The 72,089-nt window shown below is 41.1% G+C and overlaps 1 long non-coding RNA gene and 1 other non-coding gene across 2 annotated transcripts; both read left to right on the top strand.

Annotated features, from left to right (window-relative positions):
• The first annotated feature begins 24,964 nt into the window (after positions 1 to 24,964).
• Positions 24,965 to 25,080, top strand: LOC143652443 (U5 spliceosomal RNA). Its single transcript, XR_013160670.1, has one exon. It is a non-coding gene; the product is annotated as a U5 spliceosomal RNA (small nuclear RNA).
• Positions 25,081 to 40,150: 15,070 nt separating this feature from the next.
• On the top strand, positions 40,151 to 42,334 carry LOC143685774 (uncharacterized). The gene is made up of 3 exons (XR_013176727.1): positions 40,151 to 40,310; positions 40,675 to 40,761; positions 42,028 to 42,334. It is a non-coding gene; the product is annotated as an uncharacterized LOC143685774 (long non-coding RNA).
• Positions 42,335 to 72,089: the final 29,755 nt, after the last annotated feature.

Genomic DNA, 72,089 nt, shown 5'->3' with positions numbered 1-72,089 from the left:
TTAAAACTCATACTTCTCACTGACCTCTTTGCTTCCCATTTCCTGTAGGAAACGAGCAATAAATGGCACTACTCTTGGTTAGAGGCGCTTTCTTACAAAAAGATACACCATCAGGACACGCATTGCATGTGTGTGCCTTTCCCCACTCACAGAAACCAGCTAAGGCTTTTAAGCTCTGTTTTGAAATTTTTTTAACTCAGATAATTTTCCAGGATTTTATTTGGCTGAACTCATCAAGTGCACTTTGTTTTTTCCAGCATGGATCAGCAAAGGCAATTTTCAGAATGACTCTGGAGGGATTATTTCTCTAATGTGTTCCTTCCCGGAGATGAGCCAGCCTGTTTGCCTCCTTTTGGACCGAATCTGACTTCCTTAGTCCTGTGATAAAGGTAGAAGAGGGTGAATAACCTGGTCTTTTTCACAGTAAAATAGTAGGAAATCTACTTTTCACAACATGCTCCTTTTACTCAGGAAAGACTCCTGGCTTCTTCTGTTTAAATTGCCCATGGAGTAATTTTGTGGGAAATTTTGATGTCTTGAGACTTACCAGTGCACACCATGGTTCTGCCTATGTGCATAAGTGCTTCTTTATAGAGCAGGACAGGAAGAAATAACTCTCTGATCTGGGAGCATAATCCTTTGCAGACCTTTAGGGTCTACCTGTGACATTCCATTTTGTGAGCACTGCCTCCCAGACCTCGTACGAGGCGAACTGGTTATAGAGAGGATCTAAAGGTAATGGCTGCGTAGACAGGTCTTCAGAAAAGGATTCCGAGCTTGCTTTTTAACACGTGACATTTCTTGGACTCTCCTCCCTTAAACATTTATAGGGACATCTCCTTTGCACAAAGAATAAATTAAAAACTCCTTAGAAAGGCATCCCAGTCTAAGGCGTTTTTAGACTGCAAGTTATCTCTTCAACTTTAATTCCTTCCCCCAAGCCATATTCCCCCAGGAGCGGTGGTGCATCTATCCCAGAGCAGAGTCCAAACCCGATCTTTCCAAACCTGTCTTGTTTTCACACCTCTGCACTTTTCCTTATGGAGCTCCTTCTACCAGAAAGCATTGCTCTTACCTTCTGAAATCATATCCATCTTTCCAGGCCCAGCTTAAATGCCTTCTCCTCCAGGAAGCCTTCTCAGATGCTTTTCTCCAGTTAGAATCCAACTCTTCTCCTCTACTCTTTCCATACTCTGTACTCTATTTTTGTGGTATTTATTAAAAGCATGAGCAAAGGAAAGTAGTATGGAAAATGTTAGGGAGCAATTAGAAGAAATGAGGCAACAGCATTTTGAATATCACTCCCCTTTTTTTAGGAGAGAAGTGCAATATTTGTGATACCGGAACTTGCTGGAAGCAAAGTAGGAAAGGCCAATGGGTTAGAAAGGAACAAAGTGTTCCAGCATATTCTAGCATATTTAAGGGCAGGGGGTGGACTGGGGGCTTCATGGGAGAGCCAGGGAACCTTGGTCCCAACCAAGATTTTGAAATCTGAAGTATGGAGCAAGAATGGAAATTTGATCTGTGTCTGTGTTGGCAGTGGGCCTTAATGAATGGCTGGAGAGAAAGGTTACCTTACACCTGAAGTGCTGTCCAAAATGCTCTGTGTCTCTGGGCTCAAGACCATTGGATTGAGATGGCAAGAGCTAATAGGACTAAAGTACTTACCACAGAAAGCTTGATGGCCCTTCTCTTTGTACCTGTCTCATTTACTTGGTTTTAAGAAATTTGAGGGCAGGGATCGAATCTTACTCATCTTGATACCTCCCTCATACTGGTTCTCAATAAATAGCTGTTGTAGAAATGAATGGGATTAAATTGAAAGAGTGCAGGTAAAGGTTTCTATCTCAACGGTCTCTTCTATAAGAAAAATAAACCCAGTTTTATGTAACTTAAAAAAATTTTTATTTAGCCTGAATCAGCTTCAAGGAGGAAAACACTTCTTTCAAATAGTTGTGTTTATCTGAAGATATAAAATGTAAACACCACCCAGTAGAGAGGTTCTTATCTGAAATACTGTCTAAACCCAAGCAACTCAGTCTAGCTTTGGTTCAATAGTGTGAGATAAGTCTTCTTTGTACACCTTGCTTAAAAATGTATAATCTTCTTCAAATGTTAAAAACTCTGACATAAAGAATTAATCTCACCTTTATATTATATTTATACTTATATATATATTGTATTATATTCATGCTACCCAAATATAAATGCTTTGTCATTATACATTATAGTGTGTGGCATTCTAGTCCCTCCATTGGTATTTCTGGACCTCTTCTGGAGTTCTATAACTAAAGGCTTCCAGACCCCCTACTCCTAGACTATGGCTGGCATCCATTCTGTTTCCTCATTGCCTGTGTCTTACCTTGAATATCACCCTACTTTCTCTTTCTAAGTTCTTCCCAGTATTCTAGAGACCCTGCTTTATGTTTTCTCCTCTCTTCCTCTTAGCACCTGCTCTCAAGAAAAGCTTTAACTCATTCACACTAAAATGTAAATTACTGATAAACTGTTTGTGTGTGTGTGTGTGTGTGTGTGTGTGTGTGTGTGCAGCCCATCCCAGAAACGTTTACATTTAGAGTTCAAAGCCTTAAGAGAAAGGACTACATGTATAATTCTAACATTTCAGAAACCAGCAAGTTTTAGAGCCTTAATGAAGTATTTCTTGATATATTATCTCTGGAGGCATATTCAAGTTTTTGTGTGTCCTGAAATCTAAATGATACAAAGTTAGGTATAAAAGAATATTTATGTAGAAGAATGCCATTCAGTTAGGTACTTAATGCTCAAGCTTCAGTAACTTTGTAGCAAACTCACTTCTGATGTTTTCATCCATCCTTAGCATCCAGTGAAACTGTCAAGGTAAGTACCATTAGCCTCATTTTTCAGATAAGGAAACAGAGATCCAGAGACATCACAGAGCCAACCAACAGAATCATGTTGTGACAGATACCAGAGATAACCATTCTAATGAACTGAGACCAGGAGGGCTGGTTAAATGACATCAGAGAAAGATAATTATAGATGAGCTCCAAACACTTGCTCCAAGCCTGCTGTTCTTTCCAACACTCTGTGCTGTCTTTCTAAACTGAGGCTCTCACTCATGCTCACCAAACCTTTGTCCAATGCAGACTGACCCCCATCCCCAATGTGCTTCTATGAGTAACAGATAGCCATAAAATTGACTAGCCTTAGCCATAAAATTGATTAGCCTTAATGTGGATTGATTCCCTAAAAAGAAAACAAAACAAGTTCTATAGTTGCAGATTTGATGCTCTCATATTCACAAACATGGTGAGAAGCAAAACTGAGTATTATCTTAATATGTGAGCAGCTCTGCTTTAGTCTGCTAAGTTGCCAAAATACAATATACCAGAAATAGGCTGGCTTTCATCAATGGGAATTTATTAGTTTACAAGCTTACAGTTCTGAGGTTGCGAAAAATGACCAAATCAAGGCATTATCAAGATGATGCCTTCTTCCTGAAGACAGGCTGCTGGCGATCCTGGAGTCCTCTGTCAGATGGCAGACACACTGTGGTGGCGCTGGTCTCCCCCTACTTTGCTGCATTTTGTTGCTCCCAGTTTCTGGCTTCAGTGCCTTCTTCTTTGTTTCTGTGGTTTTCTCTCTCAGCTTCTCTGTCTATCTCTCTGTCTGAATTTCATTCTCTTACAAAGGTCTCCAGTAAGAGGATTAAGACCTTTTTTGAATGAGGTGGGTCACATGTTAAGTTAATACCAACTAGCCAATAGGGCCATATCCATGGGGATGGATTAATTTTAAAACACACTTTTCTGGGGTACATACCAGCTCAAACCATCACAAGCTCTGAGAAAAAAAAAAATGGATGTGTCATGTTTCATGTGATAGGACTGCCCAGAAAATTTTCATGTCAAATTGGTATAAAGCAAATTATATGGTAAACAGAGAACTCACTATTTTAAGGAACTCCATAATAAAAACCTTCTGTTAGAAATTAAAAGAATTCTTGTCAATCAAAAATAACATTATAATTTGTCTTCTGACATTTAATGTTCTATCCAAGGCTTTCCTAAGGCAGAGCACAATTGCACACCTTAGGAAAAATGTTAGGGCTGTGAGGTGGACAGAAATAAAACCTGAGACATGGTTTGGTTTCATTCAACAATAAGAGCAGGCTTCAATGCTTTGAAAATAGATGTCAATCCTGCTGGTTTTATTTTCATCTCAACCATGTGAATGCTATTGTTGGTAAGATTTCCTGTCCTTTCTTTAAAATACAAGTATTCTGCCTGATCTCTTAGGAACTCTGGTGGAGTAATTGCAGTAATGGCCCCAGCTGGCCATGCATTCCTGGGTCCATGCCCTTTGCAATGTCACTTTGCAGCTCCTTCCAAGAAGAGGTGGAATCTATGGTGCATGGGTGGTTCAGTGGTAGAATGCTCATCTTCCATGTGGGAGACCCAGGTTTGATTCCCAGATCATGCACCCAAAGCAAAACAAAAAAAAAGGTGGAATCTAGTTCCTCATTGTGGTAGTTACATTCAGTTGTCAACTTGGCCAGGTGAAGGCACCTACTTCTGTTGCTGTGGACATGAGCCAATGATACGTGAGCCTCATCTGCTGCTCTTTACATCTGCAGTCGGCTAGGAGGCATGCCTGCTGCAATGAATGATGTTTGATTTAATTGGCTGGTGCTTAAATGAGAGAGCTCAATGTAGTACAGCCCAAGCCGCACAGCATAACTTAACTCAGCACTCGTAGCTCAGCCCAGGCCTTTGGAGATGCAGAAAGAAATCATCCCGGGAAAAGTTGTTGGAACTCAGAGGCCTGGAGAGAAGGCCAGCAGAGATCGTCCTGTGCCTTCCCACATAAGAAAGAACCTCAGATGAAAGTTAGCTGCCTTTCCTCTGAAGAACTAATGAAATAAATCCCCTTTTATTAAAAGCCAATCCGTCTCTGGTGTGTTGCATTCTGGCAGCTAGCAAACTAGAACACTCATCTCCTCAATCCAGGCTGTGCTCTTGACTTGTTTGGCCAGTGGAAATGATAGTGTGCCATTTCTAAGCCTAGTTATTGGTAGGTCTTTCAGGCTTCCACTTGGACCTCTGTGACTGCAGGCTAGCTGGCTGGAGAATGAGAGATGGGTGATCCTGTACACCCTTCCCTACTTGCCATTGACCCCCCTTGACAGCCCTCCAACAGCTAGACAGATGAGTGAGGCCATCCTAGACCAGCCAGCCCCCAGCTGATGCCAGCCGACTGCAGACTCTGACCAAGCCCAGCTGACATGATTTGAATCTGGCCTAGACCAAAAAGCTGCCCAGACAATCCACAGATTCATGAGCCATCTGTTTTTTTGTGGTGCATTTACTAATGATGTCCCTTAGAAGTCACCTGATTCCTTTGCTAGAACCATAGTTATATCTCAGGGACTTCAGTCCTGTCACTCACCTTCCTGACCTTGGTCTCCTTGTTTGTAAAATGATCATTAGGAGGTCTCTAAGTTTCCTTCCAGTGGCCACTCTGACTTTGAGCAGGTGCTAATGATAGTGGTCCTGCGGTGGCAGTAGTTGTGGCAATAAACGGCACAACTCCACCAAATGAAATTTATTCACTGAATAGCCTTTATCAGATCCTATAAGTTATTGAACAGAGGTCCTGGGCCTCAAGCTTTGACCACTCCACTTTACTGAAGAAACTAGTTACCTTGGCTGGTGCCTCACTCAGCGAGGCCACAGCTTAGCAGATGGCAAAATGGTGGTATCACCAGCTCGTTCTAAAATGAAATGGGAGATGTATTTGGCAGGAAGTGATTCTGTTCACCCAAGTATCTGCTGATAACTCTGGGTGGTAGAAATGCAAGTGCTTTTAATTTTCTTCTTTCTACCAATATGCATTTTCTATAATGGCACATATTAATTGTATAAAAAGAAAAAGAAACATAAAAGGTGTTTTGTAAAGGACCTTTGTCCCATCACTAAGGAAACAGGGATGGATGGGGACAGACTGACGAACAGAGCCTTCCCTGAAAAACATTTCATGTTCTGAATTCTAGTCACTTCTTTTCTCCTTCAAACAAGCCTTGATGCTTGTTCTTAAATAGACTTCCCAGGCATGAAATCATTCCAAGGTGATTTGTCTTGCACCTGCTTCCTTTACTCCAGGCCAGCTCTGGCCTATCCCTGGGCTTGGGGGCCTTTGGATTCTGCTATCACAGCCTACCTGGCCATCACAAACACCTGGGGGAGCTTGAGGCAAAGCACTTTCCCAGGTCCCAAACTAGCTCAGTAGCAGGATTTGGGTATCTGGATTTTTAAGTTCCCTGAGTAGTTTCAATAGCGACTCAGTTGGAGACCAGATCCCTGTAGAATTATGCCCAGAGTCTGGGTTTGATTCTTCTGGGAAGGTGACCCAGTCTTCTGCCGGGGCTTATAGAGGTCCGCAAGATAAACATGGCAAAGGGACTAATGTGTCACCTCTTGTCAGCCAATGCTCTGCCCTCCAAACATTTTTTTCTTTTTATGGGTTAAGAGCCCGAACTGAAATCGTTCTGCTTACGTGCAAAACTTGGTTCTACTATTTTCTAGTTGTGTGGCTTTAGACAAGTTTCTCAGCCTTTCTATGCCTCAAGCTTCCTCATTTCTAAAACGAGATAATAATAGTACCAATTTCACAGGGCTGTTGGGAGGAGTCAATAACTTTAATGTATGACGTGCTTAGAAGAGTGGCTGGCATGTTGTAAAGCTAATCAAGGGTGCTATTCTTATGACTGCTTTTTCATTGTTGTTGTTGTTCAAGCATGCTTCCCTAGGCACTCTCCCCTAAGAGCTCCTTCTGAGGGAACCACAGTTCCCTTGCAGTGATGGAGGGGAGAGGGGCAGAGGTAGGTCAAAGAAGAAGGTTTGAGAAGAGGTTGCCCATTTCAGTGGTGATACAACTCCAAACAAGGCATTGAGGTTGTGAGGGACATATTGTGTAAGTGAGGCTATCACATAGGTGCAGGATGGACGTGGTACAATACACCAGCATGTGGTGACCTCCATATCCTGGCAGTCAGACTGCTGCCAGGATTCAAGGACAAAGCAACTCCACCTCAAGGCATGGGAGAGGAGAGAACCCACCCAGGGCCACAGTCTTCTTCCCCATCCATATAGCCGGCCATTTGGAAAATGAACAATATTTTAAGCTGTAATTATCAAAACAATAGACCCAAAGCAATTGGACAAGGTGAAAAATCCATCACTTGCCAAGTTTCATGTTATAATTGTACAGTTTTCAGTTTAGTAAATTCCTTAGTCCTGTTCACTCTGTGGGTTAATAAACAACCACAGCCACTGCCGATCACAGAGAGGAGGTTTTTTTCCTTCAAGCTGTCAACTCTGTACCTGGAGCAATTTGGGATGGCAGAGCTCCAGAAACTGCAAAAAGCTGCCATTAGCAGTGCAAATGTAGTCTTTTACACATACATGAGCTGTGCTACTAGGTAGCTCCTTTTTCCTTTTGAAGCTACATATATTAGCAACCCACAATGAAATCATTCCTTTATTTTTAGGCACCCAAGCATAATTCATTCAATTCCCAGGATGGCATTAGATACTTCACCTGATGATTTAATGGGCATGCCTCATAAAAGTCGCACAATTATCTATATTTACAACCCAGAAATTTCAAGTGTCACCTTTGGTTGGGTGTTATTGTTTAGCATTTACTAGATGCCCTCAAGGATAAATAAATGCTAAATGGTGCAGAGAATTCCTGCTTCAGGCACTTAGTCATTGGCTGATGGGGTGGAAAAAGGGCTGGATTTCAAGTGAGACCACCTGAGTTTGAGAGCCAATTGCAAACTTGGTATCTCCAAAGGCACATTTCTTAATCTTTGGAATTGCTTCTTGAACCAGGGATAACAGCCACCCTATGAGTAGTGGCAAAGAAATCCATGCTTAGAAGTCTTCCCTTTGATCCTCCTACATTTCCCAACACCCTTGCAGCTGGGTAGGTTCATGTGACTAGCCCTAGCCAATAAAGGAAGAAGTGTGTCACTTCAGGTCGAAGAACTGAAAGCCCACGTGCGACTATCCCATTTCTCTCTTCCCATTTTTCAGATGGTGCAGCTTTCAGGATGGTGAAACCTCCTTCAGACTGAGTTCCTGAGTGACTCTGTGGAGCAAAACACTCGCCCACCTCCAGCACCCCACCTCCACCTCCTCATGGCTCCCTGATGAATAGCTAGCGTGCTATGACAAATCTTTCTCATTAGGGGATTTCCAAGTTACATTCCCCCCCTGACTGCAGCATAATGACCAGGGTCATTGCTAGGCAGTATGGTAATATAGAGCATGAGTTCTGGAGCATACTACTTCAATTAGAAGACCAGCTCCATCACTCATTAGCTTTGTGATTACTCCGTGCCTCAGTTTCCTCATCTGAAATATGGAGATAATTCTTCAGAGCTTTTTGGTAAAGAGTAATTAGTCAGTAGATGTAAAATCTTGGAACAGTGTCTTACACATGGTAAGCACCGAATAAATAGAAGCTATTATTAGGCAAATTGCCTAGTATATAATAGACATTCAGTAAACATTAGTTTCCTTTAGCAACCCTGGCTGCACATTAAAATAACTTGGGGATATTTGAAAAAGCACTAAATCTGGGCTGCACCCCCAGAAATTCTCATGTAATCGGTCTGGGTGGGACCCAGTATTGGTATTTTTAAAGTTCCTCACATGATGCTCTTCTATATTTGGCAATAAATTTCTGCTCATCTATTTTTCATTATAAAGTCTCCCAAACCTGGAAAGCCATAACAAAACCAGGGTGTGGGATTTCCTCTGAGCCAATATCCCTTCCCAGCTCCGGAGGGTGGCATTCAAACCACAAAGAAAAAACTAAGACTGTGTTATGCTAACTTGGACAGTCAGGCTAATAGTTTGTATTTTTTCACCCAAGCCATGGTACAGTGCAGTGATCTGCTGTAGCATCTGGTGGGATCTGAAAGGGATGAGGCCCACATTTGTAACCCAAGACACCAATAGCTGTGTTTGCTTCCTATTCCAGATAGCTTGTTTGGGTTGCAAGAAACAAGATGCTTGTGCTGGCTGAAGTAAAAAGATGGGGTGGGGGCCCTTGGGAAGATGCCACAAGCAAGCTCATGGATGTTGAAAGGCCAGAAGTGAAGTCCAGCATGACCACAGAAGACTCTCCCTGGGCAGTCAGGAACTGATAAAACAACTTCCTCCTCCAGTATTCCACATTGGCTTCCTCATCTCTTCCTTTTTTATTTAATCTTTGTTATTCTCTCGACTGCCTCTACTTGCTGCCTCCAACGTGGACACCAGTCCTGACTCTGAATTGAGACTCCTTAGCTTGAATTCCTACCACAAATTCATGGCAGTGTATCACTTCACTCAGTTTGCTCACCCAGATCAGATCATCTCTGCCTGTTAGTTTGAGCTCATGTACCCAAATCACAGGTCTTTGGTCAGGAGTTAACTCCTTATTCCATCAAGTGAATAAGAAAGCATGGCCATACTATACATGGGACCATGTGTTAAACCAAAGTTTCAATTGAGGCACCAGGTTGTTATGGATGCCAAGGAGAACTGCAAGATAGACTGTCCTGTGGGTATTTCGAACATGTGGTTGGACATATCTAGATGACTCTTACACTCACACTGAGGAAGACAAAGAGTCAAGACAGGATTTTTAAAGAGCATTTTTGGGGAAGAGCCAACTTCCTTGCACTAACACCTACCCCAGGTTTTAACAGCCCCTACTCAGAAGATTAATATGTGTTCTTGCAGTGACCCAGAGGACTGGTGCCCAACTGACAAATGAGAAAAGTGATGCAGCCTGTGGCAACAGAGGGCCAGCTGCATCTGGTACGCAAGTACATTTCCTCCCATCTTCAGGTCAAAGGTGTTTGAGTTTTGGGGGTCAGATGTGGAAATCGTAGGACTGTCAGCCTCTGGATCCTGCCCAGGAGGGTAGGGTTCTAAAGTAAGAAGTTGTCATAGTTGCCAAGCTGCTATGACAAATACCACACAATGGGTTGGCATAAAACAGGAATTTAAATGTATAGGGCTACCATTTCAGAGACCAGAAGTCAAATCAAGGTATTGGCTAGAAGGCTTGCTTCCTCTCACGGTTGGTAGCATTCTGGCTGACAGGCAATCTTTAGCTTTCTCATCACATAGTGATGTCCTCTCCTTTCTCTTCTGGGTTCCTGCTAACTTCCTGTTTTTCCCTGTGGCCTTCTTTCTATTTCTGAATTTCTTGTGCTTAAAATGGATTCCTGTAGTCAGGATTAAGGCCCATTCTCATTCGAGTCACAACTGAGCTTAAAATAACATCTTTAAGAAATCCTATTGACAGTGGGTTCACATACAAGACTGAGAAATATCTATCCTGGGGTACATAATTCAATTCACTGCAGAGGTTAAAAGGTGTAATACTAATTGCGGGAGCTGAGGGGGAGTCAAGAAAGGACAGCCAAAGGAGAGGTCCAAGTCCAAACTTGTAGAAAGCCCAAATAAGGGAACTTGTATTCAGAGGGCCCTGTGTGGGTTTCAGGAGAACTTAGAATGCACCTGCAAGAGAAAGCTCTAGAGAGTGTGACACCATCTTATGAAAATGCCAGTCAAGTATGAAAACCCATGTGAACTCTAATATACTTTTCTTACTTTATTTTATAATGCTTTAATTAGAGAAGTTGTGCAGAAAAATCATGCAGCACATACAGAATTCCCATATATTCCCCTCACACAGTTTTCCCTATTACTAACACTTTGCATTAGAGTGGTGCCTTTGTTACAATTGGTGAAAGAATATTATTATAATTGTACTATTAGCTGTAGTCCATGGTTTACATTAGGGTTCACTCTGTGTCGTACAGTCCTATGTTATTTTTAAAAATTTTTATTCTAGTAACATACAGATAACCTAAATTTCCGCCTTTTAACCACATGCAAATATACAGTTCAGTGGTAGTAATTACATTCTTAATGTTGTGCCACCATCACCACCATCCATTTACCAAAACTTTCCCACCACCCCAAACAGAAATTCTGTATGAATTAGGCATTAACGTGTCATTCTCAAACCCCAGCCTGGCCCCTAGAATAACCTGCATTCTAGTTTCTATGAATTTGCTTATTCTAATAAATTCGTACATTGAGATAATATAATATTTGTCCTTTTTGTCTGGCTTATTTCACTGAACATGATGTCTTCAAGGTTCATTCATGTTGTAGCATGGATCAGAACTTCACTCCTTTTATACTGAATACTATTTCTCCATTCATTGGTTAATGGACACTTGGATTGCTTCCATCTTTCAGCAATTGTGAATAATGCCACTATGAACATTATTATACAAATATCTACTCAAGTCCTGCTTTCAATTCTTTCGGGTATATATCTAGAAGTGGAATTCCTGGGTCATATGGTAGTTCTATACTTAACTTTCTGAGGAACCACCAAAGTATTTTCCACAGTGGCTGTACCATTTTACATTCCCACCAATAAGGAAGGTGAGCTCCCATTTTTCTACATATTCTTCAATACTTATTTCCCATTATTTTTATTTATTTATTTATTTATTAACATGGGCAGGCACTGGGAATCGAACCCGGGTCCTCTGGCATGGCAGGCAAGCATTCTTGCCTGCTGAGCCACCGTGGCCCGCCCCCATTATTTTAATAGTAGCCATTCTAGTGGATGTGAAATGTATCTCATTGTGGTTTTGATTTGCATTTCCCTAATTGCTAATGATTTTGAGCATCTTTTCATGTGCTATTGACCGTTTGTATGTCTTCTTTGTAGAAATGTCTATTCAAGTTCTTTGCCCATTTTTAAAGTGGGTTATTTTTCTTCTTGTTGCTGAGTGGGAAGATTTCTTTATATATTCTGGATATTCAACTCTAATTGGATATGTGGCTTCCAAATATTTTCTTCCATTCTATAGGTTATGTTTCTACTTTCATGGAGTTCTTTGATGCATAGAAGTTTTCAAACTTTTTAAAATTCTGAACACAGGATCACTATACGACTTGGCAATTCTACTGCTAAGTATACCCAAAGTAATTGAAAGCAGGAACCCAAACAGATATTTGTAGAATGATGTTTATAGTCGCATTATTCACAATAGCCAAAAGACTGAAGCCATCCCAGTGTCCATCAACAGATGGATGATTAAGAAAACATAGTGTATGTACACAATGGAATATTGTCATAAAAAGAAATGAAGTTCTGGTGCATGCTACAACATGGATGAACCTTGAAGACACTATGTTGGGTGAAATAAGCCAGATGCAAAAGACACCTAGAAGAAATACCTAGAAGAAGCAGATTTCATAGAGACAGAAAGCAGAGTCGAGGTAGCAGTGGTGGGGAAGGGCAGAGGAGAATAAGTTATTACTTAATGGTTGCAGAGTGTCTGTTGGAAGTAATGAAAAGTTGGGGTAATGGAGGTTGGTGATAATAGCACAATATCATAAATGAAACTAAACAATTGAATTGTATACCTGAAAGTTGTTAAAATGAGAAATGTTGAGTTGTATAAATGTTACCACAATAAAAAGTTAAAAAAAAAAAGTTAAGTATAGTAAAACCAGTAGTTATCAAATCCAGTTCCCAAGTGAGACCAAATAATTAGAAATATTTGATGTGTAGCCCAGATATTAGACCTATCAACTGTTTGGATCAATGGTCCATGTTTTTTAGCCCTGTGACCAGTCTGGTGTGTGTGCATGAATATGTGTGTGTAAACCCCACCTGGATCTTTCTACAACGTTCTATTCCCTTCGGGTGGGGGAGGAAATGTCCCTGTCAGTCTGGCAGAGGGATAATGCATCAAACTCTCATCTTCCCTTTCTAAACTAATCTCCTAAATGGCCATGCCACATCCAGGGAGGTGTGGTAACTGGGAATTGCAACTCTCTGAAAAATTATTCCTGGGCCAACCAGTGAGTTCCCAAGGGGAAGAACCACCCTCACATTAGCATGCCCAGGGTTTGTTTGAACCAAGTTCTGGAAAAAAGGAACCTGCTGGAAACTTTAAAGCTGCAACAGTAAGTGACGACACATTTTGGGGACTGAACCACACCCTTCACAATGGGAATGTTTAGGTCCCAACTCCTGGGTCTGTGAGTGTGAGCCTATTTGTAAATAGGACCTTTGAAGATATTATTGAAGATATACCCAAACTGAGTTAAGGTGGGCTTTAATCCAATATAACCGAAGTCCTTAAACAAAGGAAATTGGAAGTGGAGAGAGAAGCCACACGGGGCAGCTAGAAGCTGGAACTTAATGGAACCCAGAAGAGGAAGGAGAATATGCCGCTATGTGCATTCCAAAGTGATGGAAAATCCACGGAACCCCAAATACTGCTAGCAGGTCAGAAGATACTGACCCCAGGGGGAAGCCAGCCTTCTAGCCTCTGAAACCATAAATTCCTGATATTAAGTCAGCCAATTTGATGGTATTTGTTTTTGCAGCTAGGAAAGTAACACAATGCCCAACTCACTTGCAATAATTTGGCCCCTCTGGATGGGCCAGCAAAGAATGCTTTCATGGTCAGTCCCAGCCACAGAGCTGTGTAAGGTGCAGTGGCCTTTCAAGATAATCAGTGTCCCTGCTGTGGGAATTTATGTTGGAGCTTGGTGTTCTAAGATGTGCTCACGCTGATGTTCTTTAGTGTTTACCTGCATCAACTTTAATGAAAAAGTAATGAATACCTTATCCCAAAACACTTACTCCACTTGAAACAACATTTTAGACAAAAATTTGATACATGAATGTTTTGTATTCTTCAAGGCAAGGTATGTTGCCCTGTTGGTTTTCTATACACCCTTCACAAAGAAATTGGTGCTTCCCATTCAGGACAAGCCTTCCCTCGTTCTGAGAGGACATGCTCCCACACCCAGAGAAACCATGTGGCAGGTTCTGTCTCTCAGTTCCTTCTGCCAAGGCTGGCAAGGAACAGCGGACCTTGAGCTTAACATTCTGTGCCAGTTAGTGAATAGCTGTGACCCCAAGTCCTCTCCCACCACCCCCACAACTGCTCTGCCACCCTCATCTCTCTTCTAGGACCCTTGGATTTTCCACAGTTCTGCACATAAAGGGGTGCCATTTAGTCCAGTAGGGGCCTCTGGGAACTGATGCTGATTGGTCAGCACTGGGTGAGACTAGTAACCATGATGATGATGATGATGATGATGACGATGATGATGACGATGATGATGATGATGATGATGATGATGACGATGACGATGATGATGAGGATGATGATGATGATGATGATGATGATGACGATGATGATGACGACTACCATCCCTGCCCACACTCTCCCCCATCTGGACTTAGAGCTGTCTGACTACCACGTGTGGCCAAAAACTATCCTGTGCTCTGGGATAATCCCATCTACCAGAGGTAGGGATTTCGTCAACCTTCTCAAACTCAGCATCATCTCACACTTGTTCCCAGGCTCTGATCTTGTCATCTAGCCTTAGTAACTAACTATGGTCTTGTTTCAAAGGCCAAGTTCCCATACAGTATTCCTATCCAGCCAGCTCCAAGAGCTGGGGTGCAGTCAGGGGATGGGCTGCCTGGAGGGTATGCCTCAGTTCAGTTGCTTCAGGGCCCACAGTACACCTGGAAGGGAAGGGAACCTTTTCCTGGTCATCAGAGTTAGCATGGGATGAGGAGGAGTATAAATCTCAATAAGGAAGAGATAGAAGTCAGGGTAACATAATAAACTTAAGGGTCATAACAAGGTAGAGTAGGGAGTTGGAAGAATAAGGGGCAGGGAGCAGGTTGGGATGCTATGTGCAGTGGGACTCTGAGCATGAGCCCAGAACAGAGGATGCTACCTGTGGATGGGGCCGGCTCAGTGGTAGACATGTGAGTAAAGAAAATCCAGTCCCTGTTATAGAACCTCACCTGGGTTCTTGGGTCCAGTTCTGGGATCTGGTGAGCTGCTTTGCCCTAGATCCCACTAGGGATTGAGTTCAGTTCCTTCCTGTCATTGAGCACTGCCCCAATCCTTGGTGCATGTCAGGAATTCAGCCTGGTGCCTGGTCCCTGTTCTCTTAGACAGACTCTGGATTCAGCTGCCTGCAAAAGATGCCCATATGTCACTCAGATAGAGTGACACTGGAGTAGACCTGAAGGAAGTAAGGGCGTAAGCAATGAGAATGGGGAGTAGGGGGCATTTCAAGCAAGGGGAGCAGAAAATGCAAAAGCCCTGGGGCAAGCCTGCACAGAATTTACCTGGCCGGTAAGAAATGTGGTAGGGAAGGAAGCAGAGGTGATGCTCTATAAGGCTTTCCAAGCCAAGTAAGGAATTTTGATTTTACACTGAATGAAATGAAGAGAACAGTCACTTTTGCCAACAACTCACAAAACTTGCACTCAGAACAGTTAAGGTGACAAAGGATGAGCAGAGAGGATCTGGAGTCAGAAGAATTAGGATGTGGTCCTGGTTCTAGCTCCTTCTTTGTGACTAGGCATGCTTTAAATTCTGCTTCCCCATGACTACACCTAAGCCTGACTCAGGGGAGAGTACCTTGCCTTACACTTCGCCCATGTGCAATTATGTCTTCCTTGCCCCAAGTCACAAAGTATGAAAAGTTTGGCTCACTTTCCCCTTCTCCTTGGCCCAGAGGAAAGGAAAGGAGAGAATCAACAACAGCACTGTTTTGTAAGTCCTCTTGACACATGCACTTTGTGTGGCGGAGGGGAGGAGAGGACAAGTCACTGAGAAGGAGAAGATGCTGCAACTCATAGGTGAATGGGCATGGAGGGATTGGTCTGAAAGGACCATCTTCCATACTTTCCTTCCTCCCTCAAATCTTCCTCTCTCCACCACCTTGTGCTTGCTCCCTGTGCGGAGGGCTTGATTCCTGCTCTCTTGGCAATCCCAGGGGCTCTGACTTCGCTCAGCAGCAGGGAACCTTGCCCTCGTTCCGTAAAGCATGCACTGGCCATGCCTACTACTCTTACCTACCTACCTACCCTCGGCCTCATACTTTTTGGTAACGTGACCTTGAGACTTCATCAGCTCCGGAAGCAGATGAAACCAGTTATGGCCATGATTCCACGAGGTCATCATACCCTAGATATAACCAGTGTGCTCAAAGAATAATCTGTGTGGCAACTCTCTGAACAACATATCCATAATATGGAGGGTTAAAAGACAACTTGGAAAATGTTTGCTACTTCAAGGTCCCCAGTAGAAAAATGGGTAAAGGACATAAAAAGCAAGTACAGACAAAATTCAAGTGATGAAAAACCTCAACCTTTCTAGTTGTCAAATAAATGTACATTAAAACATTGACAGTAACCAGTGATCATTGACAGCAGCCTCTGGTGTTTAGAAAATGGGAACCAGGCTCTCAAGCATTAGTGATGATAATATACATTGATATGAATTTTCTGGAGGGCAAACTAGCAATAGGTAGCACAATTTAAAAATGCACATCCTTAATATCTTAATAACACAGAAATTTCTCTTCCAGGAATTTATTCATAAGAAATATACTGGACAAAACTACAAGAACATATAAGCAAGGATTTCCAGGGAAAACAACCCAAACCTCCACAGAAGAAAACGGGTTAAATAAATTATGCCGCATGCATTCTGTGAGGAATTCTTTAGCCATGGAGAATTACATAAAGCAATATTTATTGACATGGTAAGGAGTCCATAATACAATGAATGCAAAAGCTAGACTACAGAAGTATGCAATGTGATACAAATTTTTGGAGAACATTTCTGTATTTGTGCATAAAAAGTACAGAAAAATACATATGCCAAAAGTTTTTCTTGGATACTTTTAGGTGACAGAATTTTGTTTAATTTTTATTTTTTGTATTTTTCTGTATTTTCTGAATTTTAAAAATGAATGTTCATGACTTTCAGAATCAGATAAATCTAGTAACAATGAAATGCTCTAACAAGTGAAGTTAAATGCTCAGTCAGTAGATTTCAGCAAAAAGTAGCTCTTTCTCCACTCCCACCCATCACGCACTCTCCAGATAGGATTATACTTCATGTGTCTCAGGCAGATGAGCATATAACCTATTTTAAAAAGCTCCCAGAAAAAGAGGCTTCAAAATTTCCCTTGGCAATCCATTCCAAGATTTATCAAATTCATCTGAAAAAGAAATTTTCCCTTAAATCTAATCCGAAACACCTGTTGTGCAATTTAAACCATGGCCTGTCTCCTTCAGCTCACAGTGAAAATAAAAAACGGTGCCTGCTATTTGTTCTAATCAAGATGAATTATTTTCCAGAATGTCTAAGATGTCATACGTTCTGCACGTAACACACATGTGCATGCTCATACACACAAATACTCAGGACAGTCTAAACTTTCTATTTTGCATAAAAAGATGTAAAATTCTGTGCCTTAGGTTCAATAGAAAACCCCACCCCACCCTAGGCTGCCCTGGTGGACAGAATTCAGTCCAAGATCAGTTTGTCTTGCTCTGTTCAGCAGTGGCACCTCCAAGAGCATAGCCTTGAACAGGAAAAAGAGCTGGGGAGGTTGCAGGAAGCTATCTCAGACTGTCCCGGATGATAAGGGAGTAAGTATATCACCCTCAGACTGTGAGAAAATGAAAAAGACAACAGTTTGCTGACACTGAAAGCCCATGTGCATAATACATTGTGACAGGAACTTTTATCTTGATGTTCTTTGATTGCTCCTCTCTCCCTCTCCTCCTCTCCTCTTCCTGTTGTTTCTTCTCTCCAGCCCTCAGAGTTCTTCCCTTCATCCTCTTCTGCTCAGTCTGATGCCATCAACACCATCGTAGCTAGCATTTATTGTTCATTAACTGTGTAACAGAAACTCTTCCAGGAACACTACATGCACTCAGTTAATTCCCACAACAACCCTATGAGGTGGAGACCATTATCTCCAGTTAAAGTTCTATCCAAGAGCTTGCTGTTCTGCTTGGTGGGCACCAGGTAGTCTACTGATACAACCCTTTGGAGTCAAAGGGTGATCTCCTGATTCTAGAGTGATTGGGAGGGAAGTACCCAGGAGCCACCCATGACTCAGGGACTATGGAAGCCAAGCAGAGTAAGGTGGTAGAGATATCACAGGCTTTGGAGCCCGGAGTAAATGCTGTCATATCTCCCCCAATACTGTTGGACATTTCATGTGTTACAGAAGACTTCCAACTGCAACGTCTACATCTCTGTGCCCAAAGGTCTTTGTTGCCTATTTCAGTTTTCTAATGCTGCCAGAACGCAGTATACCAGAAATGGATTAGCTTTTATAAAAGGGCTTTATTAGGTTACAAATTTACAGTTCTAAGGCCATGAAAACGTCCAAATTAAGGCATCTATAAGATACCTTGACTTTGAAGACAGGAGGCCGCGGGAACACCTCTGTCATCTGGGAAGACATGTGGCTGGCGTCTGCTGATCCTAGAAACTGGTTTGTTGCTTTTTCTCCCTAAGCATTCACGGGCCCTCTCAGCTTCTCCGAGGCAAACTCTGGATTTCATCTATCAGCTTCTTTTGGCTCTCTCCAGGTTCTGGGTCCTTCAGGTTCTGTGGGTTCTTGTTTAGAATCTACTGGGGCAATTCTGTCTCCAAGCATCTGTCCGTCTCTCTGCTTTCTATATCAGTTCTGAGCACTCTCTCTGTCTTCTGCCTCTTATTCTCTTCATACAGGGTGCCAGTAAAAGAATTAAGACCCACTTTGAATTGAGTGGGTCACATCTCCATAGAAACAAACTAATCTAAAGGTCCCACCCACAATAGCTCTGCCCCCACAAAACTGGATTAAAAGAGCATGGCTTTTCGGGGGTAGATAATAGTTTCAAACTAACACATTCCCCAAACCACAGCAGCTCAGGTGCCCTAGGGAGCAGTCCTTGACCAGTCACCCTCAGGAAATGCTGGATAAATACAACAGCCGTACATTTTGTATGGTTTCACCCTGGGATTAAACTCCATTTGCCCATAGTAGTATCATGCATAACAATGCACCCTTTATTGGCTGCTTTCCTTTTCCTGCATTACATCACGCTGCCCAAATAAACTAGTTGCATTTGAATCTCGTCTCAGGGTCTGCTTCTGGGAGAACTGACACTAAGAAACATTCTGTGCCAGAACTGGTTTGAATTCCAGTTACCAGGTTTTCTTTCTACATGCTCTTTGATGAGTCTGACTCTCTGAATATGGGGGTAAGGTGTTGTAGGACTTAGAGAAATTTGTAAATGAAGTTCTTACGTACAGGCACTCAATAAATGCCATTCTGAACTGTTTGTGGGGGTGCTGCTGTTGTCATTGTGGCTATTCCTACTGATAAACAAGAATAAAAAGTATCCCCTCTCCTGATAAAAACTTCTAGGAAATTTAAACACATAGGCTTACAATTGCCTAATTTCCAGCCTAGGACCAGAAAAGTCAGAAGCAAAACCTGAAATCAGATGCAGTTCCTTATAGTTCAATTTTCATTTTAAAAGTAATTGCATGCTTTAGAGACTCCTGATCTACCAAGCATGAGATTCTCTAGGGTGCATTCCCCGCAGAATCTTTGAATAACTAGTTAAAACTAGAAGAGGTATTTCCTCAAAATTCCAGAAAACAGAAAAACATTGCAAAATTGAGACTTATAAATGTTTGGAGACAAATCCAAGCATTTAAAGAAACTGAAAAGTTAAAGAAGCCAAAAAGAAAAAGAGATCAGGCTTCAATTAGAGATAAGAATGAAGCTGATCTGGTAGGGGCTAAGGTAAATTAGTATACAGGATAAAGGATGATATTGTCTCTATTTTAGAATTTCACTTACTATAAGAGACCAAAGGAAGAGAGGTTTATTTTGTCCAAAACCTAAATTCTGTAGCACACAATCTAATTTAACCTGTCTGCTAGTTTGAACTGTTATGAAACCCAGAAAAGCCATGTTCTCTTAACCGTAATCCAATCTTGTGGGATTGGATTATTTCCATGGAGTTGTGGCCCCAACCATTCAACATGGGTCTTAACTCGTTTATTGGAGTTCTTAAAAGAGCTGACACAGAGAGCAGACAGACATTTGGAGATGGAGAAGGAAGCCCTTACCCCACCCCAACAGAAGTCAGAAGGACCCACAGGAGCTGAGAGAGCCATTCTGAAACCAATCCAGGAAAGATGGGCCAAGAGACGTCACCACAGGCCTTCCCATGTGACAGAGGAACCCACATGCTCTCTTTCCACCTCTTGTTGGTGCCTTAATTTGGACACTTTCCTGGTCTTAGAATTGTAATTGATATCTTAATATATCTTTATAAATCCCCTTCGTAAAAGCCAATCCAGTTTTAGTATGTGCATTTCGGCAGCTTTAGCAAACTGGAAAACCTGTCTGGCCAGTTCAATTAAACAACCTAAACACACAGAGTCTAGAATTGGGAATCTGCAGTTCTATATAATATGCATAATGTAACACCTGGATACATTCCAGAGTATGTTGGGCAGATAATTAAAAAGTATTGGTGAAGTCCTTTAAGGGCCTGGAGAAAAAATATGGAACTATTAAACTTTCCCACGTGTGAAATCCCTAACACTCTCTCAAGCATTAGGGACTCCCAAGTTAATAGGCCACTCCCCTGATCTTGATGCTTGCTCTTATGAAACTTATATCTGTAATGGAGAAGCTAAGCCTACCTGTAATATTGCCTAAGAGTTATTTTGAGAGGATCTCTTCTGTTGCTCAGATGTGGCCTCTCTCACTCTAAGCCCAACTCTGCAAGTAAAATCAGTACCCGCCCCCCCCAACATAAGACACGATATTCAGGGAGTAAACCTCTCTGGCAATGTAGGATATGATTCCCAGGGATGAGACTGGCCCTGGCACCATGGGATCAACAAGGCCTGCCTGACCAAAAGGGGGAAAAGAAATGTAACAAAATAAGGTATCAGTGCTAAGAGGTTTCAAATAGTTGAGAGCCTATTCTTGAGGATATTCTTATGCAAACTTCAGTGAGATATTGCCAATTACCATAGTATGGGAAACCCCACCCAACAGTATTCCTGTAAACCCTCCAGAATACCCAGGGCTCTATCTGAGACTCTGTAAAAGTTTTACTCACTAAGTTTATTTTTCAGAACCCTATAACCTTCAAATAAGCCCTGAAACCCAGAGTTATCTCTCTCTCCAAGAGCATCAACCAGTTGCATCCCCTTACCCCATAGTGTTGACACCACTTTTCAACATGAAGGAGTTGGAATGGCCATTGCCCAAATGTCCCTAATGAGTGGCAGAAGGATCAAAGGAGAACGAGGAGTACTATCAGAGAAGATAGGATTTAACAAGTGAGTATGAACCACTGAATCATTATATGGATATTTCTTTTTAGTCTCAGTGTCTTAGAGCAGCTAGAAGGAAACATCTGAAATGGTGGTACTGTAACCCACACCACATTTTTGAAATGTATTCTAAAACCACTTGTTATAACATACTTAGAAATTTATTGCTTTTTCGTATATATGTTATATTTCACAATGAAAAATGTTTTTAAAAATGCTTGGAGAAGCTTATGGTGCATTTGCTGGTCCCTCCTCTGCCCCTTTCCTGGAAACAGTGTGAAGTCAGTCTACACACCTATTGTGTGTCCCTGGCCTTGTTCTGGTAGGAGCAGAGTAACCCCAATGCATCTAGTGGGTGGGTAGGAGACTGTATGTTAATGTCAATCAATTCAATGGCAGCCTGAAAAGCTGAGCCAAGAAATATCTCTATGGCTTGCACTCCCAGAACTTACACTGCAGGAAGAATCAGCTTGTAGGTAGCTAAAACAGTGTAGGATACAATTAAGTCAAAGCAACCTTAGGCAAACAATTACCAGCCTAAGACATTAAAAAAACAAAACAAAACCAGAAGCCTGGGAAGTGTCTTTCCCATGAGGAATAGAAAGGACATTAGGATTCTCATAAATGGGTGAATTCTTAAGGTCAGGAGTGAGTACAAGTCCAGGACAAATGCAGGCTCAAAATAGACAGAGATGACTCTGACTTCACTTTTGCCCTAGGCTGATCTATTTGATAGGAGGGCTAAGCTCTGAAGGAGGGTACCAGCCAGTGTGGAGTTAAGTTGTAAAAACATTGAAAGATGTTTTGGGTGTTGATTGGTTTGCTTTTGCTAGCTACCAGCACTCAAGGAAATCTCTGTCATATCCCTAGCTGAGTACAAATATAAGGAACAAGCAATCGACGGACTAAGTCCCAGAGTTAACACATTAAAATATTAAAATTTAGAGTGTACAACAAAAGATTACAAGATAAAGAAACAAAAAATGATGACTTATCTAGAGAAACAAGATGAAAATTAAAAAACCATAAAAGAAGAAAACTGGACTTTGGATATATTATATAAAGGTTAAAAAAAAAAGATCCTCAATATGCTCAAGAAGATAATGGAAAACATGGAGAAATAACTAAAGGATATCAGGAAATTAATGAATGAACAGTATGAAAATCTCAATAAAGAGAAATTTTTAAAAGGAACTAAGCAGAACTACTGGTATTAAAGACCAGAATAACTGAAATGGAAAATTCCCTTGTGGGTTTCAAGATTAAAGCTGGCAGAAGAAAGAACCAGTGAACTGAAAGACAAGACAATTGAAATGATTCAGACTGAGAAGCAAGAAAAAAATCAATGAAAAAAGTGAACAGAGCCTAGGAGATCAAACATCAAGCATACCAATATATGCATTTACAGAAGTCTTAGAAGAAGAAGGAAATAGAAGGGCAGAAGGAATATTCAAAGAAAATAATGGCAGAAGACATCCCAAATTTATTAAAGAATATGAATATATTCATTCAAGAACCCAGCAAACCCCAAGCAGGATAAATGCACAGAAAACTATACCCAGACACACAATAGTCAAACTATTACATGCCAAGGACAAGAGTTCTGAAAGCTGCAAAAGAAAAGCCATGTGTTGTGTACAAGGAGGGCCAAATAAGATTAAATGCAGATTTCTCATCAGAAACCATGGAGGCAACTGGACAGTGGAACAACATATTTAAAGTGCTCAAAGAAAATAGTTGCCAACCAAGAACTTTATAGCCAGCAAGACTGGCTTCCAAAAATGAAGGAGAGTTTGTGATGTTCCCAGATAAACAAAAACTGAAGGAGTTCATTACCACTAGACTTGTCCTACAAGCAATTATAAAGGGAGTTCTTCAGACTGAAAGGAAAGGATACTAGACAGTGGACTGAAGCAGCATAAAGAAATAAAGATGTGGTAAAGGTAACCACATGGGTAATATAAATGCCAGTATGATTGCATGTATTTTTTTGGTATGTAACTCTACTTTTTACTTTCTACAGGTTTAAAAATTCAAATCTATAATATTAATAATAAATCTGTGGTTTTGGACATACAAAATATAAAGATATATTTTGTAACAAGTACAACAAAATAAGGACAGGACCAAGAGATATAGGAACAGTGTTTGTGCATGCTATTGAAGTCAAGCTGGTATAAAATCAAATATGACAGGGCAGTGCGACAGTGGCTCAGCAAGCAGAATTCTCACCTGTCATGCCAGAGACCCAAGTTCAATTCCCAGTGCCTGCCCATAAAAAAAAAAAAAAAATCAAATGTGACATACACTTAGGATGTTAATTTTAAGACCCATAGTAACCCAAAAAGAAAATTTCGGAGAACTATATACAGAAGGAAATGAGAAGGGACTCAAAATGGTACACTACAAAACTAAAATGAATATGAAAGTAGGCATTAACAGAGGAATAGAAAGACAAAAAAAATATGATTTATCAAGATAAAATAACTAAATAGCAGAAAAAGTTCTGCATTATTATATTTACTTAAAAAGTAAATGGATTAAACTCTCTAGAGTTTGACAGAATGGATTTTAAAAGCATGAACCAACTATATACTGTTTACAACAGACTTATTTTAAATTCAGACACAAGTATGTTGAAAATGGAAATATGGAAAAATTTTTACCATGCAAATAGTGACCAAAAGAGGGCTAGGGTAGATATGCTAATACATAGGATAGACTTTAAGTAAAAAACTGTTATGAGGGACAAGGAAGTCACTACATACTGATAAAAGTGTCACTTCAACAAGAAGGCATAATAATATAAATATATATGTAGCTAATAGCAGAGCTCCAAAATATATGAAGCTAACACTGAAAGATTTGAAGGGAGAAACAGATGATTTCATACTAATAGGAGGAAACCTATACACCACTTTCAAAAAATGGAGAGAACATCTAGACAGAAATAGAAGACTTGAACAATACTATAAACCAACTAGACCTAACAAATGTGTATAAAACACTTCATCTAACAATAGAAGAATACATATTCTTCTTAAGTGTGCTTGGGTCATTTTCTTGGATAGACCATATAATAGGTCAAAAACATGTCTCAGTATATTTAAAGATGTTGAAATCAGACGATGTTTCTTCTCCAACCATTATATATAATGTAAATGTTAGGATATTTATCATATGAATTGGCTCATTTGACCATGTGGTTTGGCAAGCCTGAATTCCAGACTGTAAGTTAGGAACTCCAGGGAAAGTTTCAGTGAATTCCCCAGGAAAAGCTGGCTGGTTGAAGCAGAGCTAGAAATTCTTATGACTGCTGAATTCATCAGTTTTCTCTTTAATGACTTTAGATGATTGGATGAGACTTTTATCACTGCTGAAGGCAATCTCTTTTGCTAATTGAAGATGCAATATGCCTAGATGCAATCACCTGACTAATGATTAAATCCATGAAATACCCTTGCGGTAACAATTAGGCCAGCACTTGCTTGACCAAACAACTAGACACCATAACCTAGCCAAGCTGGGTGAAGCACATGAAACTAACCACCACAGTTCAGTGGTGTGTATGATAATAAATAACAAAAAACCACCTAAATGCTCAACAAAAGGTGAATGTTGAAGTAAACTATTATAAATTCATATAACGGAATACTGTGTGACCATTAAAAATATTTAGGAAGAATACTCTGGTTTCTCTTCAGATTGCATAAATCTTTCGCCCTTTACTGAAGATTTCTGTGGAGAGAAAGAAGCATCACTTCTTAACTAGTTTTTTGAGGCCATGCTTTTGCTGGGCTTAATAAAGCGTTTTAAATAAAATAAATATTTGGGAAGAACTCATAATAATATGACATATATGAATCACCATGTTCAGTAGAAAAAATATCAGATACAAACTGTCAAGTGAGAAAGAGAAAATACATCACATATAATATCATCTCAATTAGTTAAAAAAATACGTAGCAAAATTACCGGAAAGAGGTATACTAAAGTATTAACTGTCGCTGCATAGGTGGTAATATGGATTATTTGTTTTATTCTTCAGCATGTCTCAGATATTCAAACCAGCCCTTTGCCTTGGTTTCTAAGGTCTTGACCACCTTATCAAAATCTGTACTGGGTTATGTGACCCAGTGAGTTGGTGTGACACGTTAGAATTCAATTCATATGAATGCTGCACCCTGTATTATTCACACGCTTTTAAAATGATCTAACTACTAGATTGACAGCCGACGTCATTTTGCAAGGAAAAGTTAGCAAGCCGTCTACCAACTGGGGTTGTTCAGTTATTATTCATGGCCTGTTTGTTGAATTTGATCATGACCCAACAGAGGAATCACTGTCTACATTTTATCAGAAGCAACCATGCAATTAAGTCAATTCAAGCTCAAAGTCAGTCAATTCAATGAGACAAATGAGATTTAAAAAAAAAGCCAGTTGGCATCACATGAAACAAAATTGATTGATTGACTGAATTTCTAAGTTTTCAAATGATTTGCATAGTGTTCTGAACACTGCAACCTGAAGCCATTTTGCTTAAAATGCAGCCTGTTTCCATCTATGCTATATCACCAGACAAAATAATAATGTAACAAATAACCTGCCATAATTTTTAAACTACCACTGTTTCCATTTCGGTTCACACCTACCCAAGACATAGCCTGAATGGACTGCAGGAACAGAATTAGGGAGATGCCTCCAGCTTCAGGTCAGAGCAAAACTCTTCAGAAAAGTATTTCTGACATGACTGCTAGAGAAATAGCAAAAAGGGTAGATTTGACAAAAGCTACTCTGCTGAAATCAGCCACAATTCCAAGAGCTACTTCCTAATATATATTTGCAAATGGCTATTAAATCCCTTAATGACTACAACAGTTTCCTCGGAATTCCAGAGATTGCTGTGTTGATATTGTTGTTTTTCCTCCTTTTAACCTCTGTGCCTATGTATACTCATTAGGATAAAAATATCTGTACATTAAGCCCTGTTTAAGAAAGAGGGCACAGCACCAACCCAATGTGGAAGTCAAGTACTGCTCTGGAGGTGAGTAAATCCAGGGTCTAGTCTTACCCCTTCAGTTTACAATAGGACCTTGGACAAGTCACACAACTTCTTTGGCCTCTTGTGCACTGCATGAAAAAATGTAGAGTTTTGAGAGCCATATTTCAACAGTATGTTAAACCAGAGAGCCTGAAATCTTTCCCTCTACATCATTTTTAAAATATAAACCAAAATAACATAATAACCAATTGAACTGCATAAGTAAGCTTACAAAGAACTAAGGGAAATTCTCAGAGGCTAATGTATGAGGTCTGAGCATGAATTAAGAATTTTTAAAAAGTGCTGAAGCCAACATACCCCTGAAAACATTGTCTGCTATTCACTGGACAGGAAGAAAGGAGTTGAGGCCTTGGGCCCTTGCAAGGAGAAAGTCAAATGACTGACACTACCCTCCCCAACCCATCTCAAATTAGGTTAGAGCTTCAAGTGGTATACCTTCAAGATGAGGGGGGATAATAACAATGAAAACAACAACAGCGAAACTACTGCACAAAGCAGAGCTGCAGTTCTGGGGAAAAAAAGGGAAGCGTCTCCCCTGAGAGTCTGTAACTTCAGGCCAGTCTGGACTCATTCATTTGTTCATTAATATTTATTGGACATCCAGTATGTGCCAGGCTGTGAGCTAGACCTGGGAGATATAGGAGTGAAGAAATGAGTCATGCCTTAAAGCACAAACATTCTAATAATGGAAGACAGACAATAAACAAAAGTGTGTGTGTGTGTGTGTATGCATGTGCACAAATAGCCAGGCAATGATGAATGCTAAGAAAAAAATAAATAAGACTAAGGATGATGATAAGTGACTCGATAGTGGTGGAATTTTATAATTTGGTGACGGAAAGACTCTATGAAAAGGCAGCACGTAAGCTAGACCTGAAAGAAGTGATCCATGTAGATACTTAGCGGGAAGATCTTTCCAAACAGAGAGGGTCACCAGTGCAAATTGCTCCAAAATCAGGCATGTTTGAGGAACAGAGAAGTGTCTGGATCAGGGTGAGAAAAAGAAGAGTGTAGGAAATAGGGTCAGAGAGACGATAGTGGGACCAGACCATAGAGGACCATGTGGGCCATCTAGGGACATGGGATTTATTTTAAAGAGATGGGAAGACACTTAATGGTGAGTTAACATGTAGAAGACTCACTCTGAATGCTGAGTGGAGCACAGTCCCACAAGGAGCAAGAGTGGAAATGAGAGCACCACTTACAATAGGTCAAGCAGATGATGATGGCTTAGACAACTTGTTACAGCAGCGGTAGTAAAAGTGGCCAGATTTTGGAAAGCCCTAAAGGATTTCCTGATTGCATGGAAGTTATGAGAGAAAGAGAGGATCAAAAGCTGCTGCAAGACTTGTGGCCTGATTAACTGGAAGAACAGAATTGGAGAAAGTTGGGGAAGTGGGGAAGGAGCAGATGGAGAGAAATTGGGGGAAGTTTAGGTGTGGATATACTCTGACAGCATTTTAGAACTAAAGTAGGAAATGAACTGTTGAAAGAAATTTTATAACCTTTAAAGGCTCACACTAGTGACTATGTTATCAAGATTTTGTAAGACAAACCCATAAACATTCCCCCTTAAACACAGATAAATAAATGCAACACTTTTGAAACTCTCAGAAACTGAAAGTGGAGTACAAGTCAGTGAATGCTAAGTCAAAAAAATTTTTAAAAAACTTAAAAACCCCAAAAAGAGTAGGAGAGTGGTGGGACAAATTTACTGTCTTCACCCTTCTCCCATGCAGGGACCTATGCAGTTTACGTGACACATGGTGGAGGTTACCCAACAGAGGTACCTTCTACCAGTTTCTGCCTACAGATACACCCACAGAGGAGGTTTAACAGCTCATGTGCATTCAAACACAAGGACCAGAAGCCACACAGGGCTATGGCAGTGCTGTAGCGGTCTGAACGTGTGCATTCCACCATGTGCTGGAGGCTCCCTGAAGCCAGAGTGACCCCAGGGCAGAGCTTTGGCAATCTGTGTGCACTCCCCAGCCATGCTCCTTAGAGTCTAATTGGTGCGCCTAAATGAAAATATTGGTTATTTTTGTATATTGACCACCTCTGGCTCTAAGGAGGACTGAATCAGGGCAAGGGTCAGAATCGCCTCTCCCAAAAGTTACTAGAGGCATAAAAGCTGAGTAGAAAGGGGTAGCAAAGACAGTGAACAACAGTGCAGATTCAGGGCTGAAAGCTGGGGTGAAAGGGCAGCAGTCCACAGCATGGGAATGGAGCTGAGCTAACTGCAGCTGCTGGGGAGGAAAAACTGTATAAAACAATGAAAGCAGCCCAGGACTCCCAAAAATGGAACAGGGGGAAGGAAATCCTCTTCTCAAAGGGAAATGGTCACACATCCAGGGAAATCTTGAGTTATTGTACATGCTTAGGGCAAGACTCAAGCTCAGGGAGACCTGAGAAAAACTGAACTGTTAACCATGGGCTATTCTAAAGATTTAGTATAAACTGGGATACATGTTAAGAAGAGCCTTAATACACAGCCAGTTTACACTAAAACCTTAGGCAAAAGGGAGAAACTGACTTCCATAGTCAGTATATCAAATAATTAAATTCCCAGATGTCAACAACAACAACAAAAAAATCACAAATCATAAAGAAACAGAAAGAGGTGGCCTATTCAAGGAAACAAATTAAAATAGAGGAAAACACAATAATGGAGATAAAAATACATTAAAAGCATTTCTTCTGAAAGAGCAGAAGAAAGAATCAGTGAACTAGAAGACAGGACAATCAAAATCACACAATCTGAAGAGCAGATAGAGACCAGAATGAAAAAAATTGAGGAGAGCCTAAGAGACCTGTGGAACAACATGAAGTGTACTGAGGTATAGTATGGAAATTCCAGAAAGAGAGGAGAAGAGAAAAGGAGCAGATAGAATATTTGAAGAAATAGTGACTGAAAACATCCACAAATTGACAAAAGACAAATATAACATCCACAAATCCCAATGAACTCTAAACAGAATAAATATAATAAACAAAAATTTGAATACCAAGCTGGAGAATTTTGAAAGCAGCAAAAGAGAAGTGATTTGTCATATACAAGGGATCTTCAATAAGACTAAGTGTGCTGGCTTGAAACCATTATGTGCCCCAGAATATCCACTGTATTTTAATCCAATCTTGTGGGTGAGACCTTTTGATTAGGCTGTTTCCATGAAGCTATGACTCACCCAATTCAAGATGGGTCTTAATCCTTTTACTGGCGTACCCTATGAAGAGAATAAAAGACAGAAACAGAGAGAGAACTCAGAGCTGATACAGAGAGCAGAGAGGTGAAACCAAGCGAAGGACAGTTGGAGACAAAAAATGTCCTGGGAAATGCTAAACTAAGAGACGAGATCTAGAGTTTGCCCTGGAGAAGCTAAGAGAGGACCCAAAGACACTTACAGAAGGGAAAATGCCCTAGGAGAGGCCAGAAGGACCCACAGGAGCAGAGACAGCCATTTTGGAAACCAACCTGGAGAGAAGGGCCTGAGGACATTGCCATGTGCCTTCCCGTGTGATGAGAAACTCCAATGTGATGGGCTTTCCTTGTGTGAAGGTGTCTTCTTGCTGATGCCTTAATTTGGACATTTTAATGGCCTTAGAACTATAAATTTGTAGCTTAATAATTCCCTTTTATAAAAATAAATCCATTTTTGGTATGTTGCATTCCAGTAGTATTAGGAAACTGAAACAGTAAATGCCAATTTCTCATCAGAATCCATAGACATAAGAAGGCAGTGATATGAAATATTTATGGTATGGAAAGAGAGAAATTGACAACCAATAATTCTATATCTGGCAAAAATGTCCTGCAAAAATGAGGGAACATTTAAGACATTCATGGATAAACAAAAGCTGAGAGTTTATCACCAATAGATCTGCCCTATAAGAAATGCTAAAGGGAGTTCTTAAGGTTGAAAGGAAAGGACAGTATGTAGCAGCTTGAAAAAGTATGAAGAAGTAAAGATCACCAGTAAAGGTAATTATGTGGTTAAATACAAAACCCAGCTGTATTGTATTCCAGGTATGTAACTCTACTATCTATTTCCTATAAGATTTTGAATACAGTTGAATAAGAAATAATCATATTTGTATGTTATGGACACAAAATATAAAGAAGTAATGTGTGACTAAAACAACATAAAAAGTGGGAACAGAGGGATAGAGCAGCAGAGATTATGTGTGCTATTGAAATTATGTTGGTATTACTTCAAATTAGTAGGTTATAGATTTAGGTTGCTTAATATAAACCCCATGGTAACCACAAAGAAAGTATGTAAAGTATATACAGAAACAGATGTAAGAAAGGAATCGATCTTTTATATCAATTAAAGGAAAGAGGACAAAATGATATAAAATGCATAAGAAACAAAAGATAAAATAGATGAAGTAAATCCTGCCTTATCAATAATTACACTGAATGTAATAGATTAAACAATCCAATCAAAAGACAATCGACAGAATAATAGCATGATCCAATTATATGCTGTTTACAAGAGACTCTTCTTAAACTCAAAGACACAAACAGGTTGAAAGTGAAAGGATGGAAAAAATATTGCATGTGTGTAGTAACCAAAAAAGAGCTGAGGTCTAATATCTGATAAAATAGACCTCCAGTAAAAAACATTACATGAGACAAAGAAGAACACTATATATTAATAAGAGTCAACCCACAAAAAATATATAATGACCATAAACTTTTATGAACCTAATTGCAGAGCCCCAAGATATAGAAGACAAACATTGACAAAACAAAAGAATGAAATAGACACCTCTTCAATAATAGTTGGAGAAGTCAATACATCTCTTTTACCAAAGGATAGAACATCTACACAGAAGATCAATAATGAACAAAGAACTTGAACAATGCAATAAATGAACCAAACCTAACAGATATAAACATGACACTGTGTCCCAAAACAGCAGAATCGTAATCTTTTCAAGCACATATGGCTCATACTCCAGGATAGACCATATTTTAGGTCACAAATCTCAATAAATTTAAAAGGATTGAAATATGCAGATCATCTCCAACCACAACAGAATGAAGCTAGAAAGAATAGAGGAAAAATCGGAAAATCCACAAACATATGGAATTAAAACAACACACTCAAATAATCAATGGCTATATATGGAATGCGGTGAAGGCAATGAATAGAGGGAAATTTTAGCTCCAAATGCTTATCTTAAAAAATAAGAAAGATCTCAAATCAGAGACCCAACTTCATACCCTCAGGAATTATAAAAAGAAGAGCAAACTAAATCCAAAGTGAGCAGAAGGAAATAACAAAGATTAGAGCAGAAATAAATGAAATGGAGAATAAAAAACAAAGAGAGTACAAAGGAACCCAAAAGTTGATTCTTTGAAAAGATCATAAATTATCAAGAAACCTTTTGCTAGTCTTACTAAAAGTAAGAGAAGATGAAAATCAGACATGAAAGGGGAACCTTAACTGTTCTTACAGAAAAGGATTATAAGAGACTACTATGAACAATTGTATGCTAAACAATTAGATAATCCAGAGGAAATGGACAAATTCTTAGAAACACTCAAGTTACCCTGATTGATGACTCAAATAGAAATAGAAGATCTCAACAGACTTGTAACATGTAAAGGAATTGGATCAGTAATGAATAGCCTCCCAGAACAAAATTACTAAACTGGTGAATTCTACTAAACATCCAAGGAAGAACCAACACCTCTCCTTCTCAAACGTTTCCCAAAAAATCAAGGAAGAGAGAATTCTTCCTAATTCTTTCACATAAACCAACAGTACCTTAATACCAAACCAGATAAAAACATTACAAAACAATAAAACTATGGCCCAAGTTCCCTTGTGGACATAGATGCAAAAATCCTCAACTCAATACCAGCAAATCCATTCCAATAGCAACATATTAAAAGAATCATTCACCATATCTTAGGGGGGATTTATCCCAGGAATGCAAGGATGGTATGGCATAAGAAACTCAATCAATATAATACAACCCATTAACAGAATGAATGGGAAAAAAATACATGATCATCTCAATTAATGCAAAGGAGGCTTTGTTTTTACGTTTGTTTATTATGAAACATAACATATATTTTAAAAAACAGTAATTTTCAAAGTATATTTTAACAAGTAGTTACAGAGCAGATTTCAAAGTTTGGTATGGGTTACCATTCCACATTTTCAGATTTTTCCTTCTAACTGCTCCAAAACACTGGAACCTAAAAAGAAATATTATTATAGTGATTCGGCAGTCATAGTCATTTGTTAAGTCGTATCCTCTCTGTTATAACTCCTCCTTCTCCTTTGATCCATCCTACTCCCAATCTATAGGGGTCTTTGGGCTATGCCCATTCTAACTTTTTCATGTTGAAAAGGGGTGTAAACAATATGGGATAGAGGCATGGCACTTGTTGATGCTCTTAGAGAGCATGGCACCTCTGGGTTTCAGGACTTAGCTGTCCTAAGAACCCTCTGGAGGTTATAGGTTTCGGAAAGCAAACTTAGTACATGAAACATTAGTACAGTCTCAGTTAGAGCCCTAGGTGTTCTTTAGGGTTAAGGAATGATGTTAATTGGGGTGTGGTAAGCCATGGCTATTAGCAATATTTAGCTGATGCTTGCATAAGAGGAGAGGCTTTTGACAAAGTCCAACACACCTCCATGATAAAATCACTCAAAAAAAAATGAGAATGGACAGTAACTTCTCAACATGATAAAAGGCATATCTGAAAAATCCACAGGTAACATTATACTCAATGATAACATTGTGACTGAAAACCTTCCCACTGAGATCAGAAACAAGACAAGGATGCCCTCTTTCACTACTGCTGTTCAACATGGTACTGTAAGTCCTTGCCAGAGAAATTAATCAAGAAAAAGAAATAAAAGGCACCCAAATCAGAAAGGAGGAATTAAAACTATCTCTATGTGTAGATGACAGAATCTTTAAATAGAATATCCCAATAATCCACAAGAAAACTACTAGAACTGATAAATGAATTCAGCAATGTTGCAGGCTACAAGATTAACATCGAAAAAGTCAGTTATGTTTCTATACACCACCAGAATATTCTGAAATGAAAATGTAATAAAAATCCCCTCCATAATAGCTTATGAAAGAATAAAATACCTAGGAATAAATTTAACCAAGGAGATAAAAGACATGTACACTGAAAACTATAAATCATTGCTGAAAGAAATAAAAGAAGGTCTAAATGCATGGCAAGACATTCTGTGTTCATGAATAGAAAGACCGAATATTTTTAAGATATCAATATTACCCAAAGCTGTCTACAGGTTCAACACAATATCTATTAAAGTCCTAGCAGCCTTTTTTGCAGAAATGGAAAAGCTGATTCTCAAATTCATATGGAATTTCAAGGGCCTCTGAATAACCAAATTAATACTGCAAAGGAAGAGCAGAGTTTGAGTTTTCACACTTCTCAATTTCTTTACTGTCTACTTCATTACTTTAAAAAAATTTCCTGCCTTTTACTTCCTTTATATTTTTATTTTCCTCTCTTTCTCTAACCTCTTAAGTTGAATATTTAACTCATTCATTTTCAGTCTTTTTTCTGTTCCAACCTCTAACAAGACTACTTATGTAAAAAGAAAAACAGGCACAAATACTAGAAATGAAAAAAAAAACATAACAAGTAATATTTAAAAGAGAAAACCAAGCACGTTGTAGATTTGACTCTAGGGGAGGCAGATTCTAAGATTTTCGGATTTGTGTGCTAGAGAAGCTGAACTGCAAAGCAGTTATAACAATGATCTTGGATAATGCTATAAGGTGCTCTCAAGCCGGGGTGACGCTACAGAATCGTCCAGAATTAGGGCAAGAGGCTGGGCCTTTATACTGATGCTCCAACCAGACACTGGATGCAGCACCCCTGAGACTGATCTTGGGCAAGGTAGCTCTCTTCAGCCATGGGCAATCCCTAGAGAGGGTTCAGTAAGAGCTCTGAGCTGCCAACACTCCCAGAATCATCATGAATGGGTACTTCTGTGCTAGGAATGTGCCGAGGATATTTGGGTGGCACACAACATCATCCACTAAAAACGTTATGGCAGTAAGTTTTGAATAGACAATTTCCAAATAGACAAGTTCAAAAAAAGCATAACTTTCCAAAACTGATTCAAGAATAGAAAACCTGACTATTCTTACAATCTCCAAATAAATTAAATCAGTGATTGTGGGTTTTATCTTCCCACACACAAAAAAAAAGCATCAGTAAGGTCTAGGTAATATTCAAAGATCAGGTAATTTCCACTCCTACACAAGTGCTTTTAGAGAAGAGGAAGAAGAAAGAGAAGGACAGAGACAAAGGACAGGGAAGGGCACAGGGAGATGAGCAGAAGGAAGGTGGGTGAGGAAGGAAGATGAAACATCCCAGCTAACTTCACAAAGCTAACATACCAAAATGAGACCAGGATTGTACAAGAAAAAAAAACTATACAACATTCTCATTCACAAACATAAATTCCACAATCCCAAATAATGCTAGTGAGTGGAACCTACTGTGATCGTTTGGAGTTATATCTACCCCAGAAAAACATGTCCTTAGAGTTAATCCGTTCCTGCGGGTGTGAACCCATTGTCAGTAGGACTTTTGATGAGGCCACTTCACTTGAGGTGTGACCCACCTCATTCAGGATGGGTCTCAGTGCTATTATTGGAGTTCTTTATAAGAGAATGAAGTTCAGATTACAAGAGAAAATGCCACTGAGGAAGCAGCCAGAAGCTGAAATCAAAGGAACTCAGAAGAAAAAGGAGAGCCCTGGAGATGCTTCTGTGTACCTTGCCATGTGACAGAGAAACCAAGTGTTGCTGGCAGCCAGCTCCAGAATGCAACAGCTTTGGGGGAGAAAGTATTGCCTTGATAATACCTTATTTGGACTTTTTACCCAGCATCAAAACATGAGTGAATAAATGGGTTATCTAAGCCAACCCATTTCATGATGTTTGCTTAAGCAGCCTAAGAAACTAAAACACCAACCCATGTGTAAAAAAATAAAATACCTATGGCCAAGGTTGGTTTAATTATAGAAAACCTTTTCTGTAATTTACCTCAATTAAAGTAGCAAAACTGCATGGATACCACAGGACCCAGAAAACACATGTGAAATTCGACATTTCTTATTATACTTTAAAAATTCTAGCAAAGTAGGAAGAGAAGGGAATTTCCTTCATTAGGTAAACAGTATCTATGAGAAAACTTTATAGTTACTGGTGAAGTGTTAGAAGCATTCTCTTTAAAATCAAAACAAGACAAAGGCAGCTGTTGTCATCATTTCTTTCATGGTAGATTACAGTCAAAGTTCTGGCCAGTTCAAGAAGGCAAGGAACAAAAAGGATAAGGATTGAAAAGGAAGAAAAAAACTGTAATTAATTATATACACACACACACACAAACCACAGAGGAATTTATAAACAAATCATTAAATTTATGAGTTGAACAATTTACCTAGATATGAAAAACAAAAGTCTATTGCATTTGTCTACAGCAGCTACAAAGCAGTGGAACATGAAATCACAAAGAACTGTACAAACCAATGAGAAAGGACAAAACAACTTAATGGAAATATGGGTCAAAGGTGTGATAGGCCTTTCACCACAAAAGAATCACAAATGGTGAGTAAACATGGAAGATTTTCAAATTCATTAGTAAATCAGAGAAATATAATTTTAAACCTACCAGATTGAAACAAACAAACGAACAAACAAACCTAGTCCGACAGTAACAAGATAAGCATGGATGGGGTGTTACAGAAACCTTATCATTTCTTGTGGGATTATCAGTTGACACAACCAGTTTGGCGAACAACTAACTAGTCGTTATCCAGGACATTCAGAGCTGTGTACATCCCACAACCCAGCCACTCCACTCTGAAGTTTAGGTGCCCTGGAGAAACCCTTTCATGTGGGCACCATGGGGCTAGTACAGAAGTATTCATAGTGGAAAAGTTTGTAATAACTAGAACCTCCTGCCCAAATGTCCACTAACCACAGCAGCAAAAATAGATAAAGTGTAGCATACTCATAAAAGGATGTATCACAACTGTGTGATGATAGGGTAAGCCATTGATTGCACACCACGTATAGAATGTTTGTATGTCAAGAATGTTTATATGTTTGTTTGTTAAGGTTTTACAACAAAAATAATTTTTAAAAAGGATGTATTGCATTTTGGGGGAAAATGAGTAAACCAGAGTTACTTGTATCAACACAGATGAATCACACACATCACGTTTTATATTTCAGGCGAACACACACAGAATGATACCTGTACACAAAGTTCAAAAAACTTGTATATTCAAATAATATTTCGATTAGGGTTATATACTATGTAGCATAAAACTATACAGGAAAACAAAGGAATGATAAAAAACAAAATCCGGTGAAATGTTTCCTCCATGGCAAAGAGTGTGAAGGATTAGATTAGGGAATGAGGACGCAGGAGTCTTCAACAGTTCAATAGTTTTGGTGCAGTCTGACTTCTTAGACTGGTTGTGGCTATATGGGTATTCATCATCTTATTCTTATAATACAAATACATGCGTGGATTATTTTATGTGTATACAATGTTTCAAAGCTTTTTTTAAAAAAAAATAAAAAGAGTGAACCAGATGATTCAAGCCTTTTCTATCCTTAAAATTCAACCTTGTTGTATAGGTTTTTTGTTTTTGTTTTTGTTTTTTTTTTCTTTCTATTATTGTTTTAATTCTTATTCTGTTGTCTTTTTATTTCTTTTTCTAAATCGATGCAAATGTACTAAGAAATGATGAATATGCAACTATGTGATGTTATTAAGAATTACTGATTGTACATGTAGATTGGAATGATTTCTAATTGTTTTGTTAATTCTTTTTTTAATTAATAAAAAAAAAAGAAAAAAAAAGAACACACATCATAGAAAAAAAAAAAAATTCAACCTTGTGAGACTTCTCATTTCCCTCGCCTGCCTATGGGGAAAAATAATAGTAACTTCCTCATAGAATTGCTGTGAGGATTAAATAATTATGCACAGAAAGTGCTTGGATTCCTGCTAGGCATATTAATTGATCAATAAATAGAACTATTCTATTACCACTGTCTACGTTTCACCCCCAGCACCACCAGAAGAACATGTCGAATCTTAAAATCAAGGAGAGGCATTCATAAAATCCATAATGAAGGAAGAAGTTGTCAAAGGGTATTTTGTATTGTTGGATGCTGGTCTCCGCGCAGACTTCAGCGTCATTCAAATGCTTCCAGTCAGGTGGCCTGTGGCCCGATGAGCCCCACCCGTCTCCCCTCCACGTGTTGGCTGGCTTCATTCTGACGAAACCACAGACTCCGAGTCCAAAGGCTAAGAGTCACGAAGCATGATGCCGAGAAGGCGGACCACAGTTTAGTCTCAACAGCCAAGTATTTGCAAGGAGTACGGAGAAAGCTCCTTTCCTGCTACTTGAAGTATGCAATGACCTCATTCAAAACTGTCTGTGAAAACTGCCTCAGGCCTTTTGGGCCCCGTCAGATACACTCACCACCAAGACTGTGTCTTCCTCATTTGTTTTTGACCTGCATTTTCCCTAGTCTTGTCTTTTGCAGCCATGGAACCCTTCACTGTGTGATTCCAGCTTCTATCAGCCCTCTGGCATTTTGGACTTGATCCTGTTCTTTGTTACCCTATCATTTACGTTATGGCTATTTCTAGCAAACTACAGCTTGTCGCCACATTCTAAGGTTCTCCAAGGAGGAAAACATTTCCTGATTCACGGCCCAACCCTTGTGATCTCTGTTGAGATGCTTTTGGTTGCAAGTAACAGAAACACCAATTCAAACTGACATACATAATAAAAGGTGGTACTGGCTCAATAATTAAAAACTGCACAGATGGAGTTGGGTTTCATTGGCCCAACGACGTCACCAAAGATACAGTTTCTTCCCAATTTCTCCTCCATGGTACTTTCTTCATCCCAAAGCTGACTACCTCCATGTTTGTGAAATGGCTGGAGGCATCTTTCAGGAGCTGCACAGTTTATCATTTATGCCCAGCAGGAAAGAACACAATCTATCTCTCCGTGGCTCTTCTAGATGAGTGAGACATCTTTCCCTAAGGTCTCTAGAAAACATTTTCTCTTGACTCGTTGGCCTGAATGGCTCATGTGTTCTAACCTAAGCAACATGGCCAGGAAGATGGGACATGCTGACTAGGGCTTAGCTGATCAGAGCCTACCTCTGTGCCTTTGGAGTAGGGTCTCTTCTCCCAGAACACATGGGCCAGAGAGAGCATGACGGCTGGGCTCTGGGCGGCCAACATCTGCTCTCCACCCTCTCAGGAGGCTGACCTCTTCAGATAACACTATTGGGCTCCCTTGCTCCCTGGCTTCTCATTGGATTTGAGCAAGGGAGCCCCAGTCGGAAACTAGAGGGTGGAAGGGGAATAGGGTTGGGGTATTCATTTCCCTGCTCACGCCCTCTATACTATGGTTCTAACAGTGGCTGTATTCTTTTATAGGTACAATTACTGCTTGGTAGACCCCCCCAAACCCTTCCAACCCTAACTCAGCATGCTCTGGTCACACTCCAGATGGTATAAAGGGGTCCCCTCCCTTTATACCATCAGGCACAGGGTTGGTAAGAGCTCCCTGCTTTTGCTGGTCCCTTGGTGCTCCACCCTCTTTCTGATCACTTATTCCTACCCAAACCCCTATAACTAGCCCCTTAATAAATCCTTGTGATTGTGCCATCTCTGTACTCCTTGGCCTAGATTAAAAATTACCTGAACAAAAATTAGAGAAATAATTCCAGGAAGAAGAGAGAATGGATAGCAGGCAGATAAAAGAGTAAATGCCCACTACCACTAATGTCCGCTATTCCTACCCTCCTCTCTCACCCACACATCCATGGGAAGCAAGAAACCTTCCCTTTACAGGTTTCTAATAGAACAGCTTACGCTTCTAGCTCATTATTTTCCTACAGATTACATAGGATGTGAACATTATTAAAACAACAACAACAATAGGAGACGTGTCTCTTTCTAGAGAAATGATCTCATCATTCTCTGCGAGCAAAGGACCTTCGGTTGCTGCATGAACTCAACCTTAGGTCTAAAAATGTTAAGACTTTCAGACCTGCCATTCCTCATAGACAATTTCAACAAATACTGCCTGATTCCTTATAGACTATTTCAATAATCATCTGCTAAAAATGAAGATAGAAAAACAAGGGGGAAAAGTGTGGGTAGACAAGAAATCTTAGAATGAAACAGGACCTATAGGAGTTACTCCATAAGAAATGCAAGCTTCACAAATCTGGTTATTTGATGGGACTAGACAAAGGCTGCCAGGATTCCCTCTCACTGTCAACAAAACCTCCCCCTCTCTTCACACACTGACTCATTGTAACCTGGTGGAGAAGTGATCCTTTACTCACAGCAGCAGGACAGGTTAGGCCAAACCAGTTTTGGAGAGGGGGAGTTTGTATAGGAAAGGGGTACATGTTTTTGGTATTTGGACCTGATTCACAGGAAAGTTCCTATCAGGCAAAAAATATTGCAAGGTGCATACATACAATAGGGAAGAACATGCTAAAAGATGTGAAGGAATGGGTCTTGGGAATGTGGACAAACTACTTCATTCCAAATATTACCCACCCCTATCCTTTCAGCAAAGAATGGGCCCTTGGAACTGGTCTAACAGGTTGTTAACTAAGATGAATTGAGGAGGAAAAACTGCTTGGCTTTTGTCATGATGTGTGTGTTTGTGTGTGTGTGTGTGTGTGTGTGTGAATGAGAGAGGGAGAGATCCACCCAGATTGACAAAATTCTCCTCTCACCTCCTCTGTAGCTTCCTGACCGTGCCTTGCAGGAGGTGGGCAGCCCCCTGCACCCTTGGACCCCATCCTGACAGCCAGGGAAGGATGTGTATCCCCACACCGGGCCTTGCATCTGGCACCCCGCCTCGCAACAGCTGCTCCAACTACGTAAGAAGCATGAGGGGGTCACTGGTTATTCTCCATGAGAACAAAGAGCCAAGGATGCAGAGATAATTGTATCAAAGGGATTCGGCTTCCTGGATGACCTCATTCCAAAGATCTGCAGAGCCCAGATAAGCATCACGGAGCTCTGGCAGAGAGCCCCTCAGGGAAAGGAAAGGGAGGGGAAACTGCATTTCCATAACTCTGTACCACCTCTATGGGCTGAGGGACAGGGCACCTGTGGCCAACAAAAGCCATGATGGCCCATGCCGCCTCATGCCAACTTCCACAAGAAACTCAGGTGAGGGTTGCATCATCCCCGAGGTAAGATATTTTCAGTCAAGTGATTTTTTTTTTTTTGCATGGGCAGGCACCGTGAATCGAACCCGGGTCTCTGGCATGGCAGGCGAGAACTCAGCCTGCTGAGCCACCATGGCCTGCCCATCCCAGTGAATTTGTATGTAATCCTTGAATTTTTTCCCTTTCATGTTCTTGGAAAATACAGCATTAAAAATAGTAAAAATAGGTTTTAAAAATTTGTAGATCTCAGAATATAGCTTGTGAGACTAATAGCTATAGTTAATAACAAAGAAAATTGAAAGATGTTTCTACACATATATGTGTTCATTGTCTAAACATTTTTTAGCTGTTTCTGTGCCAGATACATCTCCATATCCGGAGCAGAAGTATAAAAATTGTTCCCTGTACTGAAAGAGCCCACGATTTGCTAGACGTCATAGATACTTAAATAAATGGTTCTTCTATAAGTGCTACAAAGTTGCTCAACCATAACACAAGGATGTGATAGAACAGCTAAAATGGAAATTCCAGGCACAAACCAACCAAAGAGCAGATTTGGGGGGATTAGCAAAAGGCTGGTGGGTGTCAAAAAGCAAATTTAAAATAGGTATAAACTGAAGTCAAATTTCTAAACATTTTGAGATATTAGAAAATCAATTTAATTCAATCCAAAATCCATTTATATTGATGACCCTCCTCCCAACAACAAATGCTTTTTTCTGAATGCTTCCGGGGTGCTCAGTAAGAAGAGAGGATAACTAAGAAATCTATAATAACTTTTCTCCGTGCCTAAAGAAGCTTCACTTCTTGCTTCAGAGACCAAATGCGTATAAAAGGACAATGAGACAACTATGCAAGACCATATTCAGTAAAGCACCAGGTTGTTTTAATTTAGCCACATGCTCTAAAGCGCATGCATGACTGATAAGCACCACAGGTGGAGAGGAAGAGAGGGTCAGCGTGGGCGGCCGCCCATCCAGGTGGAGAGGAGGGGAAGTTTGATGGGGCTCTGTGAGGTCAGGTCAGGTTTGCATCCTGCCCCCTTCACAAGCTGGCCTCACCTCCCTCCAGCCCAATTCCTCATGTCAAGTGAAATAAAATGGCCACCTGCACTGAAGACTGCTAGCAGGGACTCCTTTCTTAGGTAGGATTCACCAGAAGACAGAAACAATTGACCTGCAGGAGCTTTCCGAGAAAATAGAGCAAACGCACAAACGTAACGTACTCTACAGAACTGCAGATGAGCAGCACCTGGTGATAAACTAGTTTCGGTCCAGTAGATATAGCTTATCAGAATGGGCAAGTATCCCATACTGACTCATGTATATCTGCTCCCCACTATGTGAGGCTCCCACTACGGAAAGTGGAAACGTGACATCAGCCAGTCAGAGCATTCACTCACTTGCTTTCTTTTCTGCTCTAGGTCAGCTTTCCTGCTTTACCCCTCAGTGGAGAGCCTTTCCATGTGTGACTTGGATGCCTCCCTGCTTCATGAATCCTCATATAAATATTTTGTCTAATATTTTTGTACCTATCAAATGCTTTTGCTTTTGCCAAAATGACTTGCAATTTCCCATGTGCTGGGTCATCTCTCTCACTGTCTTTTTATAGGCAGAACATGGTCTCAGGTGGGACTGTCAGGTCACCCCCTGAAGTCAGGGGCCTGGATTTGAATCCTAGCCTCGACACCCCCTAGGCACATCCCTTACCTCTCTAATCCTCAGTTTCCTCCCATGTGAAATAACATTATCCACAGCATAGGGCTTTTTGTGAGAATTAAATGAAATAATTAAAATACTTACACAGAGCTATCATTCATTTACTGTTTCTTGTCTATGCCAGACAATTTCCAACCTGCCTTTGAAGGTTCTGCTCAGGTACACCTGAGAACCGCTGCGATCTCCCTTTGTGGTTAGGCACCATTCCCAAGGAGCCCTGCGCTTAGCCTTCTCTTAGCCAGAAGAACACACATTCCGGGTGCCTGAAAGTCCCAGTTTATGCTCGAGTGTCCTGTGCACTTTCAGCATTGTTCCGGATGTTTAATTTTCCCATAAAGTACTCCAGTGCTATTTGTATTAAAATAAGTTGGGGTATATTTGGTAGAGCCCCACTTTGGATGTCCAGCTTCTACTACGGTCAAGTATGAAAATATGGAAGATGCATGGGCAGGAAGCAGGACTCTTATCTCAATGTGTGCTTAAGTCTGAAGGATGACCAGCCAGTGATCTGTGTCCTGGCCTTTTCCAGATGAAAACTGGAGTAGGGGATAACTAATACCTCTTTTGATGGCAGCATACAGGGCCTTTGGCATTGATAACGATGAAATTTACCTCCTTCTGGTCTTCGGGGGTGGTGGGAGAGGCATGTGACCCCATTGCTCCTGCTAGCCATTTGGTGGACTGGCCAGTTGTGCCTTAGCCCAGGCAGTGACCTTAATGATGCACCAAGCTGCCAAGCCTCCCATTAGTGAGGTCAATGGAAAAAAAAGGGAAATCACGCATTAGGTGACATGTAAAATGTGTGTGTGTGTGTGTGGGGGGGGTGTATCAGAGACAGAGTAGCCCTGCCCTACAGTCTATAAACAGTTATCTGATAATTTTTTTTGCCTATTTATTTTTTTATTAATTAAAGAAAAAAAGAAATTAACACAACATTTAGAAATCATTCCATTCTACATATGCAATCAATAATTCTTAACATCACATAGATGCATGATCATCATTTCTTAGTACATTTGCATCGATTTAGGAAAAGAACTAGCAAAACAACAAAAAAGATATAGAATGTTAATATAGAGAAAAAATAAAAATAATACTAATAGTAAAAAAAAAGAAAAGGAAAAAGAAAAAAAAGACAAACAAACAAACAGACAGACAAAAAAAACCCTATAGCTCAGATGCAGCTTCATTCAGTATTTTAACATGATTACTTTACAATTAGGTATTATTGTGCTGTCCATTTTTGAGTTTTTGTATCTAGTCCTGTTGCACAGTCTGTATCCCTTCAGCTTCAATTACCCATTATCTTACACTGTTTCTAACTCCTGCTGAACTCTGTTACCAATGACATATTCCAAGTTTATTCTCAAATGTCGGTTCACATCAGTGGGACCATACAGTATTTGTCTTTTAGTTTTTGGCTAGACTCACTCAGCATAATGTTCTCTAGGTCCATCCATGTTATTACATGCTTCATAAGTTTATTCTGTCTTAAAGCTGCATGATATTCCATCGTATGTATATACCACAGTTTGTTTAGCCACTCGTCTGTTGATGGACATTTTGGCTGTTTCCATCTCTTTGCAATTGTAAATAACGCTGCTATAAACATTGGTGTGCAAATGTCCGTTTGTGTCTTTGCCCTTAAGTCCTTTGAGTAGATACCTAGCAATGGTATTGCTGGGTCGTATGGCAATTCTATATTCAGCTTTTTGAGGAACCGCCAAACTGCCTTCCACAGTGGTTGCACCATTTGACATTCCCACCAACAGTGGATAAGTGTGCCTCTTTCTCCACATCCTCTCCAGCACTTGTCATTTTCTGTTTTGTTGATAATGGCCATTATGGTGGGTGTGAGATAATATCTCATTGTGGTTTTGATTTGCATTTCTCTAATGGCCAGGGACATTGAGCATCTCTTCATGTGCCTTTTGGCCATTTGTATTTCCTCTTCTGAGAGGTGTCTGTTCAAGTCTTTTTCCCATTTTGTAATTGGGTTGGCTGTCTTTTTGTTGTTGAGTTGAACAATCTCTTTATAAATTCTGGATACTAGACCTTTATCTGATATGTCGTTTCCAAATATTGTCTCCCATTGTGTAGGCTGTCTTTCTACTTTTTTGATGAAGTTCTTTGATGCACAAAAGTGTTTAATTTTGAGGAGCTCCCATTTATTTATTTCCTTCTTCAGTGCTCTTGCTTTAGGTTTAAGGTCCATAAAACCGCCTCCAATTGTAAATTTCATAAGATATCTCCCTACATTTTCCTCTAACTGTTTTATGGTCTTAGATCTAATGTTTAGATCTTTGATCCATTTTGAGTTAACTTTTGTATAGGGTGTGAGATACGGGTCCACTTTCATTCTTTTGCATATGGATATCCAGTTCTCTAGGCACCATTTATTGAAGAGACTGTTCTGTCCCAGGTGAGTTGACTTGACTGCCTTATCAAAGATCAAATGTCCATAGATGAGAGGGTCTATATCTGAGCACTCTATTCGATTCCATTGGTCGATATATCTATCTTTATGCCAATATCATGCTGTTTTGACCACTGTGGCTTCATAATATGCCTTAAAGTCCGGCAGCGTGAGACCTCCAGCATCGTTTTTTTACCTCAAGATACTTTTAGCAATTCGGGGCACCCTGCCCTTCCAGATAAATTTGCTTATTGGGTTTTCTATTTCTGAAAAATGAGTTTTTGGGATTTTGATTGGTATTGCATTGAATCTGTAAATCAATTTAGGTAGGACTGACATCTTAGCTATATTTAGTCTTCCAATCCATGAACACGGTATGCCCTTCCATCCGTTTAGGTCTTCTGTGATTTCTTTTAACAGTTTTTTGTAGTTTTCTTTGTATAGGCCTTTTGTCTCTTTAGTTAAATTTATTCCTAGGTATTTTATTCTTTTAGTTGCAATTGTAAATGGGATTCGTTTCTTGATTTCCCCCTCAGCTTGTTCATTGCTAGTGTATAGAAATGCTACAGATTTTTGAATGTTGATCTTGTAACCTGCTACTTTGCTGTACTCATTTATTAGCTCTAGTAGTTTTGTTGTGGATTTTTCCGGGTTTTTCGACGTATAGTATCATATCGTCTGCAAACAGTGATAGTTTTACTTCTTCCTTTCCAATTTTGATGCCTTGTATTTCTTTTTCTTGTCTAATTGCTCTGGCTAGAACCTCCAACACAATGTTGAATAATAGTGGTGATAATGGACATCCTTGTCTTGTTCCTGATCTTAGGGGGAAAGTTTTCAATTTTTCCCCATTGAGGATGATATTAGCTGTGGGTTTTTCATATATTCCCTCTATCATTTTAAGGAAGTTCCCTTGTATTCCTATCTTTTGAAGTGTTTTCAACAGGAAAGGATGTTGAATCTTGTCAAATGCCTTCTCTGCATCAATTGAGATGATCATGTGATTTTTCTGCTTTGATTTGTTGATATGGTGTATTACATTAATTGATTTTCTTATGTTGAACCATCCTTGCATACCTGGGATGAATCCTACTTGGTCATGATGTATAATTCTTTTAATGTGTTGTTGGATACGATTTGCTAGAATTTTATTGAGGATTTTTGCATCTATATTCATTAGAGAGATTGGTTTGTAGTTTTCTTTTTTTGTAATATCTTTGCCTGGTTTTGGTATGAGGGTGATGTTGCTTCATAGAATGAATTAGGTAGTTTTCCCTCCACTTCGATTTTTTTGAAGAGTTTGAGCAGAGTTGGTACTAATTCTTTCTTGAATGTTTGATAGAATTCACATGTGAAGCCGACTGGTCCTGGACTTTTCTTTTTAGGGAGCTTTTGAATGACTAATTCAATTTCTTTACTTGTGATTGGTTTGTTGAGGTCGTCTATTTCTTCTTGAGTCAAAGTTGGTTGTTCATGTCTTTCCAGGAACTCATCCATTTCATCTAAATCGTTGTATTTATTAGCGTAAAGTTGTTCATAGTATCCTGTTATTACCTCCTTTATTTCTGTGAGGTCAGTAGTTATGTCTCCTCTTCCATTTCTGATCTTATTTATTTGCATCCTCTCTCTTCTTCTTTTTGTCAATCTGGCTAAGGGCCCATCAATCTTATTGATTTTCTCATAGAACTAACTTCTGGTCTTATTGATTTTCTCTATTGTTTTCATGTTTTCAATTTCATTTATTTGTGCTCTAATCTTTGTTATTTCTTTTCTTTTGCTTGCTTTGGGATTAGTTTGCTGTTCTTTTTCCAGTTCTTCCAAGTGGACAGTTAATTCCTGCATTTTTGCCTTTTCTTCTTTTCTGATATAGGCATTTAGGGCAATAAATTTCCCTCTTAGCACTGCCTTTGCTGCGTCCCATAAGTTTTGATATGTTGTGTTTTCGTTTTCATTCGCCTCAAGGTATTTACTAATTTCTCTTGCAATTTCTTCTTTGACCCACTCGTTGTTTAAGAGTGTGTTGTTGAGCCTCCACATATTTGTGAATTTTCTGGCCCTCTGCCTATTATTGATTTCCAACTTCATTCCTTTATGATCCGAGAAAATGTTGTGTATGATTTCAATCTTTTTAAATTTGTTAAGACTTGCTTTGTGACCCAGCATATGGTCTATCTTTGAGAATGATCCATGAGCACTTGAGAAAAAGTTGTATCCTGCTGTTGTGGGATGTAATGTCCTATAAATGTCTGTTAAGTCTAGCTCATTTATAGTAATATTCAGATTCTCTATTTCTTTATTGATCCTCTGTCTAGATGTTCTGTCCATTGATAAGAGTGGTGAATTGAAGTCTCCAGCTATTATGGTATATGTGTCTATTTCCCTTTTCAGTGTTTGCAGTGTATTCCTCATGTATTTAGGGGCATTCCGGTTCGGTGCATAAATATTTATGATTGTTATGTCTTCTTGTTTAATTGTTCCTTTTATTAGTAGATAGTTTCCTTCTTTGTCTCTTTTAACTGTTTTACATTTGAAGTCTAATTTGTTGGATATTAGTATAGCTACTCCTGCTCTTTTCTGGTTGTTATTTGCATGAAATATCTTTTCCCAACCTTTCACTTTCAACCTATGTTTATCTTTGGGTCTAAGATGTGTTTCCTGTAGACAGCATATAGAAGGATCCTGTTTTTTAGTCCATTCTGCCAGTCCATGTCTTTTGATTGGAGAATTCAGTACATTAACATTTAGTGTTATTACTGTTTGGATAATATTTTCCTCTAACATTTTGCCTTTTGTATTATGTACATCATATCTGATTTTCCTTCTTTCTACACTCTTCTCCATACCTCTCTCTTCTGTCTTTTCATATCTGACTCTAGTGCTCCCTTTAGTATTTCTTGCAGAGCTGGTCTCTTGGTCACAAATTCTCTCAATGACTTTTTGTCTGAGAATGTTTTAATTTCTCCCTCATTTTTGAAGGACAAATTTGCTGGATATAGGAGTCTTGGTTGGCAGTTTTTCTCTTTTAGTAATTTAAATATATCATCCCACTGTCTTCTAGCTTCCATGGTTTCTGCTGAGAAATCTACACATAGTCTTATTGGGTTTCCCTTGTATGTGATGGATTGTTTTTCTCTTGCTGCTTTCAAGATCCTCTCTTTCTCTTTGACCTCTGACATTCTAACTAGTAAGTGTCTTTGAGAACACCTATTTGGGTCTATTCTCTTTGGGGTGCGCTGCACTTCTTGGATCTGTATTTTTAGGTCTTTCATAAGAGTTGGGAAATTTTCAGTGATAATTTCTTCCATTAGTTTTTCTCCTCCTTTTCCCTTCTCTTCTCCTTCTGGGACACCCACAACACGTATATTTGTGCGCTTCATATTGTCCTTCAGTTCCTTGATCCCCTGTTCAAATTTTTCCATTCTTTTCCCTATAGTTTCTGTTTCTTTTTGGAATTCAGATGTTCCATCCTCCAAATCACAAATTCTATCTTCTGTCTCTTTAAATCTATCATTGTAGGTATCCATTGTTTTTTTCCATCTTTTCTACTTTATCCTTCACTTCCATAAGTTCTGTGATTTGTTTTTTCAGTTTTTCTATTTCTTCTTTTTGTTCAGCCCATGTCTTCTTCATGTCCTCCCTCAATTTATCGATTTCATTTTTGAAGAGGTTTTCCATTTCTGTTCATATATTCAGCATTAGTTGTCTCAGCTCCTGTATCTCGTTTGAACTATTGGTTTGTTCCTTTAACTGGGCCATATTTTCAATTTTCTGTGCGTGATCCGTTATCTTCTGCTGGCGTCTGGGCATTTAATCAGATTTCCCTGGGTGTTGGACCCAACAGGTTGAAAGATTTTTCTGTGCAATCTCTGGGTTCTGTTTTTCTTATCCTGCCCAGTAGGTGGCGCTCGTGGCTTTCGTTTGTCTGTGGGTCCCACCAGTAAAAGGTGCTGTGGGTCCTTTAACTTTGGAAAACTCTTGCCATGGGGGAGGTTCGCCAGCTGAAGCGGCTTGGAGGAGTGCCAATCCGAATCTCCCAGCTGGTTCGGGGATCCGAACGCGGGGAGGGTCGCCAGCCGCCGCAGCCCGGGAGAGCGCCCGTCTGAATCTCCCAGCCGGCCCGGGGCACAAGAGTGGCAGGAGGGCGCCAGCCGCCGCGGCCCGGGAGAGTGAACTGTTCCCAGCCAGACCAGGAAGCCACGTGTTTGGAAGGGACCCCGGTCACCGTTCTCCGTGGCCTGGGGATCTCTGATCCAATTCTCCCAGCTGGTCCGGGGGGGCGCACATGGGGGGGTGGGGCGCCAGCCGCCACGGCTTGAGGGGACCACCTGTCCAATTCTCCCAGCCAGCCCGGGAAGGAGGGAGGGAGGGACTCCGGCTGCCTGCCACCCTGGCCCGGGGAAGCCCCCGCCCCTCGGTGATCTCACCAGAGCGGGTTCTCCCAGCCAGTCAGCCGTTCCAGAATGGGGTACGCTGTCTTCTTGATGTCTGTCGTGGCTCCGGGAGCTGTTCTGTATCGTTTCTACTCCCCTAGTAGCTGTTCTGGAGGAGGAACTAAGACCCGCACGTCTTACTAAGCCGCCATCTTCTCCGGAAGTCGCCTATTTATTTTTAAGCAGTTCAGACAGAGCTCTTTAAGAATCTTTTAGTTAATTTGGTGTCACCATCTGTCACACACTCCTGAGAGAATCCTCACCACAGGGACCAGGGCCGGCCTTGGGTTCAGTGAGCGCACAGCACGGCCAGAGACACTCCCAGGACACACGGACAGACGGACGACGAACAGACAGAAGTGCCGCTGACCTTCCACAAACACCAGCGATCGCCACAATAGAGCAGGAACTGGTTATCTGATAATTCTTGCTGTGGAAGTTTTTCATTTATAATGTGGTATAAATTACAACTATTATTTTACTATTTAGTCATACTTTTCAGTTGGCAATAAATATTTTCAACAGCAATTGAATAAAATAAAAAATGTGCATGTTAAATGAAAAAGTAAGCACCGAACTTCCATGTACCAAGAAAGGTGAGTAACTTGCACTAAATGTTCAATGACAATTGTTGTCAACAAAAATGGGTCCTGGGGATATCACTGACCACAAGAAAACCAGACACAAATCTGCTGAACAAGTACCAGCCACTATGTTAAATGTTAGACTATTTTTAGAATTCTATGCCCCAAAATAACAATTTCACGTGTACAGCTGCATTAACTGTGCTTCGCATAACCCTGTGAAGCATGACTTTTCAGTCAGATCAAATGACTGTTCTTTTAAATTAATTTTGCCCATTTTTATTCCAAGGATATAAATATAAATGGACTGATAACTGTACATGTGTTGGCTACATTAGCAAAAGAAAAGCTGCCTAACAGTTGCATGAAATTAGTTGTATATCAGAGTATTCAGATAATTTATATAGAAAATTGGTTCATTCTAATGATGGCTTAATTTTTTCTGTCCAATTCATGAATTCATAATGAAACTTTCGGGAGTTTATTCTAATGTAAAACAGCTGACATTCTTGGAAATGCTGCTATAAATTCAGTTCAAAATTTCCATGAAGATAAGATGTGTTTTTGCAGAATAATATGAATACACATTTTGGGGAGAGTACAAGTTCACAGGAAAATAATGTTCTTACTAAATTAAGGAAGTTATAGAGCACAATGTACTTGGAATTGGTTACATAGCACATCATTCATAACCATGTCTAAACAAGCTGTGATATTCCACTAAAGGAAATAGAAGCTGTCATGATCAGAAATTAAAAATATCCTACATATAAAGTAACTAAATTACAAAATTCTTATGACAACTGATATTAAATACTACTGTCACCAACCCCCAAACACAACAATAAACAAAAACTTGTGTGTCAATAACCACAAAAACTCCAGCTTGTCAGTTCACGTTCTCTCCATTGCCCATCATCAATCTGATCTTGGAAATGCTTGACCCTCTGATAACTACTTTGGAAATCAACCTATGTGTCTTGCAGCAGTGTTGAACTCTTTGCAAAAAATTCCTCTAAATGTTGGTTGCATTTTGATGAAAAGCAGTTGAAATTTTTAATAAATTAAATGGAGTACACAAAATTTCTACCAAAGCAAGGGAAGAAATTAACAAATTAAACTGTGGAGTTCAGAGAGGTATACAATATCTTGACTTATTGGAAGAGTCTTTTGATGGAGCTTCTATTTTTAATTGGATCAACTTATATACTCTGTTGAAATAGAAATGAATTGAAATGGCCTACAACTGTGCAGTATATAACTTTGGTGAAATATTCAAAAGAATCATAAATAGAAATCATCTTGCAAGTTGTGCCTTTTAAAAAAATTCATTGAGGGAAGATGCTCTGAATGGAGATAAAAGACCCTGTAAAGCTATTTGGGCTGAGATATTAATAAAATTCAGTACGAAAAAATTAGGAACAAAAATATACTCCATTTAGCTGCATTTGCTCTGAGCTTAGTAAATAATTCAATATTAGTAGAAAGAGTATTTTCTCAATTAAAAATATACATCCACAGGGAAAGGGTCAATTTCAAATTTATGAAGCATGAAAATGTAACACTAAATGAAATTGTAGAAATTTTATTTAAAAATTAAAAATAAGAATGCATTATTGAAATACGTTCTTCAAAAATGCCATTAGAAAGATGACTAAGAAACAGACAAGCATGTGGATACATACCGATAAGTATTATGCTTTTGTTGTCTTAATCAATATGAAGTCATTTATTTTATTAAAATTTTGTTTTACAAATATGGACTATGTTATTTTCTATTACTTGTTAAATAATTTCATTTTTTCTATTAGTTTTTAATAGAACAATTTATGGTCCTAACCACAATACTGAGACTAATTCATGAGTCAAAAATTTCAAGAACTGTGTAATTTTCATTATTTTATCACCTCCTTTCTGTCTCCAGTGTCCCAGGTTAGATAAGCTCTAGGTTCCCCTAGCCATAGCCCACACCTGCCTGTGTCCTGAGTGCTTACACATCACTCCTCCCCAATCGATGGGAACTTCCTTGAGAGCAAGGCTTTGATGCTACTGACTCTGTAGCCTGTGAATTGTCCTTATCATATGCCACACACAATAATCCTTTTAACCTCTGAGATGGGAATTCTAGTTACCTCCTGTTTTAGTTTGTTAAAACTGCTGGAATGCAAAATGGAAGGGTTTTGAAACAAGGAATTTATTAAGTTGCAAGTATCTGATCTAAGGCCATGAAAATGTCCAAATTAAGGCACAAGCAAGAGGTTACCTTCACTCAAGAAAGCCTGATGGGCGGGCCGCGGTGGCTCAGCGGGCAAGAATGCTTGCCTGCCGTGCCGGAGGACCCCGGTTCGATTCCCGGCCCCAGCCCATGTAAAAAACAAACAAACAAAATATAATAAAACAAGAAAATGTTTAAAAATGTTTCCCTTTCTTCCTCCCTTCCTTCCTTCCATCCTTCCTTCCTTCTCTGTCTTTCCTTCCCTTCCTCCCTTTCTCTTAAAAAAAAAAAAAAAAGAAAGCCTGATGCCGCCTGGAGCACCTTTGTCAACTGGGAAGGCACATGGCACTGTCTGCTAGCTTTCTCTCCTCATTTTAAAGGTTTTCCCAGGGGCATTTTCCTTCTGCATCTCCAAAGGGGTCTCTGCCATGTGGGCTCTGTCAGCACTCAAGGTTTTTTCAAAATGGGCTCCCTCTTAAAGGGCTCCAGAAACAACCCCACCTTGAATGGAGAAACTCATCTCCATGGAAACAATCAAAAAGCTCCCATCCAGAAAAATTGAATGAGGATTGAAGAACATGGCTTTTCTGGGTTATACAATAGTTTCAAGCCAAAAAGAGAATGTCTAAGTGACAGGGCTGAGTGGGAATTATGAGCCAGGAAGTCTGGTTACAGAGCCCTGCCCCTAATCATGCCCCTATGCAGGCCTCTCTCAGGTAAGTGTCCTTAATCAATGCTTGTGGAATGAATTAAAAACAAATGGGTGAAGAAACAAACAGGAATAAGGCAAAGGTGATCATTGTGATTATGGCAGGTAAAAAAGATGGCAGCAAGAATTGTCTCACACACAATTTCATATTCGCAATCCCAGGGCTAAAAAGTTTGGGGGTGGAACCAGAACTTTTCAATGGAAAGCAACTTACCTTAAGTAAGCAACCAAATGCCAGAAGCATGGAGTCAAGAAAACAAAAATGTTTTTCCCCCTGCTGATAACAGGGACCTCCCTCATTTGGGTGTTTACTCAGGCACCGATACCCGGATACTGTCTCTGTCTAAAACAAGAACATCATGTGCCCTGTGCTCACAGGCCCCAGAGTTCTGACCTTGCCCCACTGGAGGCAGGCACAGCCTGCAGCTGGCGCCCGGGGCACAGGAGTAGCCTTGAAGAGCTATTTCCCAAATATGTAGTGGTGGAGAAGGTGGAGGGTAGCAGTTCACACCAACGTCAAAGCGACAGAGGGAGAAGGGAAAAGGAAATGTCAGATTTTGATCTAAGGGACTTGGCGATACCCTTGCCAGAGGTGAGCACTTAGAAAAGAAAATTGGTGTGGAAAAGGATACACTCAAGTGAGGTTTGGGCTTGTTCATTTTGGAAAGTGGTTGGAAAAAGAGAGAACGTGTCAGGGCTGAGAGAAGTCCTGCGCTGTGTTCCAATAAGGACTTAGAGGTGTTCATAAAAAGAAACTAGGGGTAGACTTGATTGTGACATAGGTGTGGTTGTTTGGAAGGAACAGTAGGATGAGAAGACTAGTCCAGGAGCAGGAGAAGCAGCAACCTTTGCCACCTGGGATCACCACTCCATCTCTCCTACAGCAGCAGTGGAAGTGCACTGCTAGGGTCTTCCTTCAGGAAAGCACTAGCCACTCAGTGGAGGGAGTGCAGGCAGCTGGCAGCTTCTAGCTGTAACACCTTTGGGATCTGCCACAGCTAATGCTGGGAGTCCTCTAATCAGTAATCTTTGCTCAGACACTCCCAGTCCTGCTTCCTTTCCTCTTTCCTTTCACAGTAGCAGACCTGCATCATGATCTTGCTTATCTAATCCTGTGTCTTCCTTACCTTTCACTGACTTTCCCCAATAAGCTTCTTAAGCTCTTAACTCGGTCTCAGGGTCTGCTTCTTGCAGAATCAGAACTGATACACTTTCCAAAATTCTCGAAAGTGACATTGCTCCTTTAAGACCCAGAGAAAAATCCCAGTATCGTATTTTCTGATTATCTATAGGAATCTAGAATCCAAGATTGTGGTTGATTGATTAATGAGGGTTTGTTTAATCAATTACTCCTATAGGTATGAAACACCAGCTGTATCTCAGGAACTGTGCAGATCCTGGGGATATAACAGTAAACAAGGGAGGCATAAATGAAACTCTTGTCTACACAACTTGGAAAATGAAAGACAAGACACTGAGAAGTCCAAGAAGGAGAAGATATGGCTGAAACCTAAAACAACATGTCCCACCTGATAAAACATACAAAATGGTCATTCCACTGAGTTACAAAGGTCTTCAGTTCCCGGCAACATAACCTCAGCTGCCATTTTCCCTTTCCTGTTGTCCACATTCAGTTATTCCCACCAACAACCACCCAGAGAAGGCAACAGCACATCCACAACAAGACAACAGCACACCACCCCCAACCCCAGGGGTGGTCTAGGGGTTGGCATTTGCCAGCTGCCTTTTCTGCTTTCAGCCTCCCCACACCCCAACACTAGACCCAAGAGCCAGGCAAAAGATTTCCATTTGGCTGGAGCCACCAAGAATTTGATCTACATAAAGTGCCCAAAGTGTCACCCCAATTGACAAAGCTCCAGATCAGGAATGGAGCTGCCCAGGACCTGGGGTCCAGAGGAGAGTCATGCCAAAGCTAGTGTGGGTGGGACAAGAGGGCCTTAGCAGGGTCCTGGGCCAGCTGAGAGGCTATCCCTGTAAACGGCTCTTGGAGCAGGGTGCTGCTGAATCACACTTCCCCCACATCTGTGTAATGCAAAGAAGCCAGAGAGCACCATAAGCCCGGCGAGCTCTTGGGGCCTGTCTCTGAGACCGGGATTTGTGCTTGAAGCTCTGGCCAAAGCCTGCAGGTCTTGGGGAGGACTAGTGGGTAATCTCAACCCTGCCATACTCAACAAACAACTTCCTTAATGTCTCTAAGCCTCAGTTTCCTCTGCTAGAAAAGAGGAACGGTCGCTGTGGCTGCCTCATGGGATTATCATGAGGACTAAAGGAGGTAAATGGCAAGCACTTAGCCCTGTGCCTGGCCCCTCGAAAGTGCATGATCAGGGTTGGATGCTGTATTAGTCAGGTTTCTCCAGGGAAACAAAACTGATAGGATATTGCATGTGCGTGTGCTAATATTAAGAGACTGATTATAGAAATTGGCTCACATGACCCCAGAGATTGGCAAGTCTGACTTTCCTCGGGCAGGCCACACATTGGAAACCTAAGCTGAATTCCCCGGAATCAGCTGCAAGTTGGAAACCCCATGAAGGAGAATGTGAATTCCCCAGGAAAAACAATCTGGTAGATGGAGAGAGAGAAATTATTTCTGACAATTGGAAATTCCCAATTCCTGCTTTGACACCTCCAACTGATAGATGAGGAGACTCCTCTTCTTGCTGAAGGCAGTCTCCTTTGTTGATTGTAGATGCAATCAGTCATAGATGCAATCAACAGACTAATGACTTAAATCCCTCTATGAAACACCTTCACAGTGACCATCAGGCCAACACTTGCTTATTCAAGCTGGACACTATAACCTAGCCAAGGTGACACATGAACTTAACCACCACAGGTATAGTAACACTTACGTGCCTGGTTCTCACCGTTACTGACTTCAGTTACCTCATTGTGTCATTCTATTTTTGCCTAATTCCCCATTTAAAAAAAAAAAAAGTTCAACTCCATTTTTAGGAAAAGGTTTTCTGACATTACTTCGATCATGAGGATCCCCAGGCTACCGGACACTATGTAGACACACTGGTCAAGCTCATTGAGAAAATGGCCTGTGAGCCCCTGATTCTGCCACTGAGTGTCTCCTGCCAGTCACGGCACCCCTGGGAGAGACAAGGGCCTTGGACACAATAGGATGGATTGTGCCTGCACAGGATTTCATCTGTTGCTCCGAGTAACAGGTTTTGATTTCAGGCTTGCTGCCAGTTTGGAAGTGAAACCCTTTCCGGAACACTTGCTTTTTTAGCTTGCTTTCCCCCAAAGATTTAAAGATTTCACCTCAAATCTTTTCACTGACAAGCTATGTTTTGTACACCGTGTCCCCCTGAAAAACGGACAAGCTAGTCCAGGGCCTACCCAACCGTCTGCATGTGAATCGGGGCACAGGGGCCCCTCCCACTAAACCACAATTTGACATCCCCACAGGTGTGCGTTTCCTGTCTCCCGAGCAAACTCTGCTACTGTCCTTGGGGTCACAAAGCAGACACACGGAGAGCTGTGTTTGATCAGTCTTCTTGTGAAACCCAAAGGGCTAAACAGGAACCCACAAAAGAAAAAAGGCCATTGTTTCTGCCAATAGGTTTGCATTAATAATGTGGAAAGCGAAGCTGGTTTCAGTTTGAGGGCCTCTTAATGGGGCTGGCACTGGGAGCAGGGCCGAAGGAACTTTCTAAACCCCCCATTACAAGCAGAGCGATCACAAACCAGCTCTGCAGATGGAGGCACAGACATCCCTGGCAGCGGGCTCTGCTGGGCCAGCAGCATATTTTGGAGCAATGGAAAAGCAGTGGGAAATCTTTTCCTGAGACCTTCATTTCCCTGTCATTTGCAATTCCGTTATATTTATAACTTCAGATAAGGGGGACTAAGTGCTGCATCTCTTCAGGGAGGACAGCTGGGCCATCTACACCTCGGCCGTCCAATACCGTCTTGTCAGCCGGTACCACCGGCTCTGCAGGCCGTTGTGTGAGGAAGCAACCCAGCGAGAACCAGGCAAGGACCAGCCGCCAAAGGCAGCTATAAATACTCTTCTTGGCAGCTGGCTCCACTTTGGAGCCCGCAGCTGGGGGGCAGGCGGCCAGCGGGAAGCACCTGCATCTCGTCAGAGCACACCCGCAGCTGGACCGGGCTTCCTCCCGCCCGGCCTCTGAACGGACACTTCAGTTGCCTTTTCCTGCACTGAGGAAGGCACAGAGGTAATCCAGCTTCCCTGCTGAATGCACACAGAATCAGGTGCCAAGCAGCCAAGCCCCTTCAGACTCAAGAGTCAGAGCTTTATTTCACAGGGGTTGATAAGACTGAATAGCTGAGAGTAAAATACGTAGGGAGAAGAGGGGAAGAGAAAGGGGAAGGAGGCTCTCTCATAGAATACGCCCCCATGATTTCATTTGTTTGGGGGAGCACGAAACAACCAGCTAATCAGGTCTCTTGCCCCCTAATGAGTTGGAAATGTCACAATTGAAGAGAAGAGTCTTTCCAAAAAGAATCAGTGAAGAAATATTTCCTTTTGATTTGTTTGATTTATGAAGCCTGGGCTAAGAGATCCCTTATGGGCACTTTAACCAAAAGCGAGTCTCAACAACAGCTCATGGTCATTTGTAAATGGAGTTCTGCTGTGCGGTTGTCATTCAAAAATGAAACAATATTCATGTGTGTGATGCGGGAAAGTTAAAGACCCATTAGACAACGTATTCTAGTTTGCTAGCTGCTGGAATTCAACACACCAGAGATGGATTGGCTTTTAATAAAAGGGGATTTATTTTGTTGGTTCTTCAGAAGAAAGGCAGCTAACTTTCCACTGAGGTTCTTTCTTACGTGGAAGGCACCGAATGTTCTCTGCTGGTCTTCTCTCCAGGCCCCTGGATTCCAACAACTTTCCCCGGGGTGATTTCTTTCTGCATCTCCAAAGGCCTGGGCTGAGCTGCAAGTGCTGAGATGAGGAATGCCGAGCTGCTTAGCTGTGCTACGTTGCGTTCTCTCATTTAAGCACCAGGCAATTAAGTCAAATGTCACTCATTGCAGCAGACACGCCTCCTAGCTGACTGCAGATGTAATTGGCAACAGATGAGGTTCACGTACCATTGGCTTGTGTCCGCAGCAACAAGACTAGGTATGCTCACCTGGCCAAGTTGACAATGGAATCTAACTACCACACAACGGTTCTCACACTTGAACCAGCAGAAGACGCACCTGCGACATTGGTTTAGAAGACAGAGCCCTGGCCCACCCCTTGAGACTCTGAACAGGACCCTGGGCCAGGACCCAGGAATCTTATGTATGTGGGTCCATAAGAGTTCTGGTCTGGGTGCTCCCAGTAGGAGATAATGAAAACATAATGCCCTAAGACAATTCACAAGGTGAGGTCCCCACCAGTAGCACCAGCAGCACCAGGGAGCTCCTTAGACATGCAAACATCAGGCCCACCCCAGATTTAGGAAATCAGACACACTGGGGGTGGGGCCCCACAGTCCGCTTTAACAAGCCTCCAGGTGATTCTGGAGCCCATGAACGGTTGAGAAATGAAGGCTTATGAGATTTCTTAACAAGCAAAGAGCACAAGCCCTGGAACATGGGGACTCTAATGAGCAGTTGAGATTGAGGACAGCTGCTCTAGGATCCTTCCATTGGAATGTAAATGATAAGATCAGCTCCATAGTCCCTATTTTTGGGACATCCACCTTTTAGACTAACATTTAGAGTCACTGAAGAATGTGGGTTTTGTTTCAGAGAGTCAAGGATTCAAATCCTGTTTCCATATTTAACCTCCCTGAACCTTCGTGTTTCCATGCGAAATGGAAGGGAGGATGCTTGCCTCACTGAGGTGCTGTTGGAAGCAATGAGACAATATCTAGGAAAGCATTAGCAGGTGTCTGGCACATTATAGGAACTTGATTTTCCTCTATGTCTCTTTGCAATAGTTATTTCCCTTGGTTTAATTGGAGCCTGGAATGAGATTCTTAATTTTTATAGAAATATGGCTTGAGGGTTTTACTCTCCAGAGAGCATCAACAAACTCATTTTTAAATTCATCTCTCACATTAATGTCTAGTGTACTAAGAGCTCAGTGAGCAACTGTGCTTTTAAAACAGACTGGGGCAGGGGTGGGGGGGTGGGGAGGGTTGGGGGGGGTTGAGTGTAGGAGCAGCTGTAACCTGACTCAACATTGCAAGTATTGTCACTTTCTCTTTTATTCATAGATGTTTCAGTAAGGGGCAAAGCCTTATCATTTTTTTAGTAGGCACTTCCCACAAGTAATTAACTTTTTCAACTGATCTGTATTATTCAGAAAAGACTAGGTCATCTACTGCCCCCACGGTTTGGTGATGGTGGTCTCCCAGCTGAGGTAAAGAAATAAACTTGTATGTGTGTGTGTGCTTGCATGTGTGTGTGCCATTTTAAATAATACATCATGGTTTCATTGATTCTAAATAAATGCTTGACAATGACCATGTCAATGGATTCTAAAATTGAAATGCCCACAAACATGTCTCCCCTGAGGAAATGACTGCAATACTCGTCATTTGTAAGGTAGATGGTTAATACAAGCCGTATTTCTAGTGGGAATGGTATAGGGGATTGAATTATGTACCCCAACAAAAGCATGTTCTCAATCTTAATACTCATCCCTATGCTCGTGAACCTATTATAAATTGGATTTTTTGAATATGTTTAGTTCAAATGTGGCCCAACGGAATCAGGGTGGACCTTAATCCTACCATTGGAAGCCTTATAACGAGAAGACAGAGAAACCCAGAGGGAGGAGCCAGAAGTCAACACCTGACTTCAAGAGCAGACAGAGAGGGAGTGATGCAACCCAAGGAACCCTAGGATTGTGGCAAGCTGGCCCCAGAGCACTACAGGCCTCAGGGAGAAAGCAGGCCCTGCCAAAAGCCTGATTTCGGATTTCTACCCTTCCAAACCATGAGTCGAAATTCTTATTGCCAAGCCAACACATTGTGTGACATTTGTCATGGAAGCCTGGCAAACCAAGACATAGTTCCTGTGCAAGAATTACATGTTCCAAACACTTGCATTAGATGGGTTTTGGTAAGGTCCATGATGAGGTCAAAACCTATAGAGGTGTGCAGCCCTGGATGGCCATCTAGTGTAACTTGTGGTAGGGCCTCTGGCAGATCTTAAAAGCAGGGAAAGGCGGATATACTCAAAGCTCATTACTAACTAATGCTTCAGCTGCACAAACACCTACTGAGGGCCTGCTGTGTCCTAAGCACTTTTACATGCACCCCTTCATCTGAGGTTCACACGGTCACAGCCATCACCTTTCCACGGAGAGGATATCGGGGTATAAAGATATGAAGCCCTTTGATAAATGCCATGCAACCAGTCACTAGCAGAACCAATACTTCAACCCCAAACTTCTAGGCTCCAAGGCCAGCATTCTACTATGCCACAGTTACTTCTCACCAACAGGTAAAATGAATATGCCAACTTTCACTCATTTGGAGTTTCTAAATCCATTTTACAGATGACAAAAGGAAGGCATGGCACAGAATTTAAAGGAAATGCGTTCTTACAAGCCATTCATGCATTCAATGACAGGTCATTTTGTAACAAAGAAAAAAGAAAGACTTTGTCTGACCTGGCTCCGGATCTGGGCCTTGACATCAAGGACCTACTGGTTTTCATCGTTTCCCACATGCGTGTGTCCTCAGGAGCTGGAAAGGGAACCTGAGAAGGGACATGGGCAATGCTACTTTCATTTATCTTCGGGAGGGACTTCTTGCTTTCAATTACTGATTCACTTATTCATTTATTCATTCAGTCATTCAGTCAGTCAGTCAGTCTTCATTTATGGTGTATTATACGTATGACAACTTGGTTTGCTCATGTATCTCCTAAAATGATTTTGGAAAACTACATATACTCTTGAACAGTTTAAAGATGCAAACTAAAGTTATCTTCCATGTTTAAAAGGTGTCAGGATTGTAATTTAACTGAATGGTCAATTTAATTGAACATCATAATTGAATTCCATAAGTATATGGAATCTTGAATACGGCATGAGGTTTTGTTGGTTTGTCCAGGTTAGTGTGATGCCCCGATATATCCAAGAGTAATTTGGATAGTGAATAAAGAAGCATTTGCAAAGTCCTCTTGGGGGACTGGGGAGAAAGGAGGAAATATTCAACTTCCCCATTTGGAGAATTTCTGATATTCTTGCAAGCAGCCGGGACAACTAAATCAATAGACTGAGCCCTCGATCATGGGGTTCACCCCTATGAAACTTATTCCTGCAAAGGATAGGCTAAGAATACTTAAAATTAAGCCTAAGAGTTAACCCCAGAGAACCTCTTTTGTTGCTCAGATGTGGTCTCGCTTTCTATGCTAACTCAGCCAGTGAACTCACTGCCCTCTCCCCTACATGGGACATAACTCCCAGGGGTGTAAATCTCCCTAACAACATGGAACAGAACTCCAGGGATGAACCGGGACCTGGCATCAAGGGATTGAGAAAGCTTTTATGGTGTATTGGAGTGGCTGGAGGGAAGTACCTGAAACTGTTGAGCTGTGTTCCAGTAGCCTTGATTCCTTGAAGGTGATTATATAAAGATATGACTTTTACAGTGTGACTATGGGACTGTGAAAACCTTGTGTCTGATGTTCCTTTTATCCAGGGTATGGACAGATGAGTTAAAAAGTGTGAATAAAAAATAAATAACTAATAGGGGGATAAGGGGTAAAATAAGTTGGGTAGATGGTAATACTAGTGGTCAGTGAGAGGGAGGGATAAAGGGGTAGGTATGTATGTGTTTTTTCTTTTTCTGGAGTGATGCAAATGTTCTAAAACATGATCATGGAGATGAACACAAAACTATGTGATGATATTGTGAGTCACTGATTGTGCATCATGTGTGGATTGTATGTATGTGAAGATGTTTCAATAAAAATACTTAGAACAAAACAATAAAAAGTTGTCAGGATTGTAATTTTCACATGCAGCCAATCCTGACAATTTAAAATAAAAGTACTTTTGCCTGCCTTTAAATGTATTGAAAAGAATATATATAATAGTATTATAGATGTATCATGCAAAATTTAAAAATATATGAATAACCTTTTTACAGCAAGATAATTTAGTTGTTTCTTTTCCTCCTTATACTCATATTTCATTCCATTTTCCCCCACTGTAATGCATTTTATACTTAAGCATTTTATTAATCACTATCACAATTGTTTGCAACGACATGTTGTGTCTATAAATAATTATTTTTAATTTCCTGTAATCCTAAGGATTTGGAAGTTCAGATATTTCTTCTAAGTCGACTTATCATTAAAACTATTATTAGAACAAAGATAATCAAAACAACCTAAATATATTACAGTTTTTTGCAATACGTCTATGAAATTAGGGAGATGAGGAATATGCCTTTCCCTCTGAATGCCGAAGGCGAGTTGGGAAAGGAGAACCTTTCCCGTGGCGTCCCCCCTGCAGCATGTTCTCAGGCCCATGCTATTAGGAAAGAGTACCCGGGGAAGACGAGGACCTGGAAATTATTTCCCTTAAATACATTCAGTCCAGCATATCCCAGCTGGAAGGCTGTTTCCCTACGAGCCAAAAGCACTGAGGCCCCATGAGAGGCAACAGCACACATGGACAACACCCACAGCACAAATCAGGGATCTGTCCGGAGACAGAAACCCCATTAGTAATTTGAACAGGGGAAACTAGTATGAAGAATGATTAATTAGGCAAAAGATGGCTAACTTCTAAAAGAAATAAGAGAGAACTCCAAGATGTCATAGACATAGCCATTGAAGAAAGCAACTAACATCCCTAAGGCTTAGGGAAGGGGAACAAGGAAAGAACTTGAAACTTTAGAGGAGAGCCCAGGAATAGACTCTTGCAGAGAGAGTGAGGCAGCTGCAGAGACACTCTGCTCACTTCTGCAGGGAAGAAGAAACTGGCTGGAGGGCGCTCATTGCAGGACTGTGAGAGCTGTCACCACTGCGGTGAACACTGCTGGGACTCTGCACACCGGTTTGTTCACCACTGCATAGAAAACATCACAGGGAAAGAAATAGGGCTCCTTCTTCCCCTGCAGCTTTGCAGTCTCCCTCCAGCGCCCTCTATTGGCCGGCCTCACATTGGACCAACTGCCAAAGGAGAAATGTAATCTGTAGAGTCCAGATCCAGAATCACAGAGCAGAACATAAAAAGGGTGGGTCTGGAGCGAGAGACATTAAGGTAACAACTGGCACAAGTGTCAAAAAATACAGCGTGTCCAGAGGAAGGAGAAATGATTTTTTACTCTCTACCAACCTCAAAGCAATACGTTGATGGACTCAAACTAAACTGGATCCTGAGCCAACTTCTTTGGCCTCCGTGTAGAACACGGAAAACAACCAGCAGCTAAGTGACACCCTAGCAGTGATGCCAGGGCCGAACATCTTGCCTGAGCTCACAAAACCTTGCCTTGCTCCTTACGTGAGTGCACTGGGCAGCTGCTTCCTCATAGGAGCAGGAAGCTCAACCAGGATTCTTGGTTCGATATTTCTCTGTCTTTGTGGAAGCTGCTCATCCTGACACCTTGGAGATTACTTTATATCTGAGCTTTCCCTCCTTTGAGTCCAACCCAAGAAGAGGAGGAAGGCACAGAGCCAGGTACGAACTATTTTGATTTCTTATATTTCTGAAATGGTTTCATACCACCACCAAATTGGCACCAAGTACCCTTTTTTTTTTTTTTTTTACCAATTCTCCTTCAGTCTTCATCACTGAGTCAAGAAGACTTTACCAAAAAAAAGATGAAGAAAGAAAAAGTCTTGCCAGTACCAACCGTGACATGATTTTATTTCAAAATCATTCTCTGTTGGCTTCACTTATATGAAATTCTTTGCTACATCCTATAGAACACTGCATGACTCATCTTGAATGTCTATAGAAAGAAACACTCTGAAAGGCCTCACGACGGGCAGAAAGTGTGCTGCCTGGAAATAGAAGTCTGAGGGCTTTTCATTTCCACCACCAACTGGCCGTCTACTCAAGCAAAATCACTTGGTTTCTCATCACCCCCCGCCCCCCCAGCTTCTTCCCTTGAACTCGCAGAGGCCTGGGGATCATATTTGCAGCTGTCAGCCTCAGGGGAGGATTATAAAATACCATGTTCATGTCGTTAGCATTGAGATGGATGGGGCTGAGGGGATTAGCTCTCACAGTCTTTTTTATGCAGTTTCAGGACATCATCCACAACTCTTTCTTTGACTCCTTATTTACATTACTTTTTAGTTTGTTTTTTGTTTTTTGTATTAAGGCATTACATATATATATATATAAGTATATATACAGAAAAGTATACAAATGAATATTTGCATAAATAAACACCTATCTTTTTTATCAAGACATAATACATTTCAAATATCCCCAAAAGATCCTTTGTACTTAATAAGGCAGACAAATATTTTAAGAACATCCTAAAACATTTAAAATATTTCTTCTTCTTTCCCTCTGCCAGTTCAGCTTGAAGTCAAGGATTTCTGAAGCTGAGGAAGAGATTCGGGAGTGGAATTTATTAGAGAAATTTTCTCTGAGATAAAATCAGATTGTCTTCCCCAATTTCCAAAAGAGACACCAGTTTAAAACTCAGTGGTGAGACAATGCCACCTCCAAGCACTCCAGTAGCACTTAGCCTTCCCTGCCCTGGTGCCCTATAATTATGTGCTTAGCCATCTTTTTCCTTCTCAACATTAAGTTCGTTGAATGCAGGGACCAAAGTTCTTGCTCCTCTCTGTAACCCCAGGGCTGGCCCAGGAACCGGGCGCACAAAGGCATTCAATGACTATTTCTTGAATGTGTTGATTGAATCACAGCAATAATCTATTCCACGTGTGGGTTGAGGCACACACTGGGTTTTTACATATGCCTATTTTTAACCAGTGTGGGTGTCGATGGTAGATAATAAGAGCAAAGACAGGAACCTGGAAGAAAAGCCTGATTCCCTGAGGCATGGGAAACCGGAAGCCGAAAGCCCCAGCACAACCCTTTGGAGACGGGGATAATGACAGAAGGGAAAATGGAGTTTGGGTTAGACCAAGGAGGGCTCATATGGGAGCTGACCAGAGAGATGTTGGCTAGAAGAGATAACAGCATGGTGTAGGGGCCTTTTCCTGACCTTCAGCAGAAGTTGCCAACTCCTGCACATGGTAAAGTCACAGAGGAGATAGAAACAGCTCCCTTTCCCAGGCCCCACCACATTCGCAGACTAGTGGATTCAGATCAGGGGTGGGCAGGCACCTGTGTTTTACTGAAAGTGTCCCAGGTGATTCTGATGCACAAAGGTTGAGAACACCTGCTCCAGGGCAAAGGGAGGCTGGAGGCCTTCTCTGAAACGTGGACCCTGCGTTAAGGCTGATTCTTGTAAATTCCCTTGGAAAAACCCAGAGAGTCCACTAGTTAGAAATTTAGATGCCGCAAAGCGAGGAGTTTTAACTATAGATCTGATGGACTTGCACTTCTGATCCAGGGACTTAACTTTCTTTCACTGTAGTCAGGAAAGCAATGAAAGGGAGCTCTGATTTTAAACTGGGGGTAGGGAAAGAAAAGGCCAAGTAGGAAGCAGAAATGTAAAAAGACTGGACTTATTACAATTAGCCATTTGCATCCCTTTTGCACCCTAAGTTGCTGCACCATGTGAAAAAGACGCTTTAGGGGCTAAAAGGCTGAGCCCAGAGTATGGAGGATCTTGAGTACCAAGGTAAGGAGTCTGGGTGCTTTTAGGTGGGTGGCCACCCAGCAGGCACATATCTGTAAACTGGGGAACTCCTTCCTGTGGCAGGTGGTTCACTAGTGAAACAGTTTCAACTTAAAAATGCCACAATTCTATGACATAGCCTAAACATTTGCAAGAAATGAAGAAAGTGCTTGTTATTTTTTTACTCTGAATGTTCATCACATATATCTAACTAATGCTAATATGCATCAGGATTTCTGTGTGCAACTGGCATTTGCCAGCAAGGCTGGGGTTGAGCACAAAGAATGAGCAAACCTATGGGAAAGTTTTAAGCCTTATAAATCTCCGATTTAAAAAGCAACTGCAAAGTCAACTGCCAGGCCCCCACCTGCCTGTGTAATGGTATGGTATTACAAAAAGAAAACAGATGCGGTTTAAAAGCATTGTAATTATATACACTGAAATCTCCAGGTTCTGTACCACAAAGAACCTGCTGGAAAAACCAGCTCTCAAGCCCTTTCCCATCCTGACAAACTCTTCCCCAGTCATTGTTCCCTGCTCTGTCTGTAACAAGTCCACGTGAACCATTCCAATAGGCTGCTAAGAAGCATTACTTCTAAGAACCTTAAACGACATAGTCTGGCTGAAGGAGAAAAAGTTACATTGTTTTGGCAAAGGGGGACCATGCTTATTCATTCAATAATGATATATCAGATGGCAGCCTATTGGAAGAGAAAAGCTGTGATCCCTGCCTCTGTAGACTTGAATCTGAACAAAAACCATGTAGAAACAGAAAATAATAAGTCTGTATAGTTAAGTGCAATGAGAAGGAAATGCGTAGACTGTCATGGGAGCACCCAGACCAATCCTGAGGCCAGAGCAGATTTTGTAATCAGTGGAGGCTTCCTGGAGGTAGGGAGCTTGAGAGCTGCTCAAACAGGCTTGTGAGAGTCAGTTGTGCATATCTCTTCCCCACTCAGCGTTCAGTGACCAGCACTGTTGCTTGAAAGCAGCAGCGGTGTGAGTATTTACACCTGAGAAATTAGTAAACACTACTGTGCTGGTTTAAAAAGATGTATGGACCCTAGAAAAGCCATGTTTTAATCAAAATCCCATTTTGTAAAGGCAGACTAATCCCTATTCAATACTGTATGTTTGAATCTGTAATTAGATCATCTCCCTGGAGCTGTAACCCAGTGAAGAGTGGTTGTTAAGCTGGATTAGGGGAGATGTCTCCACCCATTCAGGTGGGTATTGATTAGTTTCTGAAGTCCTATAAAAGAGGAAACATTTTGGAGAATGAGAGATTCAGAGAGAACAGAGCAGGATGATATAGTCACAAGAAGGAGAGTCCAGCCGCCAGCGACCTTTGGAGATGAAGAAGGAAAATGCCTCCCAGGGAGCTTCATGAAACCAGAAGTCAGGAGAGGAAGCTAGCAGATGACACCATACTCACCATGTGCCCTTCCACCTGCGAGAGGAACCCTGACCGTGTTCACCATATGCCTTCTCACTTGAGAGAGAAATCCTGAACCTTATCCGCCTTCTTGAACCAAGATACTTTCCCTGGATGCCTTAGATTGGGCATTTCTATAGACTTGTTTAAATTGGGACATTTTCTTGGCCCTGGAACTATAAACGAGCATCTGATTAAATTCCCCTTTTTAAAAGCCATTCCGTTTCTGATATATTACATTCTGGCAGCTAGCAAACTAGAACAACTACAAATGAAGCATTTTTGGTTGTTGTTGTTTTTTCTAGAGAGCCAGTTGTTAAACATTTAACAGCACATCGCTGGGTAGGACATAGCAAGGTGGAGGGCAGGGATGCTCGGCAAGTATAAGCATAAACAAAGGAATAGCAGTCAGAAAAATGATGGAGGTGGTGACAACAGGAGTTCACTTTTCCTAGAATGTAAAGCCCACAGTCATAATGGCTGGACATAAAAAGGAAAGGGGGACAAGACCAGACTGTGGAGGGGGTTGTATGCTGTGCTAAGGAGTTCCAACTTTTATCCTGTAGAGGATGTGTAAGATTTTTCTCTTGGAAACATCCTATTTTATCAACCACAATCTTGATAATAAACAACAAACATGTTACATAATCTGAATTGAGATTAGATTGAAGGAAATTTGTTCCTAAAATGGCCCTCAAAACCAAAATAAAACAGAAACCAACAAATTAAGGATTAAAGAAAGATGGAGAGGGAGGAAGGAAGGAAAGCAGGGAGGAAAGGAGAAAGGAAAGAGGATGGGAGGGATGAAAGAAAGGACAGAGGGAGGGAGAGAGAGAACCCACCTGCAGCTGCTTGGGCCCACCCTGTTGGTGGCTCAGCTGTCTCCGGGTGTGCCCCATTGGTGGATGTGGTGAGCTCATGTTTGACGCCCTGCTTACTGTTTGCTTTGAGATACATGTTGAAGTACGTGTCGGTGCTGTAAATGTCAGCTCTTCCCTACCATATATGCACAAAATTTGGTTCCATTTCGTGATTGTATTGATGGAAAAAGGCCTCAGCTTTTAAGCTTGGGGACCTTTGCCCATTTACTTTATAAATTTTCTAATTTTGTAACTGGCCAAAACAGATAAAGAAGGCATCATCTAAAGGAAACAGAAATTGTCATTGGCTTTCTTTGTATTTTGAATGTGGCTTCAAGTTTTCAGTTCCAACTTTAAAGCAGCCACCTTAAGACTTATCTACATGGTGAGGAATGCACAATTATGTGATGATATTGTGAGCCATTGATTGTGTACTATTATGGGTGGACTATATTGTGTGATGACTTCTCAATAAAAATATATTTTTAAAAAACTTGATCTGGTTATGTCTGCAAAATGCCCCAGGTTATGGGTGGGTGCCATAGCAATGTGACTTCAATGATATCTGCTGGAGCTGACACTCATTTTTTTTTTTTTTGTACTCTGTATGGCTGGGATCACGTTTCATTCTTTTTTCCATGTGGGTATCCCATTATTGCAGCACTGTTGGTTAAATTTTTGTCTCTTTGCTTGTTTGTCTGCTTTTTGGGGAGAAGTACACAGGCTGGGAATCAAACCAGGCTCGCCCACATGGCAGGTGAGAATTCTACTGCTGCACTATTACCCTCGCACCCCCATACTCATTTTTAAATGTCCATTTTAGCTGAAATAGCCACACATGACAAAAATGGCAAGCTGTTTCTGTATTTCCTGCTTATGGTACTTCCCATATACCCTTCTCCTGATACAAAGAAAGTGAGCCAGGCTGTGCCTCACTTCCCAGTATTATACTCAGTCAGTGTCCCTTCTGAAATCCACGCCATCAGCTTGGCCTGCGGCCTCCACCCTCACCCAGTGATTGCTCCTGCCCTCAGGACTCACTCACCAGCACCGCACACACACCCAGTCTGCAGGGAGGAAAGCCTGAATCTGCCTTCTCAGTATTGCTTTTAAATCTCTTTCCATGGTGGTTGCTATCTAGTGGTTGGGGGCCGCTCATAAGCACCCAGATTTCCCGCCACAATAACATAATTCGGTTCAGATGGAGGGGAGGGGAGGGGAGGGCTAGGGGAGGTCCCATGAGAAGACGAAAACCACATGGTAGGTTCAACAGGGGAGGTTTAGTATAAAAAATTATTAATTGTGGTAGAAGGATAGCTCTAAGACATTAGGAAACTCTATTTAGAAACCTAGAGCTGAGGGGAGCACCCAGGGAAGGACAAACTTGGAAGGGTCAAGTCTAGACGGAGAGGGAGAAATTTGCTGTGGGGCTGGTCTGCAGTTGTGGGACAAATAACAGACCCCCCTCAGGATGGGTAGTGGGCAACCAATGGCAGGGGGTGCTGGGGAGGCTCAACGCCAGGGGTGGGGCAGAGGGAGTGGGGAGAGGGGGCAACCCTGTACACTGGCCTCAGGCGACTCCAGAAAGGAGCCAAGCAGAGGCTGCGAGGTGCAGGGGGACCGATTCCTGGGCCCGGGGCGAGGGCAGCTTCCACCAGGCACCCTCAGCCACGCCGCCAACCCCTGGCTGGCCCACCCGGAAAAAGCAGGAGCCCCTCTGCTGAAAACACTCATGTTCACTTTAAGGGAGAAATACTTAAAGGAATTCCGTCTTGATCACCGAGCACATATGGAAAGGCACATTGGGAGCTGAGAGGTTGTAAATGAGGTCAAGCGTTCTAGCGAAAATTGGAAAATGTGGTCCATCTCTGGGCGCTTTAGCTCCACAATACCGAGCAGCTAGCCGGGTTGGACTCCTCATGCCATCTCTGGATCTGAGACATTGCTCAGTGCTCATTCTGGATGTCAGCTCCGGGCACTTGACGCGAAATCGCAGCTCTGAGGAAGGCAGCCTCAGTTTCTGAGGTTGTGGTTTCAAAGTGGCGCTGGTACTCAATTCTCCCAGGCACCGAGTGCGCTCTGTGTGGTTCTACCACAGTGGTTCGCTGCCCTTCCCCAGCTTGGTTACAGCTCCTTGTTTTAGGATGCTCATGTTTCCCGCAGTCCCAGGCCTTGGGGTACACCTCAGGCCCCACTTTCTGCTGCTGTCTTTGAGAACTAAATAAGTCTCTGCCCTGGTTGCTTCTTCAGGTGCGCATAAGCTTGCCTGAGGAGAGGCTGTGCTTGAGAACCCCGTGCTGGAATCAGACATAACCCAAGCCCACCGCTTAGCTGAAGTTGTGCTTTGAATCTCAAAACTTCAATTTTTACATTTGTAAAATGGCAATAAAGAGCAGTTGCCCATGTGGTTTTTAGATGGATTCAATGAGATAACCTGCATAAAGTACTTAGAAAATGCCAGATGCATAGTAAACCCTTGGCATTAGTTATTGTATTATGCTATGTTTCTGGCCAAAACTTGGGCTCTCAAAGGAATAGCCAAATATGTCTTCCTGGCAACGCTAACATTTTGACAGTCATTTATAATCATTACGATTTTTAATTCTATTGGTACCAACTAAAAAGAAATGAGTTTTGGGTGGGCCACGGTGGCTCAGCAGGCCGAGTTCTCGCCTGCCATGTTGAAGACTCGGGATTGATGCCCCGTGCCTGCCCGTGCAAAAAAAAAAAAAAAAAAAAGATGAGTTTTGATGGAATGTTTTTTACTCATCCTCTGCACTGACTCTGGGAATGGAGAATTTGCAAGGATTTACCTTTGATTTTTCTTTTCTCTTTTTAATTCAGCTGCTACTGTTGTTCATTATCCATTTGGCATTAGAATAAATTAATATTAAAATATTTAAATTTAGAACAATGTGTTTGAAATGCTATTAGGAAGATTTATCGGCTGCAATGAGAAATCAGTGCTCCATTAGCTATGAATCCTCTTTTAGTAAGTTTGGAGTCCTGGGCTCAGATCACGACCTAGCACCTCTCTCCCTTGTTGTCTCTGCTGACTGGATGGCCATTCTCTGGTTTACTGAGCTCTTGTTCTACTGAATTATTTTTCACCTCAGATGGAGGAGGTGGTTTTAACACCATCTGCCTAGACTCCAATTAACCATTAACGATGCAAACAAAGGCAAAACTCACTAGTCCAACCAATTAAAGGTGCTGCAAAATGTCCTGCAGGAAAGCAGAACGATGATTTGAGAGTGACATTCCCCACCCTGAGGACAGAGCTGTGAGGGAATCACAGACTCTGGTAAAATGGGTAAAAGCAGACTCTGGAGCCAAATGGCCTGGGTTCATATCCCAGTCCTACCACTTGCTAGATGGGAGACGTTGAGCAAGTTACTAGCATGAAGTACTCCGTGCCTCCGTTTCCTAATCTGTGAAATGGGGGTAATAACACTGCCACATAGGGTTGTTGTACGGGTTACATGAGTTAATAAATGTAAAGTGCTTTGAACACCTGGCACATAGTAAATGCTATCATCATCTGGTCTTTGAAATAGACAAGGGGAAATAAAATCACAGGTTGTTCCAATCAGTTAAATACCTGCCAGCATTCCAGAAGACGCCTTATGCATAAGATCCATTTCCTTGGCTCAGACTTCTCCCTTTTGCCAATTTCATTCAAAAGGATACACTTTTGAGGAGAAAGTTTTGAGGAAGTCACTTTGAGAGGAAGCTTCTCAGGAAATTCGCAGGTAATTTGTGGAGGAAAAAATACCAGCATCCAAAATCTGCTTAAAAGCCAGCCAGATAGCCCCAAACTAGTCTCCTGCATTGCACAGTGCAATGACAGTGGGTTAGTTATGTGCGGGGTCCCTAGGTGTGTTTACTTTGTGAACATTCATTCAGCTAACTTCAATACAAACATAACTTAATAAAAAACCAATTAGTCAACCAAGAGATATTCAAGCTTTACCCCCAAGAACTACTGAATCTCTTCCTCATGAATATTTGGAAATTTCTTTGGTGGGAAGCTCAGATCCTCTTGGGATGGAGCTGAAGCCAGAACAGAATAGACAACCCCTAAAATGGAACTCCTCAGACATTTTCATCTCTTCTCCAGGAAGTGCCTCGCAAATCCTTATATCAGCCCATCAAATTGAGGTGTGTATATAAATGAATCAGTAAACATGAGAGATGGGAAGCAGTGATGCCCGAAGAGCAATGAGTAGTTCTGCTGCTCAGATCATTCTCCAGTTAAAGAAGCGAAGGCCCTTTGGAGATATCATTGATTCTAGAGTTCGGGCAGAGAAAATATAAGATGAGACTGGAATAGCTTATGGTGCCAGAAAGTAAGGGAATATTAAAAAAAGTTGGGGACATATCCAAAAGGCTG

Source organism: Tamandua tetradactyla, chromosome 1 (genome assembly GCF_023851605.1).
Source record: "Tamandua tetradactyla isolate mTamTet1 chromosome 1, mTamTet1.pri, whole genome shotgun sequence".
NCBI lineage: Eukaryota > Metazoa > Chordata > Mammalia > Pilosa > Myrmecophagidae > Tamandua > Tamandua tetradactyla.
The sequence above is the reverse complement of the archived record's forward strand: the minus strand, read 5'-3'. Positions and strand labels throughout refer to the sequence as shown.